The 71,476-nt window shown below is 49.6% G+C and overlaps 3 protein-coding genes across 13 annotated transcripts in view; 1 reads left to right on the top strand and 2 right to left on the bottom strand.

Annotated features, from left to right (window-relative positions):
- The window catches only part of SDCCAG8 (SHH signaling and ciliogenesis regulator SDCCAG8), a 160,319-nt gene extending 158,244 nt beyond the window's left edge, over positions 1-2,075 (bottom strand). For 6 of the 10 annotated variants that reach the window (XR_015060398.1, XR_015060400.1, XR_015060396.1 and 3 more), the window contains exons 1-5: positions 1,886-2,060; positions 1,296-1,434; positions 765-929; positions 395-456; positions 142-264 (exon numbers count right to left, since the gene is read on the bottom strand). Coding sequence is in view for 3 of the 10 variants with exons in the window: in XM_085889703.1 (XP_085745829.1) it covers positions 142-264; positions 395-456; positions 765-888 (309 nt within the window). In the remaining 7 variants the exon portion in view is untranslated. Of the gene's footprint in view, positions 1-141; positions 265-394; positions 457-764; positions 930-1,295; positions 1,435-1,885 lie in introns of those variants that run through there. The other 4 variants (XR_015060401.1, XM_085889704.1, XM_085889705.1 and 1 more) reach the window with 4 other exon arrangements.
- Positions 2,076-20,471: 18,396 nt separating this feature from the next.
- Positions 20,472-35,865, bottom strand: POLR2G (RNA polymerase II subunit G). The gene is made up of 8 exons (XM_085889701.1): positions 35,626-35,865; positions 33,381-33,490; positions 32,634-32,793; positions 32,398-32,448; positions 22,281-22,346; positions 22,022-22,093; positions 21,880-21,913; positions 20,472-21,499 (listed from the first exon to the last, which is right to left on the bottom strand). The coding sequence occupies exons 1-8, from the start codon at positions 35,722-35,724 to the stop codon at positions 21,486-21,488; spliced, it is 606 nt and encodes a 201-aa protein (XP_085745827.1). The 5' UTR covers positions 35,725-35,865; the 3' UTR covers positions 20,472-21,485.
- Positions 35,866-36,317: 452 nt separating this feature from the next.
- MRPL4 (mitochondrial ribosomal protein L4) lies at positions 36,318-69,093 on the top strand. Of its 2 annotated transcripts, none has more exons than XM_085889700.1 (9): positions 36,318-36,438; positions 36,873-36,936; positions 42,694-42,898; positions 48,809-48,860; positions 50,928-51,045; positions 52,371-52,477; positions 63,076-63,185; positions 63,288-63,361; positions 67,826-69,093. In XM_085889700.1, exons 1-9 carry the CDS (start codon positions 36,388-36,390, stop codon positions 67,969-67,971), a joined length of 927 nt encoding a protein of 308 aa, XP_085745826.1. In that variant the 5' UTR covers positions 36,318-36,387; the 3' UTR covers positions 67,972-69,093. The 2 variants fall into 2 exon arrangements, with proteins under 2 accessions (XP_085745826.1, XP_085745825.1); XM_085889699.1 differs by having other exon boundaries at positions 36,345-36,453.
- The last annotated feature ends 2,383 nt before the right edge of the window (positions 69,094-71,476 follow it).

The following is a 71,476-nucleotide window of genomic DNA, read 5'->3' as shown; positions in this document are numbered from 1 at the left end:
AGGTGGAGTGCCCTACCTCTTCTCTTTCTACTGTTCCATCCCGATTTGTTATTTGTTATAGATCCTCCACGAGCATCGACAATATATACAAATAAAATAAAACAATTACTGCAAATGGTTTGTGCCTCCCACAACACCAACCTTACAAAAGCCAGCATCACCATCGAAGTGTTGTATACATCCTTTTTGTTGATTCACAACGTGCCTCAAATCTTCTGTAATCGGACAGGTTTCCGCAACATTCGCCGTCACTTCTTCAGTCCTCTGCACCAACAGAAGTTTGAGAAAATCGTTATTTCCCCCCAACCCCTTTTCCTTTGTTCATTTTTGCCCCTTTCTAAAACAGCACAAGGTATAATATTCCCTTTTTAAAAGATGGAGATATGGATCCTACCAGTGCAAATAATAACTGTTCTTCTGAGCATCGATTTTGCAGAAGCGCCTGGAGTCTGAGTACTGAAAATGCATTAGGTGGTGGGGGAGTGGGGAAGAAGTAATATGGGTGTTAGACAATGCTCATGGGGTCATTAAACCCCATCGAGGTCCCTGAGCTTCGGGTGGCATCATCAAAGCCAAGAGGACCCCATGGATGTAATTTCACCTGACCCCAGGGTCCACAAAGAAGTCCTGGGGCACCGGGCGACTCAACAGTCAGGTGAGTTTGAAACACAAGACGACAAGGTGTGTAAATGCTTGTGCAAGAAAGACACAAAACAAATATAAAGACAACTTTCACATTAATTATAAATCTCAATATCACCAACCAGCATCACTCTGCTGCAACTCCTGCCAGTCGGTGATGGGCGACACAGCCGAGTCCGACTGCAGTCTCTCGGTCGTAGTTTCCGAACGAAGCCTCAAGTCCGGTGCAGATGTTCCATCACCCATAGTTGGCTCATGAACCTCAAAACCCAGCTACAAGGATGTTCCTGCAGACAAGCATTCAGAGCTGCTGTTGCTCATGAAAATGAATGGGAAATGCAAAGCAATATATTGCGGGGCGGGGGGGGGGGAACGAGGTTGTAGTTCGGATTTACATTGTTCCAGGTCTTATGACGTCATTAAAAGATGACGTAATGTTTTTTTTTGTTGTTTTAAAAACGCAGGTTGAGCAGACAGTAGAAAACTCCCTGTCCATTAATTTGATGAGTAGAGTACTGATCATGACAAGAAAATGCAACATATAACTGAGGTGGGTCGATCTATTAAATTGTAAATAGAAAGTACATATAATATCAAAAGGGTTCAGTGAAGAAAGATCTGAAAGACGGGGGGGGGGAGGGGGGTACCATTACCAATCAGCTTGCCATCGTTTGCCAAGCCGGAGCCGTTCCTTATCAACCGCTTCGTTTGGAGTGCTTGCTTGAGTGCTGCAAATCCAGAGTGAGCCACTGGGTGAGCGCTCGACAAGCTGATTGGTCATCGAACGCACACCTGAAAGACCCCGCACGCGAACATTCGGGGCAATGCACGAAGCGATTATAAATCAATTGTACAATTAATTATTTTCATTATGTTACAGTATCAATATTATTTGAAGAATCCATTCGTGAGGTAAATTCCGCTTTTAGATTCCATTCCTGAGGTAAATGTCGCTTTTAGATTCCATTCCTGAGGTAAATGTCGCTTTTAGATTCCATTCCTGAGGTAAATGTCGCTTTTAGATTCCATTCCTGAGGTAAATGTCGCTTTTAGATTCCATTCCTGAGGTAAATGTCGCTTTTAGATTCCATTCCTGAGGTAAATGTCGCTTTTAGATTCCATTCCTGAGGTAAATGCCGCTTTTAGATTCCATTCCTGAGGTAAATGCCGCTTTTAGATTCCATTCCTGAGGTAAATGCCGCTTTTAGATTCCATTCCCAAAAATCCCAACGTCGTTCCTTACCCCGCGACTGAGCGTCGTCCGGTGCGGTCCTAAAGAATATTAAACCATCGACGCAATTTTCTCTTATTTAATTCTGACACTCATTGTCCTTCAAAAGGGTTTTATATTGGGGAATAATTCCTCTTCCGCACCTAATCTTTTGTTTTCATTTACAGTGTCGGTGCTGCAATTTTTAAATCTGCGGACGAAACAGCGGGTCGTTGCTCATACACCGCTCAAGAGCTTTGTCTACTTGTCGGAATTTCGGAAACGAGGAAGGAGAGAGAAATTGATGGAGGAGGCAAGGCACGATTATGATCAAATTAATTTACATTGCTTACGTATCGTAAGTATACGTATTATGGTGGTCAGGTGTCGCCGTTTAATAGCGAACGCAGTGAGATTGATACTTAACGCGTGCACGTGAGAGAATAGGAAACATAAACCGAAGCAACAACAACAACACAATATCCCTGGCTATTTGGAATCTGTCGTTCGCTATCACCTTTTGCTTCCGGTTGTTGTTAAACGCTGTGCGGTGTATAAACACGATTGGGTTTTATTTCTATCTTGTGAATATTACTCAATGCGTGCACATGAGAGAATAGGAAATAACAAAAACAACACAATACCCTGGCAATTGTGAATCCGTGTCATTGGCTATGACCCTTTTGCTTCCGTTTTTGTTTTGTTTCTGGGTTTTTTTTTGTTTCCGGTGTTTGTCATGGGCAATGATGCATGCCGGGAGATCAGGACCGGAAGTGTTTATTTATTTATTCAATAATTTTTTCCCCAAAGTTAATTTTATTCTTCCGAAAGTGATTTTTTTCATGACAGGAAGTGTTTATTTTGTATTTAACATTACCGGAGTGATTTTGAAACTCTTTCCGGAACTTATATTTTCTTTTATTCTTGACCAGAAGTGATTGTTTGTTTATTTATTCAATTATTTTTTTCCCAAAGTTAATTTTAATGAAGATATCTCCTGCATGACCAAAAAATAATTTTTAATCGTGATTTACATTATTTGATCGCTGATCCCGAATCCAGGCCGAAGTAACCGGAAATTGCGTCAAAATAATCACTTGGTCATCTACAGATCCAGATTTGCAAGATGTTGCTCGCAAGAGAAGTGTGCTTGCCCCTGCACCACATAATGCGTGCTGCACAGCGTTGCACTTTGTCCAGCAGGTTCCAGTCTCGCTTCAGAAAGGGCCTCCATAATGGGCCTCCATAATGGTAGGCAATACTCCAGATGTGGTCCAACAATATTTTGTGTAGACTGTCTGGAAAATTGCCGTTGTCATGGAAACAAAGGAACGTCAGAAACAATGTATCACCGAGGGCGTTCTGGTTTGACGCCACGTTAGTCTGCATTGAGGCTGACAGTGAGTACATTGTACGAACTCCGAGGTCTGTGATGCTATCAATTGTCACAAGGTCCACTCCACCCAAACGGTATTGCTCCGTGGAGGGGACCCGTCCAAAGCACATAACCCCACATTCACTTTCATTTGCCACAGTTGCGTCAATTTTCATCAACAGCCTGATGGAGTACTGCTCTCCCCTCTGGGCTGGTGCTCCTGCCTCTCACCTTTCTCGGATTCACGCTGTGGAAACCAAGGGATTTCGGATCATTGGTATCTCCCACAATGAGGCTGAGTCTTTACCACGGAGGCACAGGGGTTTTATTCTCGAACCCCATGACAAATACACAGACACAGCGACTTAAAATAATCACGGGAATTGAATGACAATATAAATATTTACAAGGAACAATAATCAGAATATAATCATGTGAGGTAAATTAATCCTAAAGTCTAAATTAAGGCACCTCTACACACAGACTTAAATACAAACACGGGGAAACGAAATCAAAGAAAATCCTTCCTTTATTCTGGCATTTAGCTTGGTCCAGAGATAGTCTTCATGGAACATGGAATCGAAGCTCGATTTGCTCATATGGAAGCGCCCAAAATGGCGTGAAGCCGCCTCCCACAGCGGGAACGTTCATCAGGCAATTTGTAAGTGGTATTCAACCCCAATACTCAGAGACCCCGCGCGGTCTCTTTGTGCATCGATCGTCCTCACCGACCCGCCGCTCTCAGAATGGTACCGTCCCCTTCGGTGACATACGAGACTCGGGGTCCTTCTCTCATGACCCAACCAAGAGCCAAAGTCAAGCATCTTGCTCTGTACACGAGCCAATTCGTCTCAGCACGAAGACGAGAATTGTGCCGTCGTCTTCATGCGTCGAAGGAAAGCCAGTCATAAAGTCCTGTTCTTACAGGCCATCTCCGAGCTACGTTCTCCCTTGCCATGTGCGTCCCCCACTCAGCACTCGTGCGTTCCTCTAGATCTCTGACATCACCGAACAACCGTTTGCTCCCAGAACGTGTCTTGCTCACCTGTTCGGCATGCCTGCCTCGCTTCTGACGATTAACGCCCATCAATCATCAGCCTCAGGGGCCTGACTTCGACCGCCGTCGCCCTGGAGGCGGGGTTTCTTCCTACTTGGTCATGCAGCTTGGTTGTAATACAAAAAAAATGTAGGGAAGTCACAGGGGGGCAATCACATACTGGGGAACTTGGCCTTTATCCCTATCTACTTAACACCGCACCACCCACCCATGTAGTGACATGCAACACTGAAGCTCAGTTTCCCTTCTTAATTACATCAAGATGTCTCCAACACATCCACAGACCAAACAACTCCACTCAATCCTATCTTTCCAATGATATTCCTCCATCTACCCCCACAACCGTAACAATCTTATGACCGATAGAAAATGGATTTCAGACATTATTTTGTTTCCACCTTCACTGTTATTCAATGCAGAACCATTTTGATGACACTAAATCGTAATTAATGCTCCACTGCACATCTGCCTTCCCTTCCCCCACCCCCTCTCCCCCCCACCCCCTACCCCCTTACCTCTCCCCCCACCCCCTCTCCCCACTCTCCCCACCCCTCTCTCTTCCCTCACTCTCCCCCCACCCCCAATCTCTCCCTCACTCTCCCCCCACCCCTCTCTCCCTCACTCTCCCCCACCCCCTCTCTCCCTCACACTCTCCCCCCACCCCTCTCTCCTCATCACTCTCCCCCAACCCCCTCTCTCCCTCACTCTCCCCAACCCCCTCTCTCCCTCACTCTCCCCCAACCCCCTCTCTCTCTCCCTCACTCTCCCCCAACCCCCTCTCTCCCTCACTCTCCCCCTAACCCCTTCTCTCTCCCTCACTCTCCCCCAACCCCTCTTCTCCTCACTCTCCCCTCAACCCCCTCTCTCCCTCACTCTCCCCCAACCCCCTCTCTCCCTCACTCTCCCCCAACCCCTTCTCTCTCCCTCACTCTCCCCCCACCCCCTCTCTCTCCTCACTCTCCCCCCACCCCCTCTCTCTCCTCCCTCACTCTCCCCACCCCTCTCTCCCTCACTCTCCCCACCCCTCTCTCCCTCACTCTCCCCCACCCCTCTCTCCCTCACTCTCCCCCCACCCCCTCTCTCCATCACTCTCCCCCACCCCTCTCTCCCTCACTCTCCCCCCACCCCCTCTCTCCATCACTCTCCCCCCACCCCCTCTCTCCCCTCACTCTCCCCCCACCCCTCTCTCCCTCACTCTCCCCCCACCCCCTCTCTCCCTCACTCTCCCCCAACCCCCTCTCTCCCTCACTCTCCCCCAACCCCCTCTCTCCCTCACTCTCCCCCCACCCCCTCTCTCCCTCACTCTCCCCACCCCTCTCTCCCTCACTCTCCCCCTACCCCTCTCTCCCCCTCACTCTCCCCCCACCCCTCTCTCCCTCACTCTCCCCCCACCCCTCTCTCCCTCACTCTCCCCCCACCCCCTCTCTCCCTCACTCTCCCCCCACCCTCTCTCCCTCACTCCCTCTCTCCCTCACTCTCCCCCACCCCTCTCTCCCCCCACCCCCTCTCTCCCTCACTCTCCCCCACCCCCTCTCTCCCTCACTCTCCCCCACCCCCTCTCTCCCTCACTCACCCCCTCTCTCCCTCACCCCCACCCTCTCCCTCACTCACCCCCACCATCCTCTCTCCCTCACTCTCCCCCTCTCTCTCTCCCTCTACTCTCTCCCTCTCTCCCTCACCCCATCCTCTCTCCCTCCCTCACTCACCCCCACCCTCTCTCCCTCACTCTCCCCTCACTCTCCCCACCCTCTCTCCCTCACTCTCCCCCACCCTCTCTCCCTCACTCTCCCCCACCCCCTCTCTCCTCACTCCCCCACCCCCTCTCCCCCCACCCCCTCTCCCTCCCACCCCACCCCCTCTCCCTCCCACCCCCTCTCCCCTCACTCTCCCCCCACCCTCCCACCCCCTCTCCCTCACTCTCCCCCACCCCCTCCCACCCCCTCTCCCTCACTCTCCCCCACCCTCTCTCCCTCACTCTCCCCCCACCCCTCCCACCCCCTCTCCCTCACTCTCCCCCACCCTCTCTCCCTCTCACTCTTTCCCCACCCCCTCTCTCCTCACTCTCTCCCCCACCCCTCTCCCCCACCCCTCTCCCTCCCACCCCCTCTCCCTCACTCTCCCCCACCCCCTCTCTCCTCACTCTCTCACTCTCCCCCACCCCTCTCTCCTCACTCTCTCACTCTCTCCCCCACCCCCTCTCTCCCTCGCTCTCCCCCAACCCTCTCTCCCTCACTCTCCCCAACCCCCTCTCTCCCTCACTCTCCCTCAACCCCCTCTCTCCCTCACTCTCCCCCAACCCCCTCTCTCCCTCACTCTCCCCCCCACCCCCTCTCTCCCTCACTCTCCCCCACCCTCTCTCCCTCACTCTCCCCCCACCCCTCTCTCCCTCACTCTCTCCCCCACCCCCTCTCTCCCTCACTCTCCCCCCACCCCTCTCTCCCTCACTCTCCCCCACCCCTCTCTCCCTCACTCTCCCCCCACCCTCTCCCTCCCTCTCCCCCCACCCCCTCTCTCCCTCACTCTCACTCTCCCCACCCCTCTCTCCCTCACTTCCCCCAACCCCTCTCTCCCTCACTCCTCCCCCACCCCCCTCTCTCCCTCACTCTCCCCACCCCCTCTCTCCCTCACTCTCCCCCACCCCTCTCTCCCTCACTCTCCCCCAACCCCCTCTCTCCCTCACTCTCCCCCCACCCCCTCTCTCCCTCACTCTCCCCCACCCCCTCTCTCCCTCACTCTCCCCCCACCCCTCTCTCCCTCACTCTCCCCCCACCCCTCTCTCCCCTCACTCTCCCCCCACCCCCTCTCTCCCCCACCCCCTCTCTCCCTCACTCTCCCCCCACCCCCTCTCTCCTCACTCTCCCCCCACCCCCTCTCTCCCTCACTCTCCCCCACCCCCTCTCTCCCTCACTCACCCCCACCCTCTCCCTCACCCCCACCCTCTCTCCCTCACTCACCCCCTCTCTCACTCTCCCCCACCCTCTCTCCCTCACCCCCATCCTCTCTCCCTCACTCACCCCCACCCTCTCTCCCTCACTCTCTCCTCACTCTCCCCCACCCCCTCTCCCTTACTCCCCCACCCACTCTCTCCTCACTCTCCCCCCACCCCCTCTCTCCTCACTCTCCCCCACCCCCTCTCTCCTCACTCTCCCCCCACCCCATCCCCTCTCTCCCTCACTCTCCCCCCACCCCATCCCCTCTCCCCTCACTCTCCCCCACCCCTCTCTCCTCACTCTCCCCCCACCCCCTCTCTGCCTCACTCTCCCCCACCCCCTCTCTCCCTCACTCTCCCCTCTACCCCTCTCTCTCCCTCACTCTCCCCTCACCCCTCTCTCCCTCCCACTCTCCCCCCACCCCTCTCTCTCCCTCACTCTCCCCTCACCCTCTCTCTCCCTCACTCTCCCCCACCCCTCTCTCTCCCTCACTCTCCCCCACCCCTCTCTCTCCCTCCCTTCACTTTCTCCCCCCACCCCTCTCTCTCCCTCACTCTCCCCCCACCCCTCTCTCTCCCTCACTCTCCCCCCACCCCTCCCCCCACCCCTCACTTCCCCCTCCCCCACCCCCTCTCTCTCCCCCCACCCCTCTCTCTCCCTCACTCTCCCCCCACCCCTCTCTCTCTCCCTCACTCTCCCCCACCCCTCTCTCTCTCCCTCACTCTCCCCCACCCCTCTCTCTCCCTCACTCTCCCCCCACCCCTCTCTCTCTCCTCACTCTCCCCCCACCCCCTCTCTCTCTCCCTCACTCTCCCCCCACCCCTCTCTCTCCCTCACTCTCCCCCACCCTCTCTCTTCCTCCCCTCACTCTCCCCCACCCCTCTCTCTCTCCCTCCCCACCCCTCTCTCTCCCCTCCCCACCCCTCTCTCTCCCTCACTCTCCCCCACCCCCTCTCTCCTCACTCTCCCCCCCACCCCCTCTCCCCTCACTCTCCCCCCACCCCTCTCCCCTCACTCTCCCCCTCACCCCCTCTCTCTCCCCACCCCTCTCTCTCCTCACTCTCCCCCACCCCTCTCTCTCCCTCACTCTCCCCTCACCCCCTCTCTCTCTCCCTCACTCTCCCCCCACCCCTCTCTCTCCTCACTCTCCCCCCACCCCCTCTCTCCTCACCCCCCACCCCCTCTCCCCTCACTTTCCCCCCACCCTCTCTCTCCTCACTCTCCCCCCCACCCCCTCTCCCCCTCACTCTCCCCCCCCACCCCCTCTCTCCTCACTCTCCCCTCTCTCCATCCCCTCTCCCCCCTCACTCTCCCCCACCCCTCTCTCCCTCACTCTCCCCCACCCCCTCTCCCCTCACTCTCCCCCCACCCCCTCTCTCTCCTCACTCTCCCCCCACCCCCTCTCCCCTCACTCTCCCCCCACCCCCTCTCTCCCACTCACTCTCCCCCCACCCCCTCTCCCCTCCCTCTCCCCCCCACCCCCTCTCCCCTCACTCTCCCCCCCACCCCCTCTCCCCTCACTCTCCCCCCACCCCCTCTCTCCTCACCTCCCCCCCCATCCCCTCTCCCCCTCACTCTCCCCCACCCCCTCTCTCCTCACTCTCCCCCCCATCCCCTCTCCCCCTCACTCTCCCCCCATCCCCTCTCCCCCTCACTCTCCCCCACCCTCTCTCCCCTCACTCTCCCCCCTACCTTCTCTCTCTCTCTCTCTCCCTCACTCCCCCCACCCTCACTCTCCCCTCACTCCCCCCCACCCCTCTCACTCCCCCACCCCTCACTCTCCCCTCACTCCCCCCACACCCCTCTCACTCCCCCCACCCCCTCACTCTCCCCTCACTCCCCCACCCCCCTCACTCTCCCCTCACTCCCCCCACCCCCTCACTCTCCTCACTCCCCCACCCCCTCACTCTCCCCCCACCCCACCCCCTCACTCTCCCCCCACCCCACCCCCTCACTCTCCCCACCCCTCTCTCTCTCCCCCCACCCCTCTCTTCTCCCCCACCCCACCCCCTCACTCTCCCCACCCCTCTCTCTCCCCCCACCCCCTCACTCTCCCCTCACTCCCCCCACCCCTCACTCCCCCCACCCCCTCACTCTCCCCCCACCCTCTCTCTCCCTCACTCTCCCCACCCCTCTCTCTCCTCACTCCCCTCCCCCCACCCCCTCTCTCCTCACTCTCCCCCCACCCCCTCTCCCCTCACTTTCCCCCCACCCTCTCTCTCCTCACTCTCCCCCACCCCCTCTCCCCTCACTCTCCCCACACTCCCCTCACACTCCCCTCACTCTCCCCCCATCCCCTCTCCCCCTCACTCTCCCCCACCCCTCTCTCCCTCACTCTCCCCACCCCCTCTCCCCTCACTCTCTCCCCCACCCCCTCTCTCCTCACTCTCCCCCCCACCTCTCTCTCTCTAATTCCCTCACTCTCCCCCCACCCCCTCTCCCCTCACTCTCCCCCACCCCTCTCTCCTCACTCTCCCCCCATCCCCTCTCCCCCCCTCACTCTCCCCACCCCTCTCTCCCTCTCACTCCCCCCACCCCTCTCTCTCCCCTCACTCTCCCCCCACCCCTCTCTCCTCACTCTCCCCCCCATCCCCTCTCCCCCTCACTCTCCCCCCACCCCTCTCTCCCTCACTCTCCCCACCCCCTCTCCCCTCACTCTCCCCCCACCCCCTCTCCTCACTCTCCCCCCACCCCTCTCCCCTCACTCTCCCCCCCACCCCCTCTCCCCTCACTCTCCCCCCACCCCCTCTCTCCTCACTCTCCCCCCCCATCCCCTCTCCCCCTCACTCTCCCCACCTCCTCTCTCCCCTCACTCTCCCCCCACCCCTCTCTCTCCCCTCACCCCCCCACCCCTCACTCTCCCCTCACTCCCCACCCCCTCTCACTCCCCCACCCCTCACTCTCCCCTCACTCCCCCACACCCTCTCACTCCCCCACCCCCTCACTCTCCCCTCACTCCCCCCACCCCCTCACTCTCCCCTCACTCCCCCCACCCCCTCACTTCTCCCCTCACTCCCCCCACCCCCTCACTCTCCCCTCCCCACTCCCCCACACCCCCTCACTCTCCCCCCACCCCACCCCCTCACTCTCCCCCACCCCACCCCCTCACTCTCCCCCACCCCCTCTCTCCCCCACCCCTCTCTCTCCCCCCCACCCCCTCACTCTCCCCTCACTCCCCGACCCCCTTACACTCTCCCCCACCCCACCCCCTCACTCTCCCCCCACCCCACCCCCTCACTCTCCCCCACCCCTCTCTCCCCCCCACCCCTCTCTCTCCCCCCACCCCCTCACTCTCCCCTCACCCCCCGACCCCCCTCACTCTCCCCCACCCCACCCCTCTCTCTCCCCCCCACCCCTCTCTCTCCCCCCACCCCCTCTCTCTCTCCCCTCACTCCCCACCCCTCACTCTCCCCCCACCCCCTCACTCCCTCCCCTCACTCCCCCACCCCTCACTCTCCCCCCCCACCCCCTCACTTCCCTCCCCTCACTCCCCCCACCCCTCACTCTCTCCCCACCCCCTCACTCCCTCCCCACCCCTCTCTCCCTCCCCTCTCCCCCACCCCACCCCCTCACTCTCCCCCACCCCTCTCTCCCCCTCACTCTCCCCCCACCCCACCCCTCTCTCTCCCCTCACTCCCCCCACCCCTCACTCTCTCCCCACCTCCCTCTCTCTCCCTCCCCACTCTCCCCCCACCCCCCTCCCCACCCCTCTCTCTCCCCCACTCTCCCCCCACCCCCTCTCTCTCCCTCACTCTCCCCCCACTCCTCTCTCTCCCTCACTCTCCCCCCACCCCACCCCACCCCTCACTCTCCCCCCCACCCTCTCTCTCTCCCTCACTCTCTCTCCCCCCACCCCCTCCCCACCCCTCTCTCTCCCCCCCCCCCCCACTCTCCCCCCCCCCACCCCACCCCGTCACTCTCCCCCACCCCTCTCTCCCTCACTCTCCCCCCACTCTCTCTCTCCCCTCACTCTCCCCCCACCCCACCCCACCCCCTCACTCTCCCCCCACCCCTCTCTCTCCTCACTCTCCCCCCACCCCACCCCACCCCCTCACTCTCCCCCCCCCCCTCTCTCTCTCCCTCACTCTCCCCCCACCCCACCCCCCTCACTCTCCCCCCCACCCCACCCCTCTCTCTCCCCACCCCCTCACTCTCCCCCCACCCTCTCTCTCTCCCTTCACTCTCCCCCCACCCCACCCCCTCACTCTCCCCCCCACCCTCTCTCTCCCTCACTCTCCCCCCACCCCACCCCTCTCTCTTCTCCCCACCCCCTCCCCCCACCCCTCTCTCTCCCTCACTCTCTCCTCACTCTCCCCCCACCTCTCTCTCCCTCACTCTCCCCCCACCCCTCTCTCTCCCTCACTCTCCCCCACCCCTCTCTCTCCCTCACTCTCCCCCCACCCCCTCTTTTCTCTCCTCCTCACTCTCCCCACCCCCTCTCTCCTCACTCTCCCCCACCCCTCTCTCCTCACTCTCCCCCACCCCCCTCTCTCACTTCTCCCCCCACCCCATCTCCTCCCTCCCACCTCCTCTCCCTACTCTCCCCCCCACCCCCACTCCCTCACTCTCCCCCCCCACCCCCACTCCTCACTCTCCCCCCACCCCCACTCCCTCACTCTCCCCCCGACCCCCTCTCTCCTCACTCTCCCCCCACCCCTCTCTCCCCACCCCCTCTCCCTTACTCCCCCCACCCCTCTCCCTCCTCACTCCCCCCACCCCCTCTCTCCTCACTCTCCCCCACCCCCTTCCCTCTCCTCACTCTCCCCCCACCCCCTCTCTCCCTCACTCTCCCCCCACCCCTCTCTCCTCACTCTCCCCCACCCCCCTCTCTCCTCACTCTCCCCCACCCCCTCTCTCCTCACTCTCCCCACCCCTCTCTCCTCACTCTCCCCCACCCCCTCCTCTCCTCACTCTCCCCCCACCCCCTCTCTCCTCACTCTCCCCACCCCTCTCTCCCCACTCTCCACTTCCCCCCTCTCTCCTCACTCTCCCCCCACTCTCCCCCCAACCCTCTCTCTCCTCACTCTCTCCCCTCCCTGCACTCTCCCCACCCCCTCTCTCCTCACTCTCCCCCCACCCCTCTCTCCTCACTCTCTCCTCACTCTCCCCCCACCCCCCTCTCTCCCTCACTCTCCCCCACTCCCTCTCTCCTCACTCTCCCCCACCCCCTCTCCCTCCCACCCCTCTCCCTCACTCTCCCCCACCCTCTCTCCTCACTCTCCCCACCCCCTCTCTCCCTCACTCTCCCCCCACCCCTCTCTCCTCACTCTCCCCCCACTCTCCCTCCTCAACCCTCTCTCCTCACTCTCCCCCCAACCCCTCTCTCCTCACTCTCCCCCACCCCCTCTCTCCTCACTCTCCCCCACCCCCTCTCTCCTCACTCTCCCCCACCCCCTCTCCCTCCCACCCTCCTCTCCCCACTCTCCCCCCACCCCCACTTCCTCACTCTCCCCCCACCCCCACTCCCTCACTCTCCCCACCCCACTCCCTCACTCTCCCCCCGACCCCCTCTCCCTCACTCTCCCCCCACCCCCACTCCCTCACTCTCCCCCCCGACCCCCTCTCTCCTCACTCTCCCCCCCACCCCCTTCTCTCCCCACCCCCTCTCCCTTACTCCCCCCTACCCCCTCTCTCCTCACTACTCCCCCACCCCCTCTCTCCTCACACTTCCCCTCACCCCCTCTTTCTCCTCACTCCCCCCCACCCCCTCTCTCCTCACTCTCCCCACCCCCTCTCCCCTCACTCTCCCCACCCCCTCTCTCCTCACTCCCCCCACCCCCTCTCTCCTCACTCTCCCCCACCCCCTCTCTCCCTCACTCCCCACCCTCACTCTCTCTCCCCTCACCCCCTCTCCCTCACTCCCCCCCACCCCCTCTCTCCTCACTCTCCCCCACCCCCTCTCCCTTACTCCCCACCCTCTCTCTCCTCACTCTCCCCCCCACTCCCCTCTCTCTCCTCACTCTCCCCCCCACCCCCTCTCTCCTTACTCTCCCCCCACCCCCTCTCTCCTCACTCTCCCCCCACCCCATCCCCTCTCTCCTCACTCTCCCCACCCCATCCCCTCTCTCCTCACTCTCCCCCACCCCCCTCTCTCCTCACTCTCCCCCCCACCCCATCCCCTCTGCCTCACTCTCCCCCACCCGCACCCCTCTCTCCCTCACTCTCCCCCACCCCCTCTCTCTCCCTCACTCTCCCCCACCCCTCTCTCTCTCTCCCTCACTCTCCCCACCCCCTCTCTTCTCCTCACTCTCCCCCCACTTTCTCTCTCTCCCTCACTCTCCCCCCACCCCTCTCTCTCACTCTCCCCACTCTCCCCCACCCCCTCTCTCTCTCACTCTCCCCCCACCCCTCTCTTCCCCTCTTTCACTCTCCCCCACCCCCCTCTCCCTCACTCTCCCCCACTCCCCCCACCCCCTCTCTCCTCACTCTCCCCCCACCCCTTCTCCCTCACTCCCCCCCCACCCCCTCTCTCACTCTCCCCCCACCCCCTCTCTCCTCACTCTCCCCCCACCCCCTCTCTCCTCACTCTCCCCCTCTACCCCCTCTCTCCTCACTCTCCCCCCACCCCATCCCCTCTCTCTCCTCACTCTCCCCCCACCCCATCCCCTCTCTCCTCACTCTCCCCCACCCCTCTCTGCCTCACTCTCCCCCCCACCCCTCTCTGCCTCACTCTCCCCCCACCCCATCCCCCTCTCCCCTCACTCTCCCCCACCCCTCTCTCCTCACTCTCCCCCACCCCTCTCTGCCTCACTCTCCCCCACCCCCTCTCTCCCTCACTCTCCCCCCACCCCTCTCTCCTCACTCTCCCCCCACCCCCTCTCTCTCCCTCCCTCTCCCCCACCCCTCTCTCCCTCACTCTCCCCCCACCCCTCTCTCTCCCTCACTCTCCCCTCACACTTCTCTCTCTCTCCCTCACTCTCCCCCCACCTCTCTCTCCCCTCACTCTCCCTACCCCCTCTACTCTCCCCCACTCCCTCACTCTCCCCCCCACCCTCACTCTCCCTCACTCTCCCCCCACCCCTCTCTCTCCTCACTCTCCCCCCTCACTCTCCTCTCTCCCTCACTCTCCCCCACCCCCTCTCTCTCTCTCCCTCACTCTCCCCCACCCCTCTCTCTCCCTCACTCTCCCCCCCACCCCTCTTCTCTCCCTCACTCTCCCCCCACCCCTCTCTCTCCCCTCACTCTCCCCCACCCTCTCTCTCCCTCCCCACCCCTCTCTCTCCCTCACTCTCCCTCTCCACCCCTCTCTCTCCTCACTCACTCCCCCCACCCCCTCTCCCCTCACTCTCCCCCCCACCCCCTCTCTCTCCCCCACCCTCTCTCTCTCCCTCACTCTCCCCCCACCCCTCTCTCTCCCTCACTCTCCCCCACCCCTCTCTCTCCCTCCCCACCCCTCTCTCTCCTCACTCTCCCCCACCCCTCTCTCTCCCTCACTCTCCCCACACCCCTCTCTCCCTCCCCACCCCTCCCCTCACTCTCCCCCCCCACCCCCTCTCTCCTCACTCTCCCCCCACCCCTCTCCCCTCACTCTCCCCACCCCCTCTCTCTCCTCACTCTCCCCCCCATCCCCTCTCCCCTCACTCTCCCCCACCCCCTCTCTCCTCACTCTCCCCCCACCCCCCTCTCCCCCTCACTCTCCCTCTCTACCCCTTCTTTCTCCCCCCACCCCCCTCTCCCCTCACTCACCCCCCTCTCCTCACTCTCCCCCCCACCCCTCTCCCCTCACTCTCCCCCCCACCCCCTCTCCCCTCACTCTCCCCCCTACCCCCTCTCTCCTCTCACTCTCCCCCCATCCCCTCTTCCCCCCTCACTCTCCCCACCCTCTCTCCCTCACTCTCCCCCACCCCCTCTCTCCCTCACTCTCCCCCCACCCCCTCTCTCCTCACTCTCCCCCCACCCCTCTCCCTCACTCTCCACCCCACCCCCTCTCCCCTCACTCTCCACCACCTCCCTCCCTCCCCCCACCCCCTCTCTCCCTCCTCACTCTCCCCCCCATCCCCTCTCCCCTCACTCTCCCCCCACTCTCTCCCCTCACTCTCCCCACTCTCCCCCCCATCCCCTCTCCCCCTCACTCTCCCCCACCCCCTCTCCCCTCACTCTCCCCCACCCCCTCTCCCCTCACTCTCCCCCCCACCCCCTCTCTCCTCACTCTCCCCCCCACCCCTCTCCCCTCACTCTCCCCCACCCCCTCTCCCCTCACTCTCCCCCACCCCTCTCTCTCCCCTCACTCCCCCCACCCCCTCTCTCTCCCCCACCCCACCCCCTCACTCTCCCCCCACTCCCCCCACCCCTCTCTCTCCCCTCACTCCCCCACCCCCTCTCTCTCCCCTCACCCCACCCCCTCACTCTCCCCCACTCCCCACCCTCTCTTCTCTCTCCCTCACTCCCCCCCACCCCCTCTCTCTCTCCCCTCACTCCCCCCACTCCCCACCCCCTCTCTCTCCCCCCACCCCACCCCCTCACTCTCCCCCACCCCCTCTCCCTCCCCCCACCCCCTCTCTCCTCACTCTCCCCCATCCCCTCTCCCCCTCACTCTCCCCCACCACCCCTTCTCCCCCTCACTCCCCCACCCCCCTCACTCTCCCCACCCCCTCACTCTCCCCCACCCCACCCCCTCACTCTCCCCCCACCCCTCTCTCTCCCCCACCCCACCCCCTCACTCTCCCCCCACCCCACCCCCCTCCCACTCTCCCCCACCCCTCTCTCTCCCCCCACCCCTACCCTCTCTCCCCACCCCTCACTCTCCCCCCACCCCTCTCTCTCCCCCACCCCTCTCTCTCCCCCCACCCCTCTCTCTCCCCTCACTCCCCCCACCCCTCACTCTCCCCCCACCCCTCACTCTCCCCCCACCCCCTCTCTCCCCCCACCCCTCTCTCTCCCCTCACTCCCCTCACTCTCCCCCCACCCCTCACTCTCCCCCCACCACTCTCACTCCCTTCCCCACCCCTCTCTCTCTCTCCCTCACTCTCCCCCCACCCCACCCCCTCACTCTCCCCCCCACCCCCTCACTCTCTCCCCCCACCCCTCTCTCCCCTCACTCTCCCCCACCCCACCCCCACCTACCTCTTCTCTTCTCCCCTCACTCCCCCACCCCTCACTCTCCCCTCTCTACCCCTCTCTCCTCACTCTCCCCCCACTCTCCCCCCCAACCCCTCTCTCCTCACTCTCCCCCCACCCCCTCTCTCCCTCACTCCCCTCCCCCACCCTCTCTCCTCACTCTCCCCCCACCCCTCTCTCCCTCCCACCCCCTCTCCCTCACTCTCCCCCCACCCCCTCTCTCCTCACTCTCCCCCACCCCCTCTCTCTCTCTCTCACTTCCCCCCTCCCCAACCCCTCTCTCCCTCACTCTCCCCCCAACCCCTCTCTCCTCACTCTCCCCCCACCCCCTCTCTCCTCACTCTCCCCCACCCCCTCTCCCCTCACTCTCCCCACCCCCCTCTCTCCTCACTCTCCCCCCACCCCTCTCTCCCCCTCACTCTCCCCACCCCACCCCTCACCCCTCTCTCTCCCCTCACTCCCCCACCCCTCACTCTCCCCCCACCCCTCTCTCTCCCTCACTCTCCCCCCACCCCACCCCCTCACTTTCTCCCCCCACCCCTCCCCACCCCTCTCTCTCTCCCCCCACCCTCTCTCTCCCCCTCACTCCCCCCACCCCCTCACTCTCCCCTCACTCCCCCCACCCTCTCTCTCTCCCCCCACCCCTCTCTCTCCCCTCACTCCCCCACCCCTCTCTCTCCCCTCACTCCCCCCACCCCCCTCACTCTCCCCCCCACCCTCTCTCTCTCCCCTCACTCCCCCCACCCCTCTCTCTCTCTCCCCTCACCCCCCACCCCTCTCTCCCCTCCCCCTCACCCCCTCACTCTCCCCCTCAATTCTCCTCTCCCCCCTCTCTCTCCCCTCACTCCCCACCCCCTCTCTCTCCCCACTCCCCCCACCCCCTCTCTCCTCACTCTCCCCCCAACCCCTCTCTCCTCACTCTCCCCCCAACCCCTCTCTCCTCACTCTCTCCCCCACCCCCTCTTCTCCTCACTCTCCCCCACCCCCTCTCCCCTCACTCTCCCCCACCCCCTCTCTCCTCACTCTCCCCCCACCCCTCTCTCCCCCTCACTCTCCCCCCCCCACCCCACCCCCCACCCTTTTCTCTCCCCCTCACTCCCCCACCCCTCACACCTCTCCCCCACCCTCTCTCTCCCTCACTCTCCCCCCCACCCCACCCCTCACTCTCCCCCACCCCCTCCCCACCCCTCTCTCTCTCCCCCCACCCTCACTCTCCCCTCCTCACTCCCCCCACCCCCTCTCTCTCCCCCCACCCCTCTCTCTCCCCTCACTCCCCCCACCCCCTCACTCTCCCCCCACCCCTCTCTCTCCCCTCACTCCCCCCACCCCTCTCTCTCCCCTCACTCCCCCCACCCCCTCTCTCTCCCCCACCCCCTCACTCTCCCCCCCCCCACTCCCCCCCACCCCTCTCTCTCCCCTCACTCCCCCCACCCCTCTCTCTCCCCACTCCCCACCCCCTCTCTCTCTCCCCCCACCCCACCCCTCACTCTCCCCCCACCCCACCCCCTCTCTCTCCCCCCCACCCCACCCCCTCACTCTCCCCCACCCCACCCCCTCACTCTCCCCCCACCCCACCCCTCACTCCCCACCCCTCTCTCTCTCACCCTCACTCCCCCCACCCCCTCTCTCTCCCCACCCCTCTCTCTCCCCCCACCCCTCTCTCTCCCCCCACCCCTCTCTCTCCCCTCACTCCCCCCACCCCCTCTCACTCTCCCCCCTCCACCCCACCCCTCACTCCCCCACCCTCCTCTCTCTCCCTCACTCTCCCCCCCACCCCACCCCCTCTCTCTCCCCCCCACCCCCTCACTCTCCCCTCCACCCCCTCTCTCTTCTCCCCCACCCCACCCCTCTCCCCTCCACCCCCTCTCTCTCCCCTCACCTCTCTCTCCCCCACCCCACCCCCTCACTCCCCCACCCTCTCTCTCCCCCACCCCACCCCTCACTCCCCCCACCCCTCTCTCTCCCCTCACTCCCCCCACCCCCTCTCTCTCCCCCCACCTCTCTCTCTCTCCCCCCCACCCTCACTCTCCCCCCACACCCCACCCCTCTCTCTCCCCCACCCCCTCACTCTCCCCCCACCCCACCCCTCTCTCCCCCACCCCCTCACTCTCCCCTCCACCCCTCTCTCTCTCCCCCCCACCCCACCCCTCTCCCCTCCTCCACCCTCTCTCTCCCTCACCCCCTCTCTCTCCCCCCACCCCTCACACCCCCTCTCTCCCCCCACCCCACCCCTCTCCCCTCCACCCCCTCTCTCTCCCTCACCCTCTCTCTCCCCCCACCCCACCCCTCACACCCCCTCTCTCCCCCACCCTCACTCTCCCCCTCTCTCCCCCCCCACCCCCTCTCTCCCCCCACCCCACCCTCACACCCCTCTCTCCCCTCACCCCCTCTCTCTCCCCCCACCTCCTCTCCCCTCACTCTCCCCCACCCCTCTCTCCCTCCCCCGCACCTCCTCTCTCCCTCACTCTCCCCCACCCCTCTCTCCCCCACCTCCTCTCTCTCCCTCACTCTCCCCACCCCTCTCTCCCCCCACCTCCTCTCTCCCTCACTCTCCCCCCACCCTCTCTCTCCCCACCTCCTCTCTCCCTCACTCTCCCCCCACCTCCTCTCTCCCTCACTCTCCCCCACCCCTCTCTCCCCCCACCTCCTCTCTCCCTCACTCTCCCCCCACCCCTCTCTCACCTCACTCATCCCCACCCCTCTCTCTCCCCCACCCCTCTCTCCACCCCCTCTCTCTCCCCTCACTCACCCCCACCCCCTCTCTCTCCCTCACTCCCCCCACCCCACCCCCCCTCTCCCTCACTCACCCCACCCCCCTCTCCCTCACTCACCTCGTCCGCCTCTCCCTCACTCACCCCCGTCCGCCTCTACCTCGCTCACTCACCACGTCCGCCTCTCCCTCCCCACTCACCCCACCCCCTCTCCCTCACCCCACCCCCTCTCCCTCACCCCTCACCCCCTCTCCCCTCACTCACCCCCACCCGCCACTCACCCCCACCCCTCTCCCTCACTCACCCCCACCCCCCTCTCCCTCACTCACCCCCACCCCCTCTCCCTCACTCTCCACCCCCACCCCCTCTCTCCCTCACTCACCCCCACCCCCCCTCTCCCTCACTTCACCCCACCCCCCTCTCCCTCTCACTCACCCCCACCACACTCTCTCTTCTCACTTCACCCCCACCCCCCTCTCCCTCACCCTCACCCCACCCCCCTCTCCCTCACTCACCCCCACCCCCTCTCCCTCACTCACCCCCACCCCCTCTCTCCCTCACTCACCCCCACCCCCCTCTCCCTCACTCACCCCCACCCTCTCTCCCTCACTCACCCCCACCCCCCCCCTCTCCCTCACTCACCCCCACCCCCTCTCCCTCACTCACCCCCACCCCCCTCTCCCTCACTCACCCCCACCCTCTTCCTCTCCCTCACTCACCCCCACCCCCTCTCCCTCACTCACCCCCACCCCCCTCTCCCTCACTCACCCCGCCCCTCTCCCTCACTCACCCCACCCCCCTCTTCCTCACTCACCCCCACCCCCTCTCTTCCTCACTCACCCCCCACCCCCTCTCTTCCTCACTCACCCCACCCCCCTCTCTTCCTCACTCACCCCACCCCCTCTCTTCCTCCTCACTCCCACCCCACCCCCTCTCTTCCTTCACTTTCACCCCACCCCCCTCTCTTCCTCACTCACCCCACCCCTCTCTCTTCCTCACTCACCCTGACCACCCCTCCTCTCTTCCTCACTCACCCCCACCCTCCTCTCTTCCTCACTCACCCCCACCCTCTCCTCTTCCTCTCTTCCTCACTCACCCCACCCCTCCTCTCTTCCTCCCACTCACCCCCCACCCCTCCTCTCTTCCTCACTCACCCCCACCCTCCTCTCTTCCTCACTCACCCCCACCCCTCCTCTCTTCCTCACTCACCCCCACCCCTCCTCTCTTCCTCACTCACCCCCACCCCTCCTCTCTTCCTCACTCACCCCCACCCCTCCTCTCTTCCTCACTCACCCCCACCCCTCCTCTCTTCCTCACTCACCCCCACCCCTCCTCTCTTCCTCACTCACCCCCACCCCTCCTCTCTTCCTCACTCACCCCCACCACTCTCACTCTCCTCAACTAAATTGTGAACGGACGGATGGACGGACCGAAGGACATCGACACCCATATTATTAGGTCATGTTCGAAGAGATGACCAAACAAGACATCACTTGGTTACTTTAATTTGGTCTCTTTTCCAAAGGAGTATGGGTCAGTGAAATCCGACATTTCTGAATATCATGCAACACTTTCGTGGAGAGACGTATACATCAGCTGAAACTGTAATGGGATAAATTGGTGTGAAAATGCCACTGATAAGCAAGATCTTATCAAAAGAACTTAAAATTATAATTTGTGCATTTATTATTCAAATGCACGTTAGATTTTAAATGAAAAAAATACAAAACAAATGAAGACATTTAGTTAAAACAAGGGTCTGACATTGACCTTTGTTTGAGCTGTTGAGCCTGCGTTTGAACGTCGACCCAGCTACAAACCACCATCGTGGTGTTGTTTATGCAGGGTGAGGCATGACAAAGTACGCCGTCCATCAGAATGATGTTAAACCGGAGGGCCTCTCCTACTAGCATTAGTTCTTTCAGGAAGAGTAATCATCTTCATCACCGGCAAGTCATCACCAGCATATAGAAATGATAAATTCTTGCTCAAACCACCGTCAGTCAAATGTCTGGCCTGGTGAACCGGTTGAGAAAGATTAGGGCCAAACGTCTCGAACCGGTCGACCCCAATAAGAGGGCATAATTGGGGCCATTAAAGAAGAAGTGGATTTGCTCAAAACAAACTACAAAATGATGAAGAACATCAGACATGCAAGCAAGTACACACATGCAAATATCGGAATTGTGATGCCCTGACTTGGGTTTTCCCCAACTCAGCCCACCAACACTGAACACGCTTTCGAAAATGCAAGTTAAGTTGAAGAGAAAACAAAATACCATTAAAACATTTCGTGTGAAGGTGTGAAGCAGGGACACCAGCCCGTAAGGTAGAGCATTACTCCAATACAAGTGAACAGTAACTGTCAATCCTTATGTGCATGTAATAATGGTAATGTGAATAAAATTTATAACAGGAGTTTGGGTGGACGTCTGTCAAGAAGGATCATTCACCAACAGGACGGTCCGATAAACTCTTCACGAATTAGCAAAGCAATGAAGAATCAGCTGACAAGACCTGAAAAAGATAAAGATGTAATGAATAAAGAAGCAATCAATATTCAGGGTCAATCGTATTACATACCGGGGATGTGGGAGTGGGAGTGGGAGTACGGGAGGAGGTGTCTAAATGAAGAAACAGAAAAGGAATGGGAGAGGATAAGAGAGAGTACAACAATGTGGAAGGAGGATGATATAAAGGAGGTCGGAGTAAAGGATGGAAAAGGGAGAGGCCTGTTCATGACATACATGAGAGTGGGGATGAGAGGGGTAAATATTCCACCATTTTGCATAAATAGACAAATATACGGCCCTTAGAAAATAAGTGCCAAATAGACCATTTGCAAGGCCGACATGAAAACAGGTAAGAGGCTTTGTAGTTGAACATATGAAACATACCCAAGAAGTCATCCATCAACGACCCAATGGCAAACTGTAAAATAATTAAAAACAGCAAAATTAGTAAATATTAGGGGCAAAAAGTGGAATTTTACTTCGATTTAAAAAAAACAACACAAGCATTGCCTTCTGAATCACTTACAATATCGTTTTTATCCACTCTTGTTCCAACGATTTTCAACCGGATTTCATCATCCTGCTGGATAACGATATCCTACCGCAGATGAGAAAAGGAAAAGGGAAACGGAGAAAGTCGAGTTAAATAAAGGATTCTGGACATTGCGAGTTCGTAAACCGAGAGAATTGGCATCAAACTCCGAGCAACACGAGTATGCAAATCGTTTGTGCTTTACGCATCCAACAGTTTATATACAGTATAGACACAGACACAGACACCTTACCTCGTCCACGGTTTTGTAGCAAGGTGGGTTGGAATTCGGATCAAATTCCATTTCTGATGGAATGGACTGCCGGAAGAGAAGAGATAGCCCATCACTTATGCAAACAAATAAACAAAACAGACCCACACAGAAGTAGAAATGCAATAATACCCGGATTTACATCGGGGTTGCGTTTCTGAAGTGTGACAAATATCAAAAAGATGGAAATCAAAGCAATTTTTCTCATAAAAATGAATGGAATATGGGGTGTATGGGTTCCTCACATCACCACTTTTCACCTCTTATATTTGCCTTTTTACCTTTGATACAGTCATGGCCAAAAATATTGGCACCCTTGCACTTTTTTCAAAGAACTCACAATTGACAAAAGTATTTTGTCTCCACAATTCTTTATTTCATTGTTAATATTATCGAACCTTTGTTTTTGATTCAGAACTTAAGAATCCTTTTAAATCAGAAAATAAAAAGAAATGGCATTGATAAAATTATTGACACCCTTGTCTTGATATTTGGTAGCACAGCTTTTGGACAAAATAACTGCAGTCAAGCTCTTCCGATAGCCATGAATGAGCTTCCTACACCTCTCTACCAGCAGTTTGGCTCTTCTTGTGCAAACTGCTCCAGTTCTCCCAGATATGAAGGGTGCCTGCTCCTCACTACTGTTTTCAGATCTCCCCACAGGTGTTCAATGGGATTTAGATCTGGACTCATTGCTGGCCACTTCAGCGTTTTGTCTTGAACCGTTCCTGGGTGCTTTATGAAGTGTGTTTGGGGTCATTGTCCTGCTGCAAGACCCATAACCTTCGACGGAGACCCAACTTTCTGACACTGGGTTGAACATTGCTCTCCAAAATGCCTCCTTGGTAATCTCCCGATTTCATGATGCCATGCACACATTTAAGGCACCCAGTGCCAGCGGCAGCACACCAACCTCACAACATCATTGAACCTCCTCCATGTTTGACTGTAGGGAAGGTGTTATTTTCTTTGAAGACCTCATTTTGTTTTCTGTAAACATAGAGATGATGTGCTGTACCAAAAAGCTCTAATTTGGTCTCATCTGTCCACAAGCCATTCTCCCAGAAGGATTTTGGCTTGTTCAGGTGTGTTTTGGCAAACTCCAGTCAGGCTTTCTTATCTCTCTCTTAGCAGTGAGGTCCTCCTGGGTCTCCCCTCATGGAACCCCCTTTCATTGAGTTGGCGACGGATTGTGCGAGTTGAAACTGTCGTACCTTTTGTCTGAAGGTCAGCTTGAATCAAATACACATACATATTAAATATATAAATAAAACAATTACCAGACATATGTAAATGAAAATACACCCAGCATGTTCCCCCTCAAACCCATTCCCTTCCGTCAAAGGCGATTGTTTTTCATATGTATCGAGGTGTATATAACTGAATATGTGGTCTCGGAACGTGGGATCACCCGATACTCCTTCGACCGCAGCGTTCAACATGCAACTGATTTGTACCATTCAGTTTGTTACCACGGTGAATACTTTATGATTAACGAATTACCGAATAATTTGTCATCAGAGATGCTTCTTTTCTGATAACCACTCACGAACCAAGAAGTGGAATGGTATCCAAAATATCACATAAATCCAGAGTCCCTATCATTCTGTTTGAATTCGGCACTCAGTCTGTTTTCAAGACTCAAGTGTGGTATCCGAGGTGCAGCGGAACATGGAGAGCGAGAGCATAGCAGTAACTCCGCTTTATTGCCCGTCCGGATGTACATCAACGCCACCCCTAGCGCGCGAGTCATGATACACGAAAACCCAATGACGTGATACAGCACACTCCTCCCCTCGTAAAATGACAATTATAACTTGACCAAACGAAACCAATCAACATTCAAAATCCTCCAAGTACCGCGCACGTTTCCTGACCCGCCTCGGGCGGGCAGCACCGCCAGACGGCTCAGGCTCAGCCGCCTCCAGGCTAGGTCGAGGTGACACCCTCGCCGGACTTGCCCCATCCGCAACAACAACCGCCCCCGGACGACAAGCTTGCTCGTCGTCCTCGAGCAGGACTGAATCAGGTGAACACCCCGCGGGCGTTGACACGTCCGGCCCTGGCGATACGTCTGGCCACGGCGACATCACAGGTGGGGGTCCCACATCGCTCGGCACAGGGGGGGGGGGTGACGCTGAACAGCAATCATGCATTTGGTCCACGTGCCGCTTCCACACCTCCCCACCCTCAGTCCGCACCATGCAATTCGCCGGCCCCAGTACCACAGAGACCACAGCCGGCACCTATTTGGAACTGTGGAAATAATCGCGCACCATTACCCGCTGTCCCACATCAAAACCGCGCAGCAGCGCCGGGCGTGACACCGCCCCACTCACCGACCCTCCAGGTCGCAGCAAATCCAGTCTGGACCGCAATGCCCGTCCATAGAGACGAATGGCAGGAGAATCGCCCATGACAGGATGAATCGCATTCCTGTATTGGAGCAAAAAGACATCGACCACCGTCTGCACAGGTGCAACACCCCCCCCCCTGCGCAACGCCCATTTCAACATCTTAAAAACGACTCCGCCTGCCCATTCGTCGCAGGATGATACGGTGCAGACCTTAGATGTCGAATACCATTTTGACGCATAAACTTATCAAATACACCTGCGATGAACTGCAGACCGTTATCAGAGACCAGAACCTCGGGTAATCCTTTATTAGCAAAGATCGTCCGCAGTTTTTCTACTGTAATGTTTGCTGATGTATGCTGCATCACTACAACCTCTGGTCATTTTGAGAATGCATCGATCACAATCAAAAACATTTTGCCATTAACCAGCCCCGCAAAATCCACATGGACCCTCTGCCAGGCCCTCCTGGGGTCGGCCATAGTCCCGAAGCGGGTTATCAGCATCTGTTTGGCACATGGTGCAACGCTTAACCAACTGCTCAATGTCTTTGTCCAACCCCGGCCACCACAACAGGCTACGAGCAAGACTCTTGGTCTTCATGACGCCAAGGTGACTGAGATGCAGTTCTTCCAAACACCGCTGCCTGAACTTCGGTGGAATCACCGCCCTCATTCCCCACATAATGCACCGTTGGACCAACGACAGCTCCGATGCGAAAGGCTGAAATGCCGGTGTTGAAGGTAGATCGCTCCAATTCCCCGTAGAAATCGCCTGGACGACACGGGCGAGCACTGGATCATGAGCCGATTCCACCGTGACCTGTTTGGCCGTGATCGGCCCACTTTGGACCTGGCCCAGCGCGAACACATCAACCCGGTCGGCCGACTCAGACGCAGCTGGACCCTCCGCGCAAGGCAAGCACGAGAGCCCGTCGCAGTTAGCATGCTTTTTGGTGCTCCGGAACTGAATATCGTAATCGTAAGCAGCAAGAAACAGACACCACCGCTGTATCCGCGCGGCCGCTACCAACGGTACCCTGCGTTTGGATCTCAGGATGAATTGAAGTCGTTTGTGATCCGTCTGCAAAGTGAAATGCCGCCCCAGCAGGTATTGATGAAACCTCCGCACACCCCAGACGAGGCTGAGAGCCTCGCGCTCGATCTGGGCATATTCCCGCTCTGCTGCGGACAGGGTCCGGGATGCAAAACAAACAGGCCGCTCGGAACCATCGTCCATCCTGTGGGAGAGCACTGCCCCGATGCCATATGCAGAGCTGTCGCATGCCAATAAGAGCGGACGCGCAGGCTCGTAGTGCATGAAGACCGTATCCTCTGTGAGCAGCTGCTTGATGCGGTCGAACGCCGCCTGGTGTGCAGGCCCCCAGGCCCAGCGCTCGTCCTTACTGAGCAACCGCGTTAACGGCGCAAGCTGTGAGCTGAGCCCGCGCACGAACCTTTGGTAATACTGGGCCATACCAATGAACGAGCACAGCTGCGTCTTGTCGCGAGGCGGTGGCATGTGCTGAATCGCCTCCACCTTCCGAGGGCCTTTCAACAGCCCCTCCGGCGAGATGATGTGCCCGAGGTATTCCTAGCGCTGCTTGAAGAACACGCACTTGTCTGTTCAAGCGCAGGCCGCACGCTTCTAGCTTCGTCAGCACTTGGGCAATGTTCGCAAGATGCTCGTCCGCAGTTTTCCCCGCAATGAGCACATCGTCCAGGTAGGTTTGAGCGGGCAGGCCAATGCAAACCTGATCCATGGCTTTCTGCCACAAGGCGGGGGCCGAAGCAATCCCAAAAAAGAGTCGGGTATATTGATAGAGCCCTTGACACGTGTTGATTGTCAAAAGGTCGCTACTCCCGGGATCCATCGGCAGGTGAAAATATGCATCACGCAGATCAAGCTTCGTGAAGCATTGACTCCCCGCCAATCGTGCATATATTTCATCGATTGACGGCAGTGGATATCGCTCCATGCTGAGCCCCGGGTTAACCGTGGACTTGAAGTCCCCGCACAATCGGATGTTTCCATTCCGTTTCAGCACCGTGACGACCGGGATGGCCCAATCTGAGTACGACACCCGTTCCATCACTCTACAGGCCTCCAGCCTATCAAGTTCACCCTTGACCTTGTCCCGCAGAACATATGGCACCGGTCGTGGTTTACAAAAACGAGGAACTACCCCCTCCTTCAGGAAGAGCTTTGCCTCCACGCCCTTGAGTTTCCCAAGGTCGTCGCAAAACAAACCTTGATGTCTTTGAAGAATCTTCTCCAACTGATCGTCCCATCGGCTCGGCACAGGTTGCACAAGGTGAACGGCAGCCCAGTCTAACCTGATGCGGGTCAGCCAGTCTCAGCCTCGGAGAGACGGACCCCTCCCCCGCACGACGTACAACGGAAGCGCGGCGACCTGGCCTTGGTACCGCACAGACACATCTGCCATCCCGAGTGGAGTTATCTTCTCGCGGGTGTACGTGAACAGTGTGAGGTCAGACCTGATAAGCTTCAGGTCGTTGAGTCTACGCGCGGTCTGTTCGCGGATGATTGACACCGCCGCTCCCGTATCAACCTGAAACGTGATCGGCGTGTTGTTCACTTTGACTTCCACAGTCATCGGGCGCGCCGCCGCATGACCAATTGAAAACAGGCCCATCAACGGCTGCCAGTTTCACCCCGGGTCGCCGAGGTCGCCTCGCACATCGCCGTCCATGACCTCAACGGTGGCCAACGCCCCTCGGCACACACGCTTCAGATGACCCACCTTGTGACAACGTAAACACACGGTGCTTTTAAACTGGCATACACGGCACAGGTGTCGACCTCCGCATCCCAAACACGTCCGCGGGGTCACCTCGCCGCTTGTGCGGCGACGTCTGGCCCCGAAGGTCGTGCGAGCGTCCCGGGGCGCTCGCGACACCGCGTGGGCCGGTGATGGCCTGAACATCTCCGAGAGTCTGCTCGACAGCTGTAGCAGTGTCGACCGCAGAGGTAAATGTAATGGCTTCACCCTTCAGCCGTAGAACTGCTGAAACCATTTTCGCATCTCGCAAACCGGAATAAAGCGATCTCTGAGCCGAGCTGGACGCTCCTCTGCCGTGAACTTGCAGGCCACAGAAGAATACTTCACTCGCGCCACAAATCAGCGACGCGCTCCCCTGTACCTTTCGCAAGGCGATCAAACTGGTATCGAGCCAGCTGTAATGACTTCTCCGGCGCCATGTGTGCTCTCATCTTCTGCGCAATGTCCCGAAACGATAGCGTGTCCCCACTGGGCTTGTCCGGCGCCACCAAATCACTCAGCAGTCGATAATGTTCCGCCGATAGCGAGGAGAGCAAGATAGACTTCTGTTTGCTCTCGTCGACCACATCATTCGCGTAGAAATAGCACCCCAACTGTTCTGAAAACAATTCGAAGTCGTCTCCGACGAAAACGGGCACCTGTCCGTGCGCCGTGACTCGATCAACCATCCTCATCAGCCAATTGTGGTATCCGAGGTGCAGCGGAACATGGAGAGCGAGAGCGTAGCAGTAACTCCGCTTTATTGCCCGTCCGGATGTACATCAACGCCACCCCAAGCGGGCGAGTCATGATACACGAAAACCCAATCACGTGATACAGCACATCGAGAACATGCTTTTTGACTGTGGGAAATTCTCCAAGGTAGAAAATCAAATGTGTTGGAGAAGAAATCTTTGTTATGAAACTGTCACTTCCATATCAAACCTTGTTCACTACGGCAGAGACATCGATTTGTTTTGATCGTTACATCATGATAGTGTGCCCGTTGGTCCATTGAACCAAATTTTCATTTGTCTTCACGGTCTTGGAGCATACCTGCCTGCTGTATTGCTGGAGCATTAGGTTGCCTTTTACCAAGCCCAGATGTGTTTGGGCCAGGTCGAAGATTATACTTTCAATATTATTCTTGCCAAATTATACTACTTTCATTATTGTTGTTAAAATTCTTTGTATTAATTAATATATGGTTTGTTACGTTATCATTCTTTTCGTAATTGGAATGTCATGCTGTGGAAGGACCCATTAAGCTGCTCTGTACACCTTAACATGGCGTGTGTTTAAAACGTGGGAATTCTTCTGGATTCTTTGTAGTTAATTAGCCAAATCAACTCAGGAGATCACATTCCACATCAGAAAGCTCCAACAGAACTCCACACAACACACGCGCGCGCACGCACACGCACTAGATGCAATGTCTGCTTTTCATTCAATTGGATTTTATGATGATATAATAATTAAAATAAATGTGGAGTTTTGAGCAAAAGTTTTTTTCTCATGAGTGTACTCCTTTTCAAATGTATTCGAGCATCATTTGTCCATATTTAGAATCGATGACAAAAAGAAACACCTACAAAAAAAAACAACAAAATGTTCCCCTCGTTCTGCTCGGCAAAATGATTTTTGTGCACCTCCGCCCCCCCCCCCCCCAACCTCCAATCATGGATAAACACCTGGTAAAAAGGGGAAATGTAAATCGGGTTATTACTGGAGTTACAAATTCCAGCAAACTAGCAGTGTGTGGTGGCAGCACAAGAGAATAAAAACACGACAATATAAAATGGTTAAAGTTATCTGACATAAAGGATCACAGAGCGCTGACGTTTTGGGCTTTACCCATCATCAGAGCGAAAGAGAGAAACTGGAATGTGGCAGGGGTTTATATAGGGTGGGTGACGCGCTACAGGTGAGCAATACCGATAGGACCGAGGTGTGAGCATCACGAGTGACGCATTGATCATAGAAAGAAGAGGAAGAAGAATAAGGAGGAAACGGAAATGGATTGAAAAGATAAAGAAACGAGAGAGTTCAGACAACAACACGTACCATGCGCAGTGTGACTTCAATTTTGATTAAATGATAATTTTAATGAATGTAAAAATAAATGAATAAAAGAGTTTATTTCTATTGAAGTAGTCTAGAAGCAGCCCCAAATACCACATTTATACACCACCCCAATGAACCTTTATTAGTCCCCTACCGGTTTCACTGGAGGGGACTAAAGGTTTGCTCTTGGTCTGTCCCGCCTGTGGTTTTTCTGACTTTTTTTTCCCCCATACCCTTAAACATATTCAACTAAAACTTGGTACATGGCTTTATTATGATAAAGTACTGAAAAAGCTTGAGTTTCATGTCGTTTCATGAATTTTTCAGTTATGCCCTTTTTAAACTTAGAAAATATCATATTATACATGGGTCAGTGTTCAGCTGCCCCGACTCCACCCCACTGCTTTACACCCATTGGCTGGACAGCTGGCCTGACTCTCTATCGAGTGCAGCCTGTGGCTGCTGGTTGCATCATTGGTTGGGACGCGGCTATGCCGCTGATGCAGTGTCCCCCTTACCAGTACACTGGTGCTCATTTTGCCGACCTCGGAAGGATGACAGGCTGAGTCAACCTCCTGGTGTATTTTAATTCAGCGGCCAACGGGGCTTGAACTCAGGACCCCAGGATCCCAAGCCGCCACCCTAACCACTAAGCCAACACCAAGCAGCTGGCCTGGCTGAACCCCAATAAAATCATGCACCGCCATTGCATGAAGCAACATAGATCAGCAGGCCACAGGCCTGGGTGTTAGTCCATGGCCCATTGCAATTGGAATGATCCCACGTATATAACCACGATGGATTATATATGCACATAAGCCGTACACACGTTTTTAGCAGCGTCTCGCGTAGCGAACTCTGCTATAAGAGAGCTCGGCGTCGTTGTTGTTGTTGTTGTTGTTGTTGTTCTTATTCTTCTTCTTCTTCTTCTTCTTGTGAAGACAAAACCTTTATATTAGGACTCGGCTCTTTTATATACACGATCCGGATCTCCTTAAATACTAAACACTTATACACATCCTCGCATTGAGCGTGCCTTTTGAGAGCGTCTATCATGAACTTTTAAATATATTCGGACATTTGCTTTGAAGCTTCGAAATGTTCACGTTACTATTTAAAGATTATTCCATTTAATATATTGTAATTTCGTAAATACATTATTAATTTCGTGGGAGAGATAAATACATTGTATTTCGTAAATACACTATGACGGGTCTGACTATTGGCTTAATCAAGGCATGTGATGAAATATAGGAAGTTGTTTTTTTTTAGCCGACAAAACCTTTAGGACGCTGCTCTTGGACACATTTGTCCTTGTTTGCTTCATGCATGTCCATCGGGATATTTTTAATATGAAATAGGCAAAGCCGAGAAACGAACGAAACACGGCGGGTTAGAAAGGTACCTCTTCTTCATTTTGGTTCTGGTATCGGCTCAAACGTGCATTAAAGCAAGCTAATTTTTATCTCCGGTTTATTATCCGAGTTGTCTTTATTTGTTTCTGTTCTACAAAATCGGTGACTAAACGAAAATTTATTTTCTTTATTTTGCTGAATCGACACAAACACGGTGCATTGGAGAGTTACTTATTCTTCATTTTGGTTCCGATATCAGGTCGAGCGTGCGTTCAACGTAAACAAATATTTATCTCTTGAACATTCATTGTGACCGGTAGGGAACATGTAACACAAAGCAGTTGGAAATATTATGACAGACAATTTGTGTACTACAGTCTTCAGACAAAGACATCAAGAAAATTGAAAGGCAAGGTTCTGATGCCATGTGTAACGTCGGCCGACCTTTACGATCTGGAGACGGTGGCACTGACAGAGAGAGAACAACAGAGGCTGTCAGTTTGCGAGAACAACTGGGTCAGGAGGATTGTGGGAGTGAAAATGGTGCGATAGAAGAAGGATGGATGAACTGAGGGAGGAAATTGGTGTACAGATAAGAGGAGTACGACGTTGAGATTGGTAAAATGCTGGCTGATGGGCCCGACACTTGGTGCGGATGGGGGAAGAGGGAATGGCAAAGAGAGTGGATAGTATGAGGGAGCAAGGTAATAGGAAAATAGGTAGACTGTGGTTGAGATGGGAGGATTGTGTGAGGAGGGATATCAGTAAGGTGGAGGTGGTTGGAGAGTGGAGAGAGTTGGCTGAGGATAGCGGGAGATGGAGGAGTATCGTGGTTAAGGCAGGGCAGAAGCTTGGTGCCATTGGACATCATCCCTTGTAAAGGGAACAGAAGGAGAAGAAGCTGTCATAAAGTATATCATTAAATTTAAATGAAATATAGCTTGTAAAAGTCGTATAAATAAATTAACTCAGGAATTTACTGCCATTTTCTACAGTCTCTATGACTTTGCCCTATCCAACATCAACATTAGTTATTCGTGCTTGTTGTATGTGTCCATTGTGACGTCCTCAAAAGCAGTAACTTTCCTGTTTCGAATGGTTCTCAATTTTGTTTGCCAGACAGGCAGAAAGTAAAAATATTCCCTCACTTCTCTCTGCACATGCGTGATCGGGATGAATTCAGAGACAAAGTACGGTAAAAAAAAAGACTCGTCTTCCCATTCATGTTCCAATTTGAGTTCAAAAGACAACATGAGATTCAAGTAAGTTGTTCCTCGATCATAAACTGATAAGATGGACAGACAGACGGACAGACATGAACCAATTGCTTGACCCTGCTTTTCGCTTTGTGTGCGCGGAGTAAAAAGCATGAATAATGAGTGAGTGTTGGTTGGTATTGTATTAACATAAAGAAAACATTTCATTTAAACCGTTTGATACAGATGAAGTGGCATTAACAAAAAGTTTTCCAAGTCACGTGGTGTAACTGCCACTCTTAAAAACTCAGCAACGGGACGCACGGAACCCTTGAAGGTACTTACATGCCTGGAGATGAAGCACGACATCGGTCCAATCTCTGTGAACAGTCCAACCTGAGAAAAAACAACAACAAAATCAGCATGATGACAATTTGCACAACCATGAAACAATAAAACTTACACGATGTGAGATAGAGTTCATAAACAAAGACATGTTCCACAATCATTTTCCTCAAAACTTTGGCTTTTACGGGGGTATCGAAACTGGAGTCCCCCCCACCCCCCTTCCATGCCCTTACCTTGTTGACTTGTGTCACCACGGCATCCACAACCTCTCCTTTAAATGGCCTGAACACAATAGCTCTGTACTTCACTGGGTAGAGCACAAAACCACGGCCCTGCTGGATCGTTCCTGCACCGATGTTGTCAATAGTTGTAACTGCAATTACAAAGCCATACCTGACAATACATGCGTGACATTGTGAGAAGGGAGCGCCCAGACAAGGTGATTTCATTTATTCGCCAAGCCACCAACCAAAGTACAAATTACACATTCACAAACATGACTCGGTAGTGTAATGGTTAGAGCATCCTCTCCGAGTCTGGAAGGTGAGCTCCACTATGAGCCTTAGATAGTTTAAAAAAAAATACTAAAAAAAAAATCCTGTCAAATTCAACAGGTAGTATTGTCACTGTTCAAGTCATCTCACTATTCAATTTCCATATAGGTGCTGGTGGACATTAAATATCACTTAGAACCTTTCAAAATGAGCAATGCAACACCATTGATCAGTATTCTAAATTCCTGCCATGATCAAAAGGTTGTAGTGCATTGGCCACATAGCTGCGACCAAGACGTGACGTAAACAGCAGCCAGTGTGAATAAATGAACCAAAGATTTTGCTATGCAAGACCCACAACCATGTGCTGCATAAGAAAGAAGAATAAGAATATTCATTAACAGTAGTTGCGCCTCTTAGTGGTCTTTTATGAATCATTAGGTTGGAAGAGAACAGCATTAAATGGTTCTTTAACTCAAAACTCACTTTCCAGTGCACGTTCCCTCCACCTCGGTGAACAACTTCTGTTTTACCGTGTTGAGCAGGTTTGGCCCGAAGTAACGCGGATGGAGAAGAATCTCATGTTCCAGAGATATCTGAAACAGAAATCCACGTGGACCTTCATTAGGTACTAAACTGGGTGACATAATGGGTAGAGCATCTACTCTGAGAAAGTTAGCACACAAACAACCATAGGTTGGCAATCATTGCAAGCCTTGATGAGCCGAATGGCATCCTTCTGCCTTTAGGTTTCTTGTAAGGGACAGAGATGACGACGACAGGGGACGACGACGACGACGACAGGGGACGACGACGACGACGACAGGGGACGACGACGACGACGACAGGGGACGACGACGACGACGACAGGGGACGACGACGACGACGACAGGGGACGACGACGACGACGACAGGGGACGACGACGACGACAGGGGACGACGACGACGACGACAGGGGACGACGACGACGACGACAGGGGACGACGACGACGACGACAGGGGACGACGACGACGACAGGGGACGACGACGACGACAGGGGACGACGACGACGACAGGGGACGACGACGACGACAGGGGACGACGACGACGACAGGGGACGACAGGGGACGACGACGACGACAGGGGACGACGACGACGACGACAGGGGACGACGACGACGACGACGACAGGGGACGACGACGACGACGACAGGGGACGACGACGACGACGACAGGGGACGACGACGACGACGACAGGGGACGACGACGACGACGACAGGGGACGACGACGACGACGACGACGACGACAGGGGACGACGACGACGACGACAGGGGACGACGACGACGACGACAGGGGACGACGACGACGACGACAGGGGACGACGACGACGACGACAGGGGACGACGACAGGGGACGACGACGACGACGACAGGGGACGACGACGACGACGACAGGGGACGACGACGACGACGACAGGGGACGACGACGACGACGACGACAGGGGACGACGACGACGACGACGACAGGGGACGACGACGACGACGACAGGGGACGACGACGACGACGACAGGGGACGACGACGACGACGACAGGGGACGACGACGACGACGACAGGGGACGACGGCGACAGGGCAGGATGTGTGTGGGGCGAGGGGAGATTTGGCCTGTCTTTCACGAACCGACTGTCGACTCAGTAAGAACTTTCCTCATCTCACATCATCACTTTGGTTTAGTGAAGTCACACGACCGGTGAACCTCGATGAACCGGCTCGCTGTGTCCCGTACTCTCCATGGAGCGTTGGTCCTGTCCAATCAGTTTCTTGCAGTGTTGTGCCGGCTGGTTTCCCATTGTCTTCGCAGCAGTCAGGGCAGGAATTGGGAATTTGTTCAAGGTGCCGGCGATAGCTCGCTTACTCTTCGCCAAAGACACCAAAGGCTCTTCAACGTCCACCAACTAATGCCGATAGACAGGACACCCAGTTTAACGATAATTATGATCCGAGGGATGGCACACACATTGACGAATCACCCTGCCTGTGAAACACCGAGATAACAGTTTGTCGCTGTCGGGATTCAAACCCAAGCATGACAGCTTGGAGGCGAGTGTGCATACCGATGGGCAGGGGTAGGGGCATCAAAAGGTGGGGGTCAGGGGTGGGAGGTGTCTGCCTTGGGGCCCAAGCTCCTCCTGTAACTGCAATTTTTAATACAAATGTATGAGAGAAAGGGTGGGGATGGTGGCCCTGAGATCGTTTGCCTCTGGGCCCGTGCCGGCTCTCGATGGCCCCGCCTCTGGGCCCGTGCCGGCTCTCGATGGCCCCGCCTCTGGGCCCGTGCCGGCTCTCGATGGCCCCGCCTCTGGGCCCGTGCCGGCTCTCGATGGCCCCGCCTCTGGGCCCGTGCCGGCTCTCGATGGCCCCGCCTCTGGGCCCGTGCCGGCTCTCGATGGCCCCGCCTCTGGGCCATCCTATTCCTTTCATCCCCGATCAGATCATACGATTACATTAACGAAATTCTCAAAGCGTTTCCTCACACTGTCCAGACATTGACTTTTAACACCAAATGTGAAGTGTAATAGTTTCGCCTACAAGTACAACCCGTTTGTTTATCGTTCACAAACAAATATTTTACATATACATTCACACACACACAAACACAAACACAATAACCATCGACATTCGGTAATCTCTCATATACATTTATACGTTTTAAAAACCAACAAAAACAAAGAAAAGCCCAAGGTATTCTCACGTGGTAAAACATGTTGCTGTTTCCAGGTTGTTTGGTACTAAGTACATCCGGGTCAGCAGGTTTCAATGACGTACTTGAAATCGCGAATTCTTTCACCATTTGATCGTGCTCAGTTCGATACACTCAAATGTTGTTTTTTTAAAAAAATTTATATCTATATATTTTTTGTTCAGCGTTAAACATTACGCGCATTATTTATTGAGACGCTGACTGGAATAAATTGTTTCCCGCTTTTAGAATCTTCCTTCGGTTTTTTTTTTAATGAAGAAGACGTGTTGCGTATAAAATTTTTACGTTATTAAACAAAATAAAAAACAACCTCAAATACGAAATGTAGCATATATTAATAGATTTACTTCAACAGAAAAAAACCGAATTGCAAATATTGTTAACTATACACCGCCCGATACGTTTACCAACACCCTTCCAAAGGTTTGAAGCTATTTTTGTAAATAAATAAATGAAAGCGATACAATTATAGAGGAATTGGTGAAAAAAAAATTCAAAGTTGCAATATCAGCTGAGTAAAGAACAAGAGTGATCAAAGACACTCGATGACGAGAACACGATTTCTATACACCGCCTATTGGAAAATAAATATAATATTCATTGATTTTAAATGTAATGTACAGCGAATTAATGGACCGAAATATTTAATTATTTTTTTGTGTTTTTTTTTGGTCGGTGTTTTACTGGCGGTGTATTGGTAAGTATTAAGCGTTAGGGTTCGTGCGGGGTGGAAGTGCCGTGGTTTTCCTCACCATGGCGCTCGGCATGCAGGGCATGTGGAGGACGATCACGAGCTTGGGAAAGGTTCGTGTGGATTGGGTGAGGTCGTCATGGAGATTATAATTGGTTCTGATAGAGATGTTTAAGATGAGAAGAGCTTGTCAGCAGAGTAGACGGTGTAAGGACAAGGGGTCGGAGTTTGCGGGTAAAGAAGATGAGCGTTGAGGATCGTGGAGGTGGAGGTGAAGGTAGAGATTTGATGTCTGGAAAGGTTGTGGCAGTAGAGAGGTACAGGGATACTGGTAGGACCTATAGGTACCGTGTGTGTGTGTATACATATATATATGTGTGTTTGTGTATGTATATATATATATATGTATATATCCGTGTCCGCATGCGTGTGTGTCATGAGTTGTATTTTGTGTCACTTTTCCTTCGTTTTTTTTGTTTTTTTTTTTAAATCTTGAGAGATTATCATGGTTGAAGTTGGTTATTTAATTATCTATTTGTGATTACAGGGCCTTTCCTTCAGGAGAAGGTTGCCATCAAGTCAAGCCTCTTACTCTTCCCTGTGGCAAGGAGGTGAGTTTGCAGCTTGCTCATCGTTCTAGTCAAGAAAGAATCGAACTTCACTTGCTATAGCTCTGAGAAGGTGTTTGCCTTTTTGAGGCATTCAAAAAAAATGAAAACACGTTCTTCTGACGCATACCTTTTATTTGGGCAGTGTATAGGCAACTGGCAGCTCTGTATCGGCAAAAAAAAAAAAACGAAGCCGGGTTACGTGCATGAAGCAAAAACATACCTACGACTTGTAATTCAAAACCCCTCACTGCACTGTGAAACGTGGGGACAGGAATACTGTACTGTAAATGGTGGAGACTTGTAATACCCTCCACCTGGAGCAGCAAGACATGTGAGCCTGGTGTTGGCTCAGTGGTTCGGGTGGTGGCTTGGGATCCTAGGGTCCTGAGTTCAAGCCCCGTCGGCCGCTGAATTAATACACCAGGGTGGTTGACTCAGCCTGTCATCCTTCCGAGGTCGGTGAAATGAGTACCAGTTCCAGTGTGTGTCCTGGTAGAGGGGCACTGCATCAGCGACATCGTCGCGCTTCAAGAAATGATAGCTACCCCGGCAGCTAAGCTGCCGTACGATCACAGCAAGACATGATTTCGGTATTTGGTGAGCCCAATGGCACCTGCATAGCCTCGCGGAGCTCAATTTTTTTTTCATTTTCGGCACAAGGTCACGAACTTAGAAAATTGCGAATTTTGACGTAAAAATCGTACGACCGCCAAACTTTGAGAGCTCGGATGACAATATTTTTTATGCATAATCTTGAAGTCAATCCCTACCAAAAGTCTTGAAACCATTTTGCTCTATCTCCAACACCTTGCCCGTAGCGCCCCCTTCAAGTTAGTTTTTACGCTGATTTCATCAAAGTATGGATAATCCGAGGAGTGCGAAATTCCAAGAAATAGCCTATATGACGTTATATTTTTCCTGCAATGTTCCAGAGGAAGTTTTGCACGAAAGGTCATAATCCTTGACCTTTGACCTTTAAAGTTCACAAAGGTCAAATTTTCAAAGTTGTGGGAATCAAACCGGGTTTTCGACCTTCTTCGACGAACTAACTCCAATAAGCTATAGCACGTATCCTGTTTCCTTATTTTATTGTCCACAACATTGTTTTGTGACCTTTAAAGGTTATGCAAAGGTCAAATTTTTAAAGTTGTTGAACGAAACCGGGTTTTCGACATTTTGCAGCGAATAACCTGTCACCCGTACCACATCATGTTGATCATTTTTCATAACTTGGTCAAAAATTATCACATTGTCTCATCCTTGACTTCTGAAACGATCTACATCGTCAAATACCGCTCGTGAACCATCGTCGTCTTCAGACTTGTTTCTTTTAAATTCATGGTCTCGTCATTATTCTGCATATGTATGCACAACTGTTTGTTTTGGCAAACTTTTATTTTTCACCGTCATTCAAAAATGTTATCGAGGGGGCCCAAAGATCCTCTTTGTCCGAAGGCCCAGAATACCGTCAGTCCGTCCCTGGAGTGAAGGTAAAGCTTGCCTTACTAAATCTATATCGATCGCTGAACTCGGGCTACGAATATTCACACATTGGATCAAAACATTTGGGGAATTTGCTTTCAACTATCATCCTGCTGGATCTTTTTATTTTTTCATTTATTTATATTTTCGTTGACGAATGCTTTCAAACAGTTCTGTGACTTTTCCCAGTGTATCGGCCTCGATGTCTGTTGGCATGCGAAATTTCAGCTTTCTACGTCGTCCAGATGGTACCGAACATTAATATCAGTCAGTGAGTGATTAGAATGAGCTTTATATATTACATGCATACATATACATACCAAATCGAAAACAGCGAGGCAGAAGGGCACAAATTGAGTCCCATTACCGTGCTTGCTGCACGACCTGCCAGCAAGTGTCGCCTGCCACCTGGGCACATTGTTTCTGTCCTGCTGATCACCAGTCAGGATGTTTGCAGCCAGGAATATTTAATATCAACCAAAGAAGCACACTGACCCTTTGACAGGACGCCATGTTGATAAGTTATTCCAACACATCACCTCCAAACTAGGTGGCATCCATATGGCACTCAAGCCTTTGCAGACTGAGGTTGTAGCCTACAGTCACAAATAGACGAAAGCAGAGATATCCATCGCCTTTGTGGGCTCATCAGGACACCATGCTGCTGATCGTTTATTTTTGACCATATTATGCTCATTAATAAACCAAATCGAAACCTTTAACTTGACAAGACAGCAGGGCACAAATCAAGGATGGAGAAGCTGGGTGGGAGAGTGGTGATGTGGAACGATGGGATGTGCAGTAGCATCTTTGAGGCATCCAGCAGCAACCAATTGGCAAGTCCTCTCCAGCGTCCCAGATATGCCAACGGCATGTCGCTCTGCTTCTGCTGTACACCAGGGACACGAACCAAGCCACGTTCTGGGCTTTCTATTCTGCTCTCCTCCGCACTTGTGCTTGGTCGATATTGGCATTTTTTCTGGAATCGGCTGGTTGGAGTCAGTGTGATTACCGATTACAACCCTTAATGCAGAACAACCCTGGAAACATCGCAAAGTTCAATCGCTCGTGAAATAAACATTGCAAAAAATCCGCCATGCTACCTGCTCGTCTGTGCACGTGTCACATGGTACATCGATTCATGGCCCGCGCAAACGTTATCACTTTCTTTCTTTTTTTAAACGTCTGTTTTTCACCAGATTTCCTTTGATTCCCTGTAGAGTACCTCGTGAAACCTCTGAAAATATAGACATATACCTGGCAGAACATATTCTTGTGCATTTATGGAGAAGGAAGGAACTTGCTTTAAGTAAATGCTTAAAGTTCGATCTTTGCTTGCTTAAAGTAAATAGGTATATCGGCTTAGCTTAGACTCGTTCTTTCTTAAATTATCAAATCTCACTCCAGATTTTGACATTTATTTAGTCCGCACAATATCCGTTCCTCAAAACCGAAATAATATTTCGATGATGTACTTTAGTCCGTGAGAGTAGATCATGGAAAATCATATCAAATAATGCATGAAATTGCTCCAAGCTCCAAATTTGAAAACTATAGCACTTACAAAAGTGATCTATCCAGTGATTCGTAGCTAAGATGAACAGGCATTCGATAATATGAGTGCGGAAAGTGGAAAAAAAACAAACATCTTTGTCTTTAAGATATCGATGCGGCCTCTTCCTAGTAAGGGCATGGTTGAGCAGGCCAAAAAACATGGCGGCTTCAGACCCAAGTGAGGTTACCTCGGATATGCCTAAAGACCCCATAGGGAGTGGTGACCAAGGATGTCTGATAAAGGATATAATTATATAAGGCCGTTAATTATCTTCAAAAGGGGTGTTTTAATTAACCCAAACATCCAATTTTCATTCATGTACTTCCATGGAGTTTTCTTAGTATGCATGTAATGTTTCAGGCTGTTTGGTTTCATGGTTTTGGAGTTATGGAGGAGACACACTGACACTGACACATAATCACATTTATTGGTGTGGATGTATGTATATTGTTACGGCTGTGGAAATTCGCATTACACCATAAAGGACCCTCAGGTGAGATATCTTCATAGGTACATGTGTAGTTAGCCCAAACCCGTTGTATGGAGGGAATTTATGTGATCCATCCGGGCTGCGACGCTTTGAGTCAGTCGTTTTTCTTTTTCTACCTTTTATTTCAAACGCACAACATTTCAACAACCATGCCATCCCCATCACAGCGCCAACCACACTGCAACCACGCCACCTCCACCATCTACGCGACTACATCTTCGCCACTACGTCCGCTTCTGAACGGCAAACAAAGGCGCAAAGGAGGGAACTGCGAGGATGCGCAGGTTTTCCCGCCTGTTTTTTCCCGCCATTTTTCCCCGCGCTTGGTGTGAAGAAAGGAGGAAGGGCAGCTCGCCGCCGATTGGTGGATGACCAGCGTGAGGCGGTCGGGGTGAGGGAACGCCCTCTTCGAGAACCTCTCGAAAGAGGGTGGAGCTGAAAACGGGGGCAGAGTGAAGGGCGGAGCCCTGGGCTATTAAAGTCTGACACAGGCGGAGCGCTTTTGGTGCTCTTGCTAACTTCGTCTTTTTCTCTCTCTGGCTCTTGCTCTCTTCGTCTTCATCTCCTCTCCGTGGTGGCCGCTGGCCTGGTCTTCAGTGGTGCGGTCCCGAGACCCCACTGGCGGGACGGAGCGTCTGCCATTCCCCACACCACGACCTCGAGCAACAATGTTCCCCCCCCCCCCCTTTCTATCCGCGCTGAGATAGCGCCGAAAACCCCGTCCGTGGCGTCGAGCGGCCAACGCCGGAGAGGACTCGCCTACCACGCCAGGGATCGGAGTCGCGGCCAGGCGCGACCACGCCGACGGACGTGGGAGAGGGACTCGACGGCCCAAAGGGAAGTCACCAGTTTATTTTCGGGGTTTTTGTATGGATCTTGTGGTGCCGTATCTCGTAAAGTAGAACTGTTTAAGTGTTGCCGTGTGTACGCGTATTCGGTTGTAGCTCTGCATTGTTACTTTTGTTTTGGCTGTTATATGTGCATTTTGATTATTGTATGGCTGTATATCCGTGCTTTGTGTCTGTGGCTATGAATAAAATGCTTGCTTGTTGAACTGTTCCCGCTCTGCTTCGTCTCCTTCCTTTTAATTGAATCTCCATCTTGCTTCACGTAAGGGGTTCGTAGTGGGTGCAACATCCCGGTAATTAATCTGAACTGTCCAGGTCGATGATAACACCGCTCGGTTATCCCGATAGTACGGAACGGGCCACCCAAGCGGCTCGTGTCCGGAGTCGACCTGCGGCGAGGTACGATCGCCCGGTCGACCATTCGCGCAGGTACTTAGGTAGATCGAATTTGGCGAACAACCCTATCCTACGCGGGTGGCTGATTGGCACGATTGTGGTGAGGTCGAAAGGCCCACCCGTGACTGGCTCCGGGCGATAGTTTCCGGAGGGTCACGACTGAATTGTCCGTCCGGTGGGTGACGTGCCGCGATTCGAGTTGCGCGGCCGTTCGCACGCCGGCGGGTGCGAATTCGCAACAATATATATATATATATATATATATATATATATATATATATATATATATATATATATATATATATATATATATATATATATATTGACGTTGAAAACGAGAAATATCAGATCTGGGAGTTCAAACATCCGATGTCGGGTGCCCCCCTTGGCAGAGAGAAGGGTCGAGCTTGGCTTGCGCCTCAGCCCTTCTGCGTTGCTTTCAAAAGTGAATGTGTTGCAGGGAATCAAATCAATTGCACTTAAGTGTTTATATTCTCTACACAGAATGGAAATTTATATACAAAGGGTCCGCAGTCGCCACAGTACTCCACTGAGTGTAAATAGTCGTTGCACGATCTTGTACGACTTCAAACAAGGAAATGAGTGCATTTGACCCATCATTGTCGTGTTGCACTCTCAAGTTAATTTTTGCTCCAGCTTATAACATCAATCTTCTTAGTTTACTCATGTCTAAATAACCCGATCTTGTTCGGTTGACCCATCTTGTAATACAAGATTGGTTATCAACAACATTCTACGTCAAAGTTTATCTATGCTAGTTTTTATCGCCCCGTACCGTAAATTGGTTTTCCATCCAAAATGGTTTCTATTCTATGTGTCGTAATCGGTATAATTGTCAAGATTACTATTGAAGCACAAAAGAGGTAGTTGTCATCTTGATAATATAAACCATCCTTTCCTTTATACCATGACAATTACTTCCTGCCCATTGAGTGAGAAGCCAATGATGTTTTTGCTCTTCCCAGGTAATTTGGAGATGCCAAGGCCCATTGTATTGCTCGATAAAAGGGAAGAAATTGAGTCTCTGCTGCTCCGTCTGGGTACGTGTGAGGTTCCCATTTCAAAGCCCTTTGTTCCAAGGCAGGCTTGGCTCGAGTCTATGCGTGACTACGATGAACAGCACCTTGGTCTCGTGGACCTTCACCCTGACGTGTTTGGGGTTCCACCACGGTGGGTGCTCCCATTGTGATCTTTGCTGGTTTTAATTTTGAGTGAATAAATGGCCATCTGTATGTTGTGCATTGAAAGAAAATCGGAGGGCGGAGGGGGAAGGTTGAAATTCTGCAAATATGTGGATACCAGCTGAAGTACCCGGGAATACCCGGGAAATTTGCCCTATTTTCCTCACGCGAGTTAAGGCCCGGTCACACCTTGACGTTTTAGCCAACGTATACCGATTTTTGAATTTTTTTTTCTAAAACGCTGGCACACGTTGAATACGTTATGGGTAAGTTTTGATAACATTGAGAGCACGCTGAAAAACACTGCCATACGTCGTTGTACGTTGGCTTTAAACGTTGTACTTTTCGGTTGTCCTCAAATTTTTTCATGCTTGAAATTTCACGACGTATGCCGGCGTATGACTCACACGTTCCGCTACGCTGGCCACAAGTTGTATGCACTGTCTGCGATCGTTGACAGACGTCAACACATGTTACTTGTAAGTTAATCATAAGTTGAGACACGCCGAGGTAATGTTTAGCGTACCCGAAACTTATTTCTAACCTATGATTAACGTGTTGTTGGCACGTTACGCGATCGTTGCCACACATCGACAGACGTTACTTTTAAGTTACTCATAGGCTGAAAGACGTCGGTATAATGGATCGTCCTTGCGTCAGCGTCCACGGCCACGGCCAGGACACTTATTTGCAGCATTCTTCAAACTTTTCTTCGGCATGATGAGGATGTTCACACTTCGATGTCTAGCTTGGCTATGATTCCAATTGTCCATCGGCAGCGTCTATTTAAAATAGTCGAGTTTGAGCGTTTTAACATGTTCAGAAGAAACGCTTCAAATTTCCAAACCCCAGCATCAAAAAACAAAGGCGAGTGACAGCAATTTAAATCGTTCATTGTAAACAATGAAAATAGCTGAGTGGTACCGTTTAAAAGTCGTTGAGTGTAAAAAAAATCCAATTGTTGAGCGCAAGCATCTACTTTCAATAGTGGAGATGCAGCCATTTAAATCGTTGAGTGGCAGCCTATGAATAGCAAACCCCACGTCACCGGCAAAGATAAACTGCTGCACGATATGGATAAGTTAGGCTATCGTTGGGCATAGTTTGTGAACGCCGGCTTCACGATAATTATTCGTTGGTATATCGTATCTATAAGTAATCAAAGCGCTCTATGCACATTATTAGTTCATTGTGCATTTGTGCAACCCGTTATGAATAGACCTAAATCGTAAAAACAAGCTATAGCTCATTGTTGAAAAAGCCCCATAAAAAATTATCCGCGAAGAACTTCGAACAATGGTGAAAAGATGTCTCCTACCCGTGGACACGCGGACGCAAGGACGATCCATCATAACCCACACCCTCCCCCTCACACTCACCTACTACTGCCAACATGAACAAACTACTACTAATACTGATACTGTTACTGCTGACATGGACATCGACTCAAAAAGGACTCGAAAACACTGTTGGGTTCCCCTTTTATGAGCAGCATTTTTATATACCAATTCCCAAAACCGCTTGGAACACGTCTTTATATGGCAGTTGTAAGCTAGAAACACGTTAATTTATTTTTTTTGTCGACCGGAAGACGTCATTGGAATACGTCTACATACGTCGATGTGTGTTGGGACTACGTAAAGAATTGGTTCAAAGCACGTCAAACATAAGTTAGAAATAAGTTTCGCGTAAAAAAGACATTACCGCGACGCGTTTCGACTTATAAGTAGCGTTTGTGGACGTGTGTCAGCGTCCACATATCGTGTGTAAAACTTATCCCCATCGCATGCGGAACGTGTGTCATACGCCGAGTACGTCGTAAAATTTTGAACATGTTTAAAATTTCTTGACGTACTCTACTTACTACGACGTATGATAGCGTGCTTTAGTGTTCTACTCACGTATACCAAACTTACTCATACCGTATTTGACGTGCCCCAACGTTTTAGACACATTTTTCCTAGGTCGGCATATGCTGGCAAGATCGCCAAGGTGTGACCGCGATGTTGTCACTTCCATTTCTACGGCTGTTATGATTCGAATCGTTGTGCGTCAGCCTTTTAATAGGCTACGTCACGACATCGTCGGCGATGTGTGCAACGCGCTATGCCTAAGTTAGACTATCGTTGGGCATCGGTTGTGTAGGCCGACAACAGGTTCAGCATTCGTTGGTATAAGTTATCTATAACACAACGAAACGTTCTGTGTCCGTTACTAATGCGTTATACATAAGACCAAGTCGCTATGAATACGTCCGAATCTTTAAAAAAAAAACATCAAAAGTTCAACGTAAGCCAGCGTTTTACATACATTTTAATACGTTGCCATCGCTGGCTAAAATGTCAAGGTGTGACCGGGCCTTTAGACTGAGGCATTAGTTGTATGGAGAAAATTGGGAAGGCTTCTTTTATTCCTCAGATTTATGGAAGGAAGGCTTTGTGCTGCCGTAATCCTCAGAGAGGTCATAGTTGAAGGCGGCCTTGAGCCACTCAATGTTTCTAGCAGCAGTGGCAACTGTCGATGTCCTGCCAAAACCCAGACCTAGAAAGCTGGAACGTGAGTTTTGTGCTTCTCTCGCCCATCGGTGTGACGCTCTATTTGCAGTTAGGTGACGCTCTCTCCCTCTCTGCTTGCCTGGCTCGTTCATGAGCAGATATATCAGCAGTAAGACGACTCTCTCTCTCTCTCTCTCTCTCTCTCTCTCTCTCTCTCTCTCTCTCTCTCTCTCTCTCTCTCTCTCTGCAGCTGACTCCGCTTGCCTGGCTCTTTCATGAGCAGATCTATCAGCAGTTAGCTGTTGCTGTGCGCGTGCAGTTCGAGAATTCAAATAACAGGAGGAGAATGTGTATGTTTAAAAAGTCAACGAATACGAACATTTTGTATTTCAAAAAACTCTAGCGTTTTTAACCATGAAGCCTTTTGTTACGATTAATATGCCGGCGCACTATTCGAAAACCATTTTTTTTAATATATATATTTTTTCATTTTTCTGGAGAGCCACTTAGCGCATCCTGGAGCTGAATGTTAGGTCTATATGTGTGTAAAGTTTCATCAAGATCGGTTCACTGGTCTAGGAGCTTATTGGTTACAAACAAACGGACGAATCAAGTCAACGAATACGAACATTTTGTATTTCAAAAAACCCGAGCGTTTTTAACCATGAAGCCTTTTGTTACGATTAATACGTCGGCGCACTATTCAAAAGCCATTTTTTTTCTAATGGAAATTTTATTTATATATATATATATATATATATATTTTTTTTTTTTTTTTCATTTTTATGGAGAGCCACTTAGTGAATCCTGGAGCTGAATGTTAGTTCTATATATGTGTAAAGTTTCATCAAGATCGGTTCACTGGTCTAGGAGCTTATTCGTCACAAAAAAACAGACAGACACAGACAGAAGGACTGCCATTTATATAGTAGATTGTAATGTTGCAATGAATTTGCGAACCACCGTGGGAATGAAAGTGGAGTGATGTTTCTCATTTGGGCAGACAGACAGACAGACAGACAGAGAAACCTTTCTTGTCTTTTTTTTTCTTTTCGTTAAATTCTCAATCACTGTTGCTTGTATGGCCTCCATCCAAAACTGCAAATGATAAAAGACTGGACCATACATGCCGGGGGTCACTATCCCACTGATAGCCAACTTTAGGTTGAACTTGGATGACACCTCACCCGAGAGATAGTGTGACATGTGCCTGTTCTTGCACATTTCTAGACACAGACTCAGACACACAAACATCACGAAACCCCTGCCTTTATGGACTTGCCTCCCTCCACTCCTTTTTCCTCCTCCTCAAGGTGTTGTGCCTCCAGCACTCCAAGCTCCATTTTCAAGTGTGGCACATCTCAGCCAATCGACGCCGCTGATCTCAAACCAATCAGCCCCCTCCTCCCCCACTCCGACTTTCCTCCCGATAAATATAACAGTATACGTGGAGGAAGTGCTCAGGATGATTGAGATTGATGGATTATTACTATTCTTACCGTTTCATCATTTCAAAAAAATTCCCTTCTCAGGTGTCATTCCTTATGCTTTAAACCCTTCACCCCTTGATGCTGTTCCCTGAACTTTTGATCTCTGTCTGCGAACTCTGACATCCCACTGCCTCCCTCCATCACATGTAATTGTGAGGTTCCCCACCCCCTGGAGTTATACAGACTCTCCTCTAAGCTGTTTAGCCTGGGTTTGAATCCCAACCCAGCTGTACATAGGCCAGGTGATTCATCAATGTGTGTGCCGTACCTCGGATGGATGTTAAAGTGGGTGTCCCATTTGCCGACATTTGTTGGTGGATGTTCAAGATCCCATGGTGTCCTTTGTGATGAGTCGGCGAGTTATCTATCGCCGGCACCATGAACAAAATGCAAACTCCCTCCCTCATCGACAAAGGGCACTGCATTAGCGGAACAGCAACACTGCACCCTGAGCCAATGATGCTACCCTTCAGCTTTGTGCTTCATATGAAAGAAGAGGAAGCCCCCCCCCCCACAAAAAAAAATATATACATATACACACTGATTAGCCAAAACATTATGACCACCTGCCTAATATGCTGTTGGGCCTCCATGTGCCGCCAAAACAGTGCCGACGCACCGAGGCATGGACTCTCCAAGACCCCTGAAGGTGTCCTGTGGTATCTGGCACCAAAACATTAGCAGCAGATCCTTCAAGTCCTGTAAGTTGCGAGGTGGAGCCACCGTGGATCGGACTTGCCGGTCCAGCACATCCCACAGATGCTCAATCTGATTGAGATCTGGAGAATTTGGAGGCCAGGGCAACACCGTGAACACTTCATCATGTTCCTCAAACCATTCCCGAACAACGTGTGCAGTGTGGCAGGTGTTTATGCTTAGTGTTTGCTTTCCATTTTCTTACCATAATAGCAAAACACCATTAACTCTTTATTATCTCCATGCTTTTAAAAAAAAATCCAGAGGGATATTGTAATGTCCGTCCATCACACTATCTCCTAAACGGTTGGGCTGAAATTCACCAAACTTGGGAGTTATGACCACCACATGGAAAGAAGGTGCGAGAGTAGGATCATTTTGGAACGTGGTCAAAAGGTCAAATTCCAAAAAATGGAATTGCGGGCACATTTGAAAACATTCTTCGAATGAAGCTTTGTGTATGGCTGTATGCAATCAACATTGGGAGACGTATGAAATATTCAACAATCTTTTTTTTTGGATGTGATTCCTGGTTTAAGGTCACATGGGTCAAAACGGGGGGGGGGGGGATTAACTCAAAATATGATGTTGGTTCATTCCTGGTGGAACTTTTTGCCATCTTTCAACTTTGCTTGAGGTAAGAAGCGTGGGGATTTGCGACGGCGTGCCATCGACTTCTCTCTCGTATTTTTTTTTAAAACGGTATAAAGACGCCTGCTCACCACTACCTCAGGTCCATACTCGTGATGTCTTCCACCCCAGATGACCCCATTCCCAAGCACATCCTTTTTTTTCAGGTTTTTTTCATGCAGCTGCTTCACCCCCATGTGTCCTTCTCCATATTTCCTTGATCTCACTCTCATCCCTACCCTGCTGTTGGTGTTTCCCCATTTCCATTCTGCTCTTCCACGAGCCTCAACCATGTGTCCAAATTTTATTTAATTTTTCCTACACACACTGGGGTCAAGGCAGTGATGATTTGTTGCAACATCTTTGATTTTCGGTCACAAAGGTGATTCTAATCAACTCTCGTAATGATATCGATTTTGCTGTTGACTTCCAAGAGTCCTCTCGCAGTTATTCATGGTCCATTGCAAGTTGAGATGCTTGCATCTCTGAAACCCTGGATTTCTACTCACAAGTCCGCTTGCTTAGACGTGTCTCTTTCTGTCCCGCACATACGTGCTGAATCTTTCTTGTTGTTCTATTGTTTTGCAGGCTTGACATCCTGCATCAAGTTGTGGCTTGGCAGAGGAATTACAAAAGAATAGTAAGAAATACTTGCTTCTCAATATCCGACATCGATTTACAATGAACTCGGTGGAGTTTTTAACACGGGATTTAAGAACCTTTGACTCGGTTTGCATTGAAACTGAATTTGATAAAATTTACATTTTGTATGCCGTCGACTTTCTTCAACACGAATGGTTTTTAAGGCAAATTTAATGAAAACGATTTGTGAGAAATTTACTGAAGTTTATTGACCAAACATGATTTGTTCATCTTAATAGTTGTAGTACTTCTGAGCAATAAGCGACTTTTGAAAGGATGTATGAATGCTAAACGAGGCTTTTTTTGCGCATGCTATGTGTTTGGGTGTTTTCAGTACTCGGTTTAGCTTGCCGAGCACTTTCAACCCGCTGTTGCTGGCTCGAAATGTCAAATCGTCTTTGAAACATAATTTCTCATCATTTAGACGAAAGAGTGGCAATTTTGGAGGAGGAGGTGAGGCAAATGTATTTTTTTACCATGGCTAATAATACCCCCTGTCTGCAGCAGGGGTCAGTAAACCACTTGCACTGCGACATGTGTACAGGCGTAAATAAATTGTATGATTTTTGTCCACTTCCCTCACAAGGAGGGATTATTTTTTGACCCATGACCTGATCCTCAGTAATGCCAATATCAACATGTACGTAATTTATTTTATTCTGCTCTCACAGGAACACAAACAACATGGATAAACGCTATTTATTCATTACGTCATAAAAGGTTCCATTAGTGGTTGGACTTTGATGGACTTGCTCAATTATATGGATATATATTCACACGCACACGCACATGCACACACTGATGCTTCTCCTTTTCGAAATAGATGCAAAAAAATCTAGTATAATTTCCTTTGTGGCCCCAGAACCAAACGAACAATATATTTATGATGGCCCTCACAGCTCCGATCGACCCCTCTCCCCCCCCCCCCCACCTCCTCTCTCTCTCTCTCTCTCTCTCTCTCAACATGATTAATTGTAAATATTATCATTTTAAACTTTTGAAGCACCTAAACCAGATGTGGTGGTAGAGATCTGTCAGGGGTTTGTGTATCACTTGCCCTTCCACTTGGGGCTTCCACCGGCCCACATGGTCAGGAGCTTGTCCTACGAGCAGCTTCCCATTCGACGAGTTGAGAAAGTTCTCCAAGTCTTTTGTTGTGCAGAGGCACAGCCCTTTCTCTCAGGTACTTTTCCAAGTATTTTCAGCTTCTTTTAGAAGTTTTGTGAGCCATTTCAGGTAACAATCCTTCTCTCGTACCATGAAGATCGCTATTTCCTGGGGGTTCTGTACATGTGCACCAAGCATTCCGGGGGTGGATTACACCATTTTGAAAGTTGCTTATTGTGGTCCACAGCATCAAGTTAGTTTTGTTTGAATAATTTGCCAATTTGCAGCCCTGCAGCCCTTCGCTAATTTGTTGACTAGATTGTGCCATCCACTTGGGAGATCAATGGAATATTTAAGGATTGAAATGTTTATGAAATGTACCAAAGGTGGACGGACGGAGGTTCTTTTTGATCATTGAAATGTACCAAAGGTGGACAGACGTTCTTTTTTCACCTCTGTCTGTTTGGCTGTCTCTGTTTGTCTGTGGGCAGGATGACTCAAAAGGTTGTGGATGGATTTGGCTGAAACTTTGTGGACAGATTGAGTGTGTGGCAAGAACCAAATTATTTCCATTTTGGTGAAGATCCGAATTTGGATCTGGATGCGATGATTAAAAAAAAAAAATTTTTTTTCAAGGAATTCTTCACCATTTAGAGATGGGGCCAAAATGATGTATAGCATAACATTTTAAAACGTTGTGGACAGGTTATGACAAAAGTTGGTGGATGAGTTGGGTCGGTGACGAGAACAAGCTGATTAGATTTTGATGAAGATCCAAATCCAAATCCACCGTATCGGTGGGATACATAACATGACCTGTTCAGCCTCGCAGAGGTATGCGCTCCACCGAGTGTCGTTCTGGTTCAGTCTGTGAAAGTGAGATTTTCATTGCTCATTAGTATCTAGAGTAGAGTAAATAAATCCTTTACGAGCAATCGTTGTTCTGACCCTTGCGTAGAGCCATGCACACACGAAGACACGGGCAGAGGTCAGAGGTGGCGGTCGTAAGCCTCGACCTCAGAAGGGAACGGGAAGGTCTCGCCAAGGCAGCATTCGCTCTCCGATTTGGAGGGGAGGTAATTGTTGCTGAAAACGCAGCACATGTTTATCATGCAAAATACATGTTCTGTAAAAGATACCTTCGCGCATGTTTGTTCAAGGTGGGCATATCAGGGTGGTCCCAAGACTTTGTAAAACACCAGCAGGAATGGAGTCGATGCAAGACGATGGAAATGTAATTTTCTCGTGGTGGGAAAAGGTTGAACACTAATCTGTCGTGACACTGTTGGTTTGGAGAATGCATTTGTTTTTCCTCATGTGCATATTAGTGGAAGTGGATTGATGTTTGGGAAACTTGTGTTGATATGTATAGTAATCGAAGGTCCTCCCTCACTGGAAGTGAGAACAAATTTGATAGCATGAAAATGGCAAAAATACGACTTGGATAACTATTCATTTTCATTCATTAATACCCAACTATCATTGTTCTTCATAAAAGCAAAGAGGGGGGGGGGGCGGTGAGTGGTGGTTTAAGATTCGATTTTTACCTTTTGTTTGGAAAAAAAATATTTTAACTATAAGTAATTTGAACCAGATTCGGTGAAGTAATGACAGCATCCACTCTGAGTCTGGGAGGTTGGAGATTCAAACCTTGGCCAAATCGTACCAAAGACTTAAAATACTCCATGCTGCTTCCTTGCTTGATGCTCAGCATTTAAAAGGACGGAGCACGGACGAACAGCCCCTGGGAAGACAATGTCAGACGGCACGGCATAACCCTTGCCAAGAAACTGCTTCGGCAGCACTAATACACTGCAATGAGTCTGGTACATCAGGGTCAGAATCAAAGATATAAATTGAATTGAAACTGATGCATCGAATTAATGGGGTGCCGACTGGCTGGTAGGATGACCTTGAGGTATGCACACTCGCCTCGAAGCTGTCTTGCCTGGGTATAAATCCTGGCCCAGCTATAAACTATCATCCTGGTGGCGTTTCACAGACGGTGATTCATCAATGTGTATGCCATCTCGGATGGACGTTAAACGGGCGTCCCATTTCCCAGCATTAGTTGGTGGACATTAAATATCCCACGGTGTCCTTCGTGAAGAGTTGGTGAGCCATCGCCAACACCATGAAACAAATTTCAAATTTCTCTCCCTAAGCTATAGGGGATACTGCTTCAGCGGCACTGCCGCACCCCCTGACAAATGATGCCATCCACCGCCATGTGCTGCATCTGAAGGAAGAGGTGGTACTCGCATGGTGCAGTCATGATTGGCCAAATGGCCTCCTGTGTCAAAGTTCCTTGTATATCCTTGTGCAACATTTTGTTTTTCATGTCCCTTTCTCTGCTTCTGCTTGTATTTTAAATCAGTTCTGATTTTACCCTTCTTCCCAGGTGGTGTGGCACATGGACCAAGGGGGCCCAAAAGTTATTACTACATGCTGCCCATGAAGATCCGTGTCTTGGGTCTTAAGGTGGCGTTGACTATTAAACATGCACAGGTAGGCACTGATGTTTGGAAACGACTCGTGTATTCGAGATCATTAATGGTTTTGTCGTCGCTCAAACGATTAGTGGATTAGTGAGATTTTCCTCAAAGATGACACCACCCCAAGAAAGGGAAGTATGCATCAGTTTTGGACGTGTTTGTAGTTCCAATTGTGATCAAAATGACAAAAATCAGCTTGACATGCAGACGTTGCAGGGAATGCACTATTTGATACTACATCACATGGGTTCCAGGAAGCAAAGTGAGGCATGATGCCTCACTTACATAACCCATCACATCATCTCTGACATCCTAATTTATCAAATTGTATTGTCCAATCTGTGAGTATCAATCACTTAAGTCACCAATCCTAAGAGAGATGAAAGCACAAGTCCACAGAGAAAGTTGTGCATGTTTTTTGATTTGGTGGTGAAGTTTGCAGTTGTCGCTGCCAGAAAGGTTTAGTCGGGATTTTTTTTTTTAAATAAGTTTCCTTCCAAGGAACTTCAATGCAAGAGGAGGCCATTAGTTGCATCGACTCTGCATAATGGTTGCCAACCTACGGTTGTTTGTCCATGCTCTATTCTTTCTAAACACTGAGGGTTCAGCAGAGAAGCAGCACGTACCATTTGTATTCTTCGGTGTGACCTGTCAGAGTCAGGCTCCCAGACTCGGAGCGAATACTCTCTAACCATTTTTACACCACTGAGTCTGATTAATTAATAATGACACTGATTCTTTCCCCCTGTGCACACATTAACTCCACCACCATCCTCCATCCTTTACCCTTCATCCTACCTCCTACCGTTAAGCATCTTCTCTTGTTTTCGTTCCAATCCTAAATTATTTATTCATCGCTATTTCTTTACAAATACTTTTAAAGATCTCATGGGAAATTATCTCCAAAAGTTTTACAGAATGGAACAGTGAATGGCAAATGCTTCTTTCTTATTATCTTGCAGACAAGTACAATTGAATATCCAGTAATGAGAGCCATTTTATTTGCCTCGTCAGTGGCCCTGTGTAGTTCTGCAAAGGACCCGCTGAATCTCCTCTGCACACGATCCTGCACAACATGTAGGACTTTCTGATAGAGTCCTGCGATATATCGATGTACTGGTATAATTTTTCACGTCGACATACCAGTATTGAAATTCTGCATGTACCGGTATACCGAAAAACAAAAAAAAAATAAAAAAAAAATCGGTATATCAGCGATAAATCGAAGAGAGGCGTTTACAATCTTTAAATACCTTACATTATTTTAAAAGCTTTGATGCACTCAGCTACATCTGGAGCAGTGGAACCTTTAACGTCAAGACGGACCAGGAAGTAGGTACATCAGGTATTAACTTTTAACCCTCAGCACTCGAGCACTATATAAACCATCGCGTTTTTCTCTGCCCTCGTGGCTGTTTTTAAAGCAATTGCCAATTGGTTATTTTATATGAATCGGATGTGTTTCAGAAAGCCTTTGCCAATTACCGGTACAGCGATCTGCGATACTCTCAACCCTTCTTTAAATCCAGCTACCCATCCATTGCCGGTCCCTCGCCCTTTAGCTTCTAAACAGTAACTCCTCGGTCCTCATCATCCTGCCATTTTTCCCTTTGAAACCCCGTAATTCCAATGGGAAACTTCCCTCACCTGAATCCACCTGTCGGTTCCTCCATCTCAAACCCCTCTCCTCGTCCTTTAACCTCTAAACACCCACATCACAACATCCCCTTCAAACCCTCCCCCTCCCCTCCCCCCACCTTGTTCATTACACATCCGAAACCATCTCCCCCCCCCAATCCACCATCACCACTACCACGTCTCTCCCCAATTAGCTTGGTTGCCTCAGTCCAGTGACCCGAATTACCCCATTAACTCATTAACTATAGGCTATAATATAAAAAGGATCCCTCAGCATGTACAAATTAAATAGATTTCTTTCTTTTCTTGATTTATTTCCTGCAAAAGTCCCCAATAAAACTCGACCATTGGTGCAACGATTGTCGTCATCGTGTGAGATAAACAGCTATTCCCTGCTCGTAGGATCGAATATTTAATATACCCATTATACCGATTATATACGGAAAAAAAAATCTGTATAAAAAAAATCAGTAGATATACCAACAATGAACGAATCGAAGAAAGGTGTTTACAATCTTTAAATTCCGTACATGATTTTAAAAAGCTCTGATACACTCGGCTACACCTGGAACAGTGGAACGTATGATGTCAAGACGTACCTGGAAGGAAGTACAGTGGGTTTTAACTTTTAACCCTCAGCATCCGAGCACCCGTACAAGCAATCGCGTTTTTCTTTGCCCTCGTGGCTGTTTCCAAAGCAGTTGCCAATTGGTTATTCTGTATCAGTGGTTCCCAACCTTTTTCAACATACAGACCACCTTGGTGTCTATAGTTTTCCTACCGACCACTTTCCCCCTTTTTTCACAACATTTTAAAACTAATTTTTATGTGCCTATACCAGACTAATGGTGATGTCATGCACAACGAGCGTTTCTGTGTCGTCTGTCAAAAAGCAGACCCTTCTAAATGTGTTCAAATTAGTGCTTTTAAATGATAACAGTACGAAACTGAACAATTGTTGTGTTATTGCTATACATTTTTAATGATACAAGTACATGTAGAGAGTAAAGTAAGAATATGACTTGCTCAACTTGATGAGAGCCCTGGGATTGAATCTTCCCGACCAGTTCATCAATGCGAGGACAAATCGTGGATAGGCAGGCACACGTGTCATGTTCTGGCTGGAGCTGAGTTCTGCACTTTGTTTTTAGGGATCTTAGGCAAGAGAATCCAGCTTCACAAGCAGAGGTTGTTGCATATGGAAGCAATAATTTTATTGCCCCACCTGACAGTTCTTCATCGTCCTTTTCAGCGGAGAGCCAAAAGGCCGTGAGAGATTGCTCTCTGAATTGTACCTTCAGGCTGCCATCACATGACAAATCCACGAGCTGATCTTGGGCTCGGCAGTTAAGGTTTGTGCTTGAAAGAACTGATCGCTTATCCTGCTCACCAGATTCTCTCAGCAAGGGAGCCTCGTGAGTGGAGGAGGCCAATGGGCCAACCACGTGCCTCGTGGTTGCCGCAGGTTGACCAGCATCTCAAGGAGATGGGGATGGGCCAGGCATCTGCCTGGTGGATGGCCAGACGGAGGCCCCTGGAGTACCGGCGGAAAATAGACGCAGCGACTCGCATGCTCCCATACCTGACCTTGAAAGAACATCTTCGGAGACTGGTGCACGGATCCACTGCCGCTGTCATCTGAAATGTCTCTGAAGTAAGTCTCAAATTGTGAATCCAAGGCATTAAGGTGAACAGTAAAAACTGCTTTGATGCTGGGCAATCTAATCTCAGAATTATTGAGACATTCTGTGAGCAACGGAAACATTCCAGTTATTCCATTTTCCAAGCAAGTTCGCCACACACCGAGTTTCTTTATGAATCATACCACTTTTTCACTCGGTATCAAAATGTTCGTATCTTTGCCTTGCAGTTTAAAGGTTGAGATCATTCATAAGGTTAATCAAATGGATGACCAAGAAGGAACCCGAAGAAGTAGAGTAAAGATGGAGTCATCAAGAGGAACCTGGATAGGATTCGGGTTTCAGCCGCTACTCCACTACCCTCAAACCCATCCAGGTGTAGCCAAGTGAGTCTTACAGAAAAAAATTTCTGCAAGAATTCACTTCTCCTTAGATAGTTAATGAAAAAAAGGAATAGAGGGTAAAAGAGATGAAAGAAAAGAAAAAGCAAGAATTAGAATGAATAAAGAGAATTGTGAAAAAATTTGAAAGGAGTATGGAAAGGAACAAAGAACAAAGATGTCGGGAAGAACCCAAATACTGTATTTTCCGGTGTATTTACCGCACCGCGGTTTTTCAACCTCAAAATAAATTAAAAAAAAATATTGATCATTTTATTTTCTGATCTAGATCTAAATACGTTGACAACATGCTTTCTCCCATGTCCACTTAATTTTGTCTAACAGACTTATTCTCATTTTCAAGAAGTTCAGGAGAGAGGAGAGGATACCAAGAAGTTTTTATTTTTCTTTCTTATTTTTTAAATATTATAAAGAGGATTTTTTTTTTGTTCCGAGAAAAAGAAAGAAATGGGATTCATACCGGTATCACACATATTTCTTGTGGATTTGTGGCTCTGAAACTGGCCGTTTGGGTTTGATGAAACTTTTCAGCTAAACCCGAGGAAATCCTCATCATTGCTTTCCTTGTTGAAGGCGGCACGTAACTCCTTGTCCGAATCAGGGTAGAGCAAGTCCCCGTCGCTGTCCACATCTCGGTCACCGTCATTTGCGAGCCTCCTCCTCCCAAATGATGTCATCTTCTGTGCCGTCCATGTTGTTGGAGATGCAGCATTTCAGAAATGCTCGCTTGATGATACCCGACGGTATCTCCTCCCACACCTTGACGATCCAGCCTCAGATCATCGGAAGGTAAACACAACCTTTCTCATCCTCCCGCTCTTGGTGTAGGTCTTCTCCCCACTTATTATCCAGTTGGACCAGCAGCGACGTAGCCCGCCCTTGAACGGCTTGTTGATGGACACATTGTGAGGCTGCAGGAATGATGTCATCTTGCCTGGGACGATGACGAGATCGGTGTTAGTCCGACGGAGTGGCGCTTTGGCGTCGTCAGTCTCTTGACAACTGAATGCATCCAGGACAAGCATGCTCCGTCGTCGGGAGAGACCACCATCTGGCCTACTACTCCAGGCCATGCGCACCCAGTCCTGGACCAGTCCCTTGTCTATCCACCCCTTCTGATGCGCACAAACAATGATGCCGGCTGGAAACTTGTCTTTGGGCGTTGTCTTCCTCTTAAACATGACATACGCGGGAGCTTGCCACCATCTGCGGTGCAAGCGAGCATGACGGTGAATCGGTCCTTCTCGTGAACAGCAGTGTTGATAGTCACATTGCGCGCAAGCTCATTTGAGGTGGCTGCTCAGTTATTAGACTCCACCGATTGTAAATACTTCTTCTTTTGATGTGAGACCAGGTGTTCTTCTTCTCCTTCGTTTGTGTTTAATGGCGTCTTCAGAGCCGCGAGGCTCTTTATACCCCACACACCTGAACTCCGGGTGTCTCCGGACATTTCCAAGCATGGCTTTATGGACACGGTTAATATAACGCTGTACAAACTCTTACCCTGAACCGATTTTCAAAATTTAAACGGCAGAATTGAGCTTAACAGCAGTTCCGACTGCTAAAAAAAAAAAGTGTTCATTTGGAATATAATTTAAATTCAGCATTGATTGTTTTTAAGACTGATATATATTTTTTTAACCACTATCAAGTACAGTTGTCATTTGACGCATTGAAAACTCCTGATGGCAATGTTCCTGTTTCTTTTGTTTCAAAAAAAAAAACTCAACGTGGCTTCTTTTCACATTCCGGATGCTTTGTCTATAAATGGCGGTGCAATTTCGCTGGTTTACGCACTTCGTATGACAATACCTCCTGACAAATGATGCACTGTGGCCTTGGTTCATCCTCGGATCCAGTAAATGCAAATACCAATGCTAAATATTCTGGATTACATTTCCGACATGTAGGCTTTCTTTTCTCTGAAGGTGACTGATGACATTCCTCGATTCCACTCGTAGGCCCAGGCTGGTCCCCGCTACCACTCGCTTGTATCAGAAATCTCTCCATTTTGCACTGCACTGTGCTCACTGCTCACCAAGTCGAACCAGTCTGATTTTACATTTTTAAATAAGCTCCGGAAATACAAAGACGAGTAAGGTGGGATGCAACACGAAAGTAGAAAATTATTGCACAGTGTACAAGATGTGATGTAATACTGTGGCAGGCTGTGATATACTGTGCGTCATTGTTGAACACGACCGGAAAGTTGATATTTGTATCCATTTCAGTTAAAATGGCTGCTTTGAAAGCTCTGCTTAGAATTGCATCAAAGCGAGCAAATGTAGGAGAGTACTGGAAAGAACATATGTATAAAACGATGATGGGAGTCGAGGAGGTAAATTGAACAACCTGCTTTTATCGAGTAAACATGTACACCCTGAAAGATGACTTCTTTTTTTGGGGGGGGGGGAGTAACTTGTGGACCACATGTGGTCCACGGACAACCATAGGTTGGGAACCAATGTTCTAGATGAATCAGATGTGGTTTAGAAAGCCTGTGCCAGTTACCGACCACAGCGATCCACGATAGTCATACCGGTACGGCAAACCATCTTTAATAAAAGTTGTAGTTGGAAGTAAAATAACTGTTCTCATCATGGGGGAAATACTTTCCCTGTGTAGGAATACTTTGAAAAATTATCATGTGTCAATGATGTGTACGTCATACAGTGGTGAGAAAACGGTTGTGAAGCCTTTCGAATATTCTGTATTTCTGCATAAATTTGACCTAAAATGTGATGAGATCTTCATACAAGTCCGAACATATAGTAATAAGTCTGTGTGTCTGTCCGTCCGTGCGTCCTCCATAACTCCTAAACCATAAAGCCTAGCAGCCTGAAACTTTACATGCATACGAAGGGAACGCCAAGGAAGTGCAAGAGTGAAAATTTTGTTTGGGTTAAGTAAAACGCCACTTTTGAAGATATTTAACTGCCTTATTTAATTATATTCTTCATCAGGTGATTCTCAGCCACCTGGCTCTTTGGGATCTCAAGGCGTCTCCTAGGTAACCTCACCAGGGTCTGAAATCACCATGTTTTTTTGGCCTGCTCAACCATGCCTTGATTTGGAACAGGCCGCAACGACTTCTCAACGACAGTCCGCCCCCCCCCCCCCCACCGCTTTCCTCACTCATCGAATGCCTCCACATCATAGCTATGAATTGCTGCATACCTCGCTTTTGCAAGTACATACTGTAGTTTTCAAATTAGGAGCTTGGAGCGATTTCATGCATTATATGATACGATTTTGGGTCACTCCATGTCAAATCATCAAAGAATCTGCCGTCATCTCTCAGATTTTTGTAAAACTTTGGGAACCAATTGGGACCCATGAAAAACGGCAAGAACTCAAATATTTTTGCTAACAGCCTCTTAATTAGTGAGATACAGACTAACGAACTTTGGACTAATTAGCACGACGTCGCGAATTCAAATGGCCATATCTCTAAAAGTATAACACCTAGAGAGTTGATTTTGGTGTCATTTTAAAGGTATTTTCATGCCCTATGAATTTGTCTGGGCAACATTTTCCTACCTCCAACCACAAAAAAGTTATCACAAAATATAAACTTAAATCGTGAATCCCCAAAAAAATGTATCCTTCAAATTTCCTCAAATTCATCCCAGAGGTACCTTATGATGTCAAGAAGCTTCCACATAAGTTTTGTGATGGGCACTCCAATAGTTTCTGAGATATGAGCAATAATGTACATGTACGTATGGCATATAGGTTCGAAAATCAGCATTTGTAATGTATTATACAATCATTCTAACCGAGCCATGACAGGGAACACAGGGAACGACCATCAATTGCTTTGAAGTATCATATACTTTCATTTTCAACTGGGCCTGAGGGGAAGAAACAAGTGCTGCTGTTGCTGCATTGAAGAGGAAATTGAAAGCCTAAGTCAGGTTAGTGAACACTGTGTACTTGAACTCACTTATTGATTGTATAATACATTACAAATGCTGATTTTCGAACCTATATGCCATACGTACATGTACATTATTGCTCATATCTCAGAAACTATTGGAGTGCCCATCACAAAATTTATGTGGAAGCTTCTTGACATCATAAGGTACCTCTGGGATGAATTTGAGGAAATTTGAAGGATACATTTTTTGGGGATTCACGATTGAAGTTTATATTTTGTGATAACTTTTTTGTGGTTGGAGGTAGGAAAATGTTGCCCAGACAAATTCATAGGGCATGAAAATACCTTTAAAATGACACCAAAACCAGCTCTCTCGGTGTTATACTTTTAGAGATATGGCCATTTGAATTCGCGACGTCATGCTAATTAGTCCAAAGTTCGTTAGTCTGTATAGCTCACTAATTAAGAGGCTGTTAACAAAAATATTTGAGTTCTTGCCGTTTTTCATGGGTCCCAATTGGTTCCCAAAGTTTTACAAAAATCTGAGAGATGACGGCAGATTCTTTGATGATTTGACATGGAATGACCCTTTTCCACGATCTACTGTCACGGACTAATTGAAGTATATCGTCAAAATATTTCTGTTTTGAGGATCAGATATCATCTGATGTTTTGTGGACTAAATAGGTGTCGAAATCTGGAGTGAAATCTGATAATTTAAAGAAATAACAAGTCGTATAACTAAGCCTTTATACCTATTTACTTTAAGCAAGCAAGGCTATGTTCGATCCTTCTCCATATACACAAGAAAACGTGAAATTTCCAAAGCATTAAACTTCTATTTTTCTACTGTTTGGAGAATTATATTGCATGAACAAAATATTTAAGAAGGTGCGAAAATTAACCAGCTTCATTCAGCTATACGACTTCATGCAGTTAGTGCTTGACCTCACACCCTGTCTCCCAGAGGGACCTCACACCCTGCTTATCCGGGGTGTGCTATAACTGTGTCTATATTTTCAGAAGTTCTGCGAGGTGCTCAACAGGGAATCAAAGCAAATCTGGTGAAAAACTGACGTTTTAAAATAAAATTAGAGCGTTTCTGCATACCACGAGCGATGTACCACATGACGCAAGCACGGACCAGCAGGCAACATGGCGGATTATCTGCAAGGTTTCTTTCACGGGCGATTAAACTTTGCAATGTATCCAGGGTTGTTCTACATTAGCAGCAATTATTTTGTGGATGAAGTAATTGCTTGAACAAATTAATTTAAATTATTTAACTGCTGTGTGTGCTGTGAAGACCAGCTTTAAAGTTAAAGGGACCCTATATGGTATGCATCCACAGCCATAGCGAGATACTGCAATCAGTCGACAGCAGTATCTCGCTTCGGCATCTGAGCAAATCGTTCACTCACTGCAGACGCTTTCGCCGTGCCACGTCATTCAGAGGGAGTGGTTCGTTCTTCGTCATTCAGAGCGAGTGTTTCGTGCTCCGTCATCCGGAGCGAGTGTTTCGTGCTCCGTCATCCGGAGCGAGTGTTTCGTGCTCCGTCATCCGGAGCGAGTGTTTCGTGCTCCGTCATCCGGAGCGAGTTTCGTGCTCCGTCATCCGGAGCGAGTGTTTCGTGCTCCGTCATCCGGAGCGAGTGTTTCGTGCTCCGTCATCCGGAGCGAGTGGTTCGTGCTCCGTCATCCGGAGCGAGTGGTTCGTGCTCCGTCATCCGGAGCGAGTGGTTCGTGCTCCGTCATCCGGAGCGAGTGGTTCGTGCTCCGTCATCCGGAGCGAGTGGTTCGTGCTCCGTCATCCGGAGCGAGTGGTTCGTGCTCCGTCATCCGGAGCGAGTGGTTCGTGCTCCGTCATCCGGAGCGAGTGGTTCGTGCTCCGTCATCCGGAGCGAGTGGTTCGTGCTCCGTCATCCGGAGCGAGTGGTTCGTGCTCCGTCATCCGGAGCGAGTGGTTCGTGCTCCGTCATCCGGAGCGAGTGGTTCGTGCTCCGTCATCCTGAGCGAGTGGTCTGTGCCCCATCCTATCTGATCTTCTGCCTTGTCACTCTTCCTCCCTCCTCACGTCACACCCATCCGTCATCACTCTTGCAGGTGGGGCTTCTTCCTTCTTGGTCATGCAGCTCGGTTGTAATGGCCGTTGCCGTTAATTCTGTCATCACTGGTTTGCAATACAAAAATGTACGGGAAAGTCACGGGGGGGGGGGGGAGGGGCAATTCCATACTGGGGGACCTTATCCTTAACCCAATCTATCTAACCCCGCACCACCCCCCATGTGGTGACAAGTAACACTTAAGCTCACAGTTACCCTACTTGGTTTACATCGAGATGTCTCCTACACGTCCACTGGCCAAGCAACTCCATATGATCCTATCTCTCCTCTGAAATCCCTCCATCTACCCACAAACATAACAATATCCTCATTCACATTACCCTCTTACTTGATGCAAAATATAACGTTTCCATCTGCCATCCCATTTATCTAAACTCAACATGACTTCCATCTATTGTCTCCCATGACAAACAACTTTGAAGAAAGACGTTTTACATCAACTCATGAAATTTTGATATCTGTATCCACTGTGCTGAGAGCTTCAGAAAGGTTCTATGGGATCTTCTCAGAACAAGACCCAGTGGTAGTCTACGTCGCATCAAAAGTTCATCGCAAACGACAAGTATCCGCTGTGAGTCTGGCAGGTCAGTGGGTCAAATCCAGGCCGAGTCATCCCAAAGTCTTTTAAAATGTTATGTGCTGCTTCCTTGCTCAGGATAGATAGAGATAGAGATAGAGATAGAGATAGAGAGAGAGATATTGTCCATTTAAAAGGACAAACAACCAACCACAGGATGGCATCCATTATGCAGGCTTGATGGACTGAATGGCCTTCTGCGTTGGTTTCTTTTAATGGAACTCGTATCAGATTGGTGGATGAAGTGCATCAGCAAGAATTGAGACATTCCAGAATATCAAAGTATAAAATGAAGTCTGCATTGCTTTGTTCCAAGGGGAATTGGGCTTGATTGAAGGATTTTGCATTTCAGGATGATCTGCACATCATTGACTCAGTGGACCTCCCAACTGCTGACCCTCAATACATGATGGACTTTGTTCGCTATCGCCATTGGGGTGATTCTGTCCTCATCGTTGACATGTATGTTGCATTACTTTTCCATTTGATTTGCTTGTACTTAAATTAGACTTGCATTTCAATTTTGTTGGAAATATTTTTGATGCTCATTTCTGTTTTGTGCAGCAATGACCAAATGCCTGAAAACATTGTGAAAGCCACAGAGACATTGAATACAATCGGGCTTATTCCTGCTGTCGGTGAGTTCTGAGGTTGCATCGCCGCTTTTTAATAATGTCATATAGCCATTTACCAATATTGTTTCTGTTGGTAATTTTTCATGCTAATCAATATTAAACTCGAAGGGCACTTGGTGGAACGCATACCTCTGCCGCACAATACCTGATCCGTAAGAACATATCGGGCCCATTACATTTTTAAATATCATGCTATACGGTAGGTACTATATCGTTTGTGGCCCAATCTCTCAATGGTGAAGAATCACTTTGAAAATTAAATAATTCTCCTATCCAGATCTGGATTCGGATCTTCACCAAAATCGATTCAATTCGTCCTTTTCACACACCCAAACTTTCCACTAAATTTCATCCAAACCTGTCAACAACTTTTTGAGATATCGTGCTATGTATCATTTTTGGCCGATCTCTCAATGGTGAAGAATCACTTAAGAAATCCTAGTAGGCTGATCCGGATCCAGATCTTCACCAAAATCTAATCGGTTCGTCCTTGTCACACACCGAACCTGTCCACAAAATTTCATCCGGATTGGTCCTCAACTTTTTGAGATATCCTGTACACAAACAAACAGACAGAAAGGGGTGAAAACATAACTTTCTTCACCTTCGGTGGCGGAGGTAACAGTTTTTATACACGCGGACTATTCAGGATAGCTTGGTAATCAGGTGTAGATTCACAATTTGGTCTTGAAGCCAATCATGCTCCCCACCTTGCCTCCCCCACTAAAAAAACACAAAATCCCCCCTTCCCACACTTTTTGTTAAATAGTTACATGAGCCCTTCCCCACTATCTCAAAAAGTCGAGAATCCTTCGCCCGGGGCCAAAATGTTTGATATGATAAAATACCGATAAATGCAAGTAACCGTTATTCTCATAACAATATGGATGAACCAGGATATTTTCAAATGGCACATTCTTTTCCCATTCTACTCTCTCTTTAATATGCAGTTTAAGATTCACAAATCCTGATGAGTTTTGAAAATGCAATAAACGAGCCAAGTCGAGAATGAGAGATGTTTATTCGACCCCTACCAGTTTCACCGGAGGGGACTATAGGTTTGCTGTCTGTTCATTTGTCCGTCCGTCTGTCCCATCTGTGCTTTTTAAACTTTTTTCCCCCATACCCTTTAACATATTCAACTGAAACTTGGTACATGGCTTTATGATAAGATACAGAACAAGTTCGAGATTCAGGGCGTTTCATCAATTTTTCAGTTATGCTCTTTTTGGATTAAGAAAATATCTCATCGGTGGGGGGCATTTATTGCAAAGCAATTCTCGCTCTTGTTTTTTTTTTATTTGCCAACAACTCAACACAGCAGATAATAAAGTGAGTGTAGACCAAACTACACTAATACCTGGACGTGTTTGTAATACCGACATATAACTTCGTAACACGTAAACACCCCTGAAAGTAGCATTAAGAACATCAGAAATGGCATTAAGCCGACTGTGATATCTCCTCACACTTGATTCTATGTGTTAAAGATTCTGTGGTTTCTATTGAGAAGAGAATGTGTGCTCGATGCCATTACAAAGTGCTCAGTGGACCTGGCGTACGACTGGGATGAAAGGTTACCGCACTGCCCAGATAATTGGCCTACAAAGGCAGGCAGTCCATTGGAGAGAGAGAGAGAGAGAGACAGACAGACAGACACAGACAGACAGACACAGACAGACAGAGACAGACAGACAGACAGACAGACACAGACAGAGACAGACAGACACAGACAGACACTACTTCATTTTTAAAATGTTGTTGGATTCCAGAACTACTACTTCACTGTTATAAAGCTGCTGTCACACCTTGACATTTTAGCCAGCGTATGGCAACGTATCAAAATGTATGTAAAACGCTGGCGTACGCTGAACTATTGATGTTTTTTTTCATTTTTGGGCGTATAATAACGTGTTGGACGTATGCATAACGTGTTAGTAACGTACACAGAACGTTTTAATCACATATAGATAACTTATACCAACGAATGCTGAGTGTGTTATCGGCGTTCACAACCTATGCCCAACGATAGTCTAACTTATGCATAGCACGCAGCAGCGTATCGCCGACGATCACGTGGCGTAGGCTATTAATAGGCTGCGGCTTGACGATTCAAATCATAACCGCACTAGACATCGAAGTGTGAAGCCGCTGTCACACCTTGACGTTTTAGCCAGCGTATGCCGACGTATGAAAAATTTGCCGAACCAAGCTGGCACACGTCGAATACGTTATGGGTAAGTTTTGTATACGTTAAGAGCAAGCTGGCATACGTCGTAGTACGCTGGCATACGTCGTAGTACGTTGAAAATTTCTCGACGTATGACACATTCTGCATACGCTGGCATAAGTTGTAGGCACGCTACACGATCGTTGACACACGTCGACATACGTTACTCGTACGTTACTCATAAGTCGAAACATGTCAAGGTAATGGTCAAGGATTCCTCCATCCAGCGTCAGTGTTCCAGACTCCCTGGTTTTTTTATTATTATTTTTTCTTCGGTATGCCGGTGATGTTGACACTTCGATTTCTAGTGCGGTTATGATTTAAATCGTTGAGCAGCAGCCTATTAATTATATTATATTATAACCGCACTGGAAATCGACGCGTCAACATCACCGTCATACCGAAGAAAAAAAAAAAACAACAAAAAAAAAAACAGGGAGTCTGGAACACTGACGCTAACCATTACCTTGATGTGTTTCGACTTATGAGTAACTTACAAGTAACGTGTGTCAACGATCGCGTAACGTGCCTACGACTTATGGCCAGCATTATGCGGAATGTGTGAGTCAGACGCTGGCATACATCAGGAAATTTCAAGCATGGAAAATTTGTCTAACAGCTCGGCGTACTGCGACGTATGCCAGCGTGCTCTTGTTTTATGGCTCTCTTGAGAGTAGACACGCTTGTTGCGGGCTTTGTGGAATGATCTGAGGTTGCCTTAGGTCCGATTTGCCTTCCAAGAGGAGAATGAAAGTTATTTTAAAGCAACAGCCTCACCACAGGATTCAGAGAACAAACAGCAGGAGGATGGGATGTGAGAGAGATGGAGAGATATAGATTCTTTGGAAAAATTACCAGGCTGAATTGATATCAGTGGCGGAGGATGCAGAAGACCAGTCCTGAAGTGTTTAAAAAAAACATCATAAAAAATGTGCTAATGTCGAAGCAGGTCACGCTTTATGACCCACGAAGCAGGTCGCACTCCGTGTCCGACGAAACATATATATATATATATATATATATATATATATATATATATATATATATATATATATATATATATATATATATATATATATATATATATATATATATATATATATATATATATATATATATATATATATATGCATCTTCTTTTTTTTAACTTCACCATTTACCAGAAGGCTTGTAAACCAGGAGGAGGCTAACACCAGGAGGTAAACCAGACGGCTAACACCTTGTAAACATTCTTGAGACTACTGTGCAGGGGTACTACGACAACGACTACAACAACCCCAGTTATTTTCACATTCTTGTGGAGTTGGCCAAGAAATGCTTTTGGCCCAAGTCTTTCATGAACCGTCTGGACAAGCTTGACGTTCAACTCGAGCTGATAGTTCGGATTTTGTAATTTGGAAAAATGATAGCCATAACTCGTCTACTCTTCAAGAAAGACACCGTGGGATATTTGACATCCACTAATGCCAGCAGATGGGACGGCCAGCTTCACGTCCATCCAAGGGATAGCACTCTGTTTTTTGAAGCAACACCCTGTCTGCAAAGCAGCAATACGACACTTTCTAGTCGGCGCAGTAATGGTACTCAGACCAGGCATCTTAAAGGTGTGTGAAGCTGTACCATCATGCTGGACATACTAGTGGGGCAACTTAGCTAAATACAGCATAACAATTGTGCATTTTGTGAGGAAAGCACCAAATTTGGCACACTAGTAACCTATCATATTATGAACAGATTTGGATATCGGGCCATCTCAAATTCAGCCACTGATGGCTGTGGCAGCCATTTTCCACTTCCATCAAAAATTTTGACATGTCCCAATATCCAAATCTGTTCATAATATGATAGGTTACTAGTGTGCCAAATTTGGTGCTTTCCTCACAAAATGCGCAATTGTTATGCTTAGTTGCCCCACTATACATGATGATTGCGTTTTGAGTTCTATCTGGATTTGGTCTTAAAGGAAGGGTGTCAGAAAAGAAACCTGACCAACTTCTAAGTTCTTGCCTTTCCAAAACCAAGAGGTTGTATGCTTGTTGTACATCTCAACGACTGCTGCCTTGTTGATGACCCAGCAACATTAATGAATGAAGGACAGACTGATGCAGACAATTATGCACATAATGTTGCTTTTGTTATTGTTTGCATTTTATTTTTTCAAGGCAAAATTTTGTTCTTTCTTCACTTTTAAAAGACATTTTATTCATGTGAATTTTTCTCTTGTGCCTGGAATGCAGCCATTAATGTCTACAGCATGCTAAAGTATCAGACACTCGTCCTCACTCTTCCAACGGTTCGTTTCTTGGAGAAGAAACTTCTTTGGCACGACACGCGCTTTGCACCGCTTTATCCATACCACATGCCCTATCGGGATATTCCTTGAGACTCGGATAGAAATATCCAGGAATCTTATGTGGGGGTTTGAAGGTAAAAGAATATTTAAGGAAGAAAAAAAAACAAACAAACACAAAAACAACGACCTCAAGATGAATTTAACTTTTGTGCACGAAACGATTCTTCGAGAACAATCGGGTTTCTTTCTTCACCTTCATCCACCGCAAGGCCTCTTGAAATTGCAAATTTCAATTTGAACATTCAGTTCAGACTTGAGGCTAAACATTTTTATATGTATATATCTATTTGAGCTTGTACATGTTCTTCTTTCGTGTGCAGCACATGGCTTCGGGTGAACACCTGGTTTCTCCATGAGCAAATAGTCATGGTATATGGGATTTGAGCCTGGGGTGTCCCACCTACATTTGCTCTTTGTATGCATAGTTGGGAATGCCAAAAAGGCCAACCCAGAAACCAGGATTGCAAATCAAGTAAAATGTGCATTTTGAGTAATGTCAAAAATAATTACATGAGGCTTTGTTGGTTTGAATGTCTTCTGCACCGTTTTCATTTGTTGGAGGTGGCATATGAAATGCTTGGATGATGTTTTGTGTCTCCATTTTTATTGAGACAGACGTCTGTGTAATCATGTCACCAAAGCCAAAGAGAGCGGGGAATAACCGAATTTGGGTTGCGTGATCTGCAATGCTGACTCGTCGATTGCGTCGCGTTCCTGCATGTTGTAACACGTCAGCAAAAAAGCCGAGGATTTCATTACACGTTTTCCTGAAGAATAACCGTTTTTTGGGGGAAATTTTAATCACCCTGAGGGACCGGTCGAGGCCCGCTGAAAGTAACTGCTTACAAAAGGCATTCTGGCAAAAGTGTGTAAATTACGTAATTGTCACTTGCACTGTATAATTTTGAGGCTCGGACTCGATTAACCGAAAGTGAATTTGGTTGAGTATGTCCAAATCGACTGCAACTTTGTCGCCTGCATGGTTGGAATGATTAACACTCTTTGTAAATGGAAATAATTGTATCCAATCGTGTTGTATGCAAAAAGAAAAAAAAATCATTGAAATTACTGCTTTCATGCACTTCCAAACCCAGAAAAGAAAAGATACTGCAATGAACAACATACCATGTTTGATTAAATATTTCTAAATTAGCCGAAGATCTCGTTTATCATTATTATTTTTTTTTTCAAGGAACCTATTATTATGGAAAGAGATTGAAAATTTGTGAATTGCTCTTTGAAGGAGTCCTGTTCCTATGCAGTGAATGTACAAGTTTTTTGTACTCGTGTCTTGAGCCTTCTTCTTTTGTATGTAGCATCATCGGCTGAGGGGGAATGGCTTTGCCGCTGATATGGTCCCCCTCCCCCCCACCCCTCTAGGTTCCAGCAATAATTTGTAATTTGTTCAGGGTGCTGGTGATAGCTCAGCTCCTCCCTCGAAGGACACCGTCGGATCTTTGATGTCCACCGACTAATGCCAGAAAGATGGGACTGTTGGCTTAACGTCCCTCCGAGGCACGGAACACACTGACTGCTTCCTTTATCTGTACGTGAAATGCAAGGATGACAGCTTATTGCTGGGTCAAGAATCAAACCCAGGCTAGACTGCTCACAGGTGAGTGTACATACATCTGGGTTATCCTGGCGGCCCTCTGCCATGAGCTCAGCAAAAAAGTACCCTCATTGTTGCACACCATCGTCATGATAGAACGAAGTACAAGTCTTGCTTGTGAAGGCTGGTGATAGATCTGCTTCAGTGGACAGGGCCAACAGTTGAGGAAATCGACAGAATGTTGATCGAAATACCTACCAATCAACAGAACATTGATCGAGAAGCAAGGTAGGAGAAACTGATGTTTTGGCCATTAACCCTTTGTTGGAACAAAAGAGACAGATGGGATTGGGGTGAGGGTTGATTATAGGGTGGAAGTGAGTCACATCTGGGTGAGAATGACTGATTTTTGACAGGGAGGGTTCAGGTTCAGAGGTTAAAGGTCATTGTGATGGAGTAACGTGAAAATAATGAGGGGGAGGGGTGAAGTGATGTAAGGACAGATAAAGTAAAGGAACTTTAAAATTGATACAAATATAAACTAGAATGGCACTTGGTGGAGCGCATACCTCCGCCAGGCTCAACAGTTTACATTTTATATTCCACTAATATGTCGGATCTGTATCCAGACCATAACCAAAATTGAATTGGCTTGTTCTTGTCACCTGACCAACTCATCCACCAAGATTTGTCATAATCCATTCACAAGTTTTTGAGATATTGTGCTATACAGTATATCGTTTTTAGCCCCATCACTGGTGAAGAATCGCTTTAAAATTTCCCCGATTCGGATATTCACCAAAATCTAATAGATTCTTTCTCGTCTTACACCCAAACTTTCCACCAAGTTTCGTCTGAATTTGTGCACAACTTTTTGAGATATCCTCTTCACAAACAGACAGACAGGGGTGAAAACATAACGGAGGTAATAGAAAGTAAAACTAAAAAAATTTCAATACAGAAACTGATATAAGAGTGACAAAAGAATAAGGGAAAGTGCAATAGATTAAAAACAGCAAAAGTAAAATAAAAGGGGGGAAAAATAAAGAAATGGAAAGTATTGAAAGGGTGTAAGAGACAGGTGGTCTCAGTGAATGAAAAGTGCTCGTTGATTCCATGGGGAGCCAACACACCGATCTTGTTGATAAGGCTTTGCTCTTTGCATTCATGACTCCGTGGTACTGAAACAGAGCAAAATACGGGAAACTGCCATGTGACTGAACGAATGTCCGGGAATGTTGAAACGTCGAGCAACTGGCTCGGAAAGGTCTGTGCTATTTATTTGTAAACCCGGCAAGTGTTCACGGCAGTGATCACCCAGTTTCATCAGAATGAATCTTGTAGAGGGTGCACGGGAACTCCATACATCATATTTGTGGTGCCCTTGAGAATTGTTATTTTGAGACAGTACAACTGAATGGCAGGGGAGTGACAGAGTGCCAGGTGCACTGAAATGTTCGTGAAATATTCCAAGGGGATTCCTCCATGCATATCCCAAGTGATTGTTCTTTGGTGATTAACACAATCGGTGTGCCGCACCAAAATAAATACAGCCAGCAGGAATTTTTCCAAGGTGAATTTGAAATGCATTCAACATTATTTGCTGCTTTTCAAAATCTAGTTTCAAATTGAACTTAAATACATATTGTATTTGTTGATATAATTGTATTTGATAATTCAGAGGCACTTAACTGAATTGATTGGTTGACCAAGACTTGTCGGCTATTGTGGGAAATGTGGATCGGATTTAACGTGCGCCGTGTTTCGTTAGTGACTTGCCATCACTTGCTAACCTAGCCATTCCATGTCAACCAATTTGCAAACCGCTTGGCAAGCAGACCAAGTGTTCAAAGGAGGTGCTTGCTAGCGGAACTTCTGTTAGCAAAATGGTCGCCATGGTCAGATTCTAAACGATTGGTGGATATTTCTTCAATTTTGTTATCACAGAGGATATGTATCGTTTTGTGTGCAGGCTTCTGGTTG

This window comes from Eptatretus burgeri, chromosome 7 (assembly GCF_056783735.1).
Source record: "Eptatretus burgeri isolate ZD-2024b chromosome 7, Ebu_testis_v1, whole genome shotgun sequence".
NCBI lineage: Eukaryota > Metazoa > Chordata > Myxini > Myxiniformes > Myxinidae > Eptatretus > Eptatretus burgeri.
This window is presented reverse-complemented; position numbering and strand designations above follow the sequence as displayed.

Excerpts from the sequence above, each read along its gene's own strand:
- MRPL4 (XM_085889699.1), top strand. The coding sequence starts at position 36,388 with ATGGCGCTCGGCATGCAGGGCATGTGGAGGACGATCACGAGCTTGGGA. Across the intron at positions 36,454-36,872 it reads GAAAGGTTCGTGTGGATTGG|GGCCTTTCCTTCAGGAGAAG; the intron begins GTGAGGTCGTCA and ends TTGTGATTACAG. Across the intron at positions 63,362-67,825 it reads CGGGCTTATTCCTGCTGTCG|CCATTAATGTCTACAGCATG; the intron begins GTGAGTTCTGAG and ends CCTGGAATGCAG.
- POLR2G (XM_085889701.1), bottom strand. The coding sequence starts at position 35,724 with ATGGTGAAAGAATTCGCGATTTCAAGTACGTCATTGAAACCTGCTGAC. Across the intron at positions 22,347-32,397 it reads CGTGCTTCATCTCCAGGCAT|TCCATTCCATCAGAAATGGA; the intron begins GTAAGTACCTTC and ends CTCTTCCGGCAG. Across the intron at positions 21,914-22,021 it reads GAGTGGATAAAAACGATATT|TTTGCCATTGGGTCGTTGAT; the intron begins GTAAGTGATTCA and ends ATTATTTTACAG.